At 46.0% G+C, this 71,524-nt stretch overlaps 1 protein-coding gene across 2 annotated transcripts; it reads right to left on the minus strand.

Moving 5' to 3' along the window:
* Nucleotides 1–216: 216 nt before the first annotated feature.
* ARID3B (AT-rich interaction domain 3B) lies at nt 217–59,505 on the minus strand. Of its 2 annotated transcripts, none has more exons than XM_009210630.2 (9): nt 59,349–59,505; nt 56,171–56,823; nt 24,387–24,458; nt 24,116–24,188; nt 5,733–5,916; nt 4,298–4,584; nt 3,917–4,171; nt 2,496–2,594; nt 217–854 (listed from the first exon to the last, which is right to left on the minus strand). In XM_009210630.2, the coding sequence occupies exons 2-9, from the start codon at nt 56,744–56,746 to the stop codon at nt 691–693; spliced, it is 1,710 nt and encodes a 569-aa protein (XP_009208894.2). In that variant the 5' UTR covers nt 56,747–56,823; nt 59,349–59,505; the 3' UTR covers nt 217–690. The 2 variants fall into 2 exon arrangements, with proteins under 2 accessions (XP_009208894.2, XP_003901249.2); XM_003901200.3 differs by having other exon boundaries at nt 2,496–2,597.
* Between the last annotated feature and the right edge of the window lie 12,019 nt (nt 59,506–71,524).

Below are 71,524 nucleotides of genomic sequence, written 5' to 3' on the forward strand. Positions count from 1 at the left end.
GGCTGGACAGCCCCAAGGTTCTGCCTTCTCATCAGCAGATGCCCTGTGGGCCCTGGCCCTCAACTGCCCTCACAGCCTCTTCCTTCAGATCATTAGAAGGGGGATCTGGGACCCTGAGGACTGATTCAAGACTTGCGTTTGAGGGACCCATACCCCAGGAACCTAACAGTAGGCAAGGTGGTCTGGAAGGGCCCCATCCCATGCTCAGCAGAGAAGCATGAAGGCATGCTCTTGGCTCCTAGCAGCCCCACATGGGACTTAAAAACAGGGGAAGAGACTAGTGGCCCTGGGGTCATGGCAGAAGGCAGGGGCAGGGAAATAAATTAAAGGGGAAGGGAAATGGAGGGCCTCCAGCCCTGTGTCGGCTGACAGATTGTCAATACACTGTGCCCCGAGCTGGGAGGTGGCTGGGGAACCCTGGAGGAAGCTGGACACCCACAGACCCCCACCCAGTTCTCCAGGACAATCCCTGATTGGACAACGCTGTCTGTCCTGCCCCTCTAGCCTCTCCCTGCCCCCAGAGTACAGCAGGACCTGAATGGAACCTGGACAGACGGGCACATCCAAACTCTCAATGTCTGGCCAAATGGTGCTCGTCGACGTGGGCTCCGTGAGATGAGGTAAATTCTGTGCATCAACTTCCTTCACTCTTGACAGGAGAGTGGCAAGTGGGAAGCTGGGTCCTGCCCATCAGAGGGACCAGCTGGTGGAGGGCTCTGCGCTGGGGGTGCCCCGGGATGAGGTAGGACTTGGTGAGCAGTGAGAGCTGCTGCTGCTGCTGGCGCTGCTGCCGAGGCTCTGGGGAGCAGACCCCGCGATGAGGTGGACCACAGGCTTCTGGGCAAACAGCACACCTTGGTAGGGGGGAGAGAAGCAAGTGTGGGCAGAGGAAGAGCGAAGGGGCGGGCCAGCTCCTTTCAGTAAGTATTCACTGCTGGCCTAGCCCTGTGCCTGACTCCGCTGTAGACACTGCATTAGGGGGTGATGGGAGAAGATCCAAATGCTGTCCTGCCTTGAAGTGCTGATGGGCTGGGGAGGGGGACAGATAGGTTGTCAGAGTAATTTTGCTAAAATGTCATAAATGCTCTGAGACAGGTGTACCCAGGGTACACAAAGAGGAACAGCAAGTCCAGGTGCGGTGGCTCACAACTATAATCCCAGCACTTTGGAACGCTGAGGCGGGAGAATAGCTCAAGGCCAGGAGTTTGAGACCACACTGGGCAATACAGGAAGACCCTTGTCTCTACAGAAAAAAAAAAATTTTTTTTTTTTTTTTTTGAGATGGAGGTTCGCTCTGTCACCCAGGCCAGAGTGCAGTGGCGCGATCTCGGCTCACTGCAAGCTCCACCTCCAGGGTTCACGCCATTCTCCTGCCTCAGCCTCTAGAGTAGCTGGGACTACAGGCACCTGCCACCACACCCGGCTAATTATTTGTATTTTTAGTAGAGACGGGGTTTCACCGTGTTAGCCAGGATGGTCTCGATCTCCTGACCTCGTGATCCGCCGGTCTCAGCCTCCCAAAGTGCTGGGATTACAGGCTTGAGCCACCGCGCCCGACAATGCTGTGCTTAACAAGTGTCAGGTGGGCTTGTTCCCAAGCTCATCCGTAAACCAATGAAATGGGAATGGGAAAGGGACTGCTGTTTTTATGAATACTAAGTTGTTTCTTTCTTTCTTTTTTTTTTTTTTGAGACAAGGTCTTGCTTTGTCACTCAGGCTGGAATGCAGTGGTACAATCATGGCTCACTGCAGCCTCGACCTCCTGGGCTCAAGTGATCCTCCTGCCTCAGCCTCCCAAGTAGCTGGGACCACAGATGTGCACCACTATGCCCGGCTAATTTTTTTTTGTATTTTGTAGATTTGGGATTTTGCTATGTTGCTCAGGTTGATCTTAAACTCCTAGGCTCAAGTAATCCTCTTGCCTTAGCCTCCCAAAGTGCAAAGATTACAGGCATGAGCCACCATGCCCAGTCATGAATACTAAATTAAACCCTTAGAAAGACTCTGTAAAGGTGCGAAATCTACCAACCAACAAAACACTGTTGCCAAATTAGGTTTAGGAAGAGATAACTATAAAAGACTGGGGGGCGGGGACCTTAACAATGTAAGCTGATTCTGCTATACCGGGGTTCCTTTGCCTGTGTCTCAGTCTGCAAAAGGAAGAGAAGAGCTGAACCAGTCAGAGAAAGGCTGTGCATGAGAAGACGGGGGGATTGTGGGACACTGACTGACTGCTTCCATTAACGAGCCAACCACTGGTCTAAAAGGGTTAGGTGAAAGATTTCTGCCAAAGTGGGAGGGACCTACCATCCTGTTAACAATCCACAGTCTCTACGCGTCCAGAGGACCACCTAACCTTTGCAACTCTGAGACCAGGAAAAAGGAAGCCACCGTGGGAGGTGTTCAGACAGAGGGCAAGAGGCAGGGTCAGCCACAGAGCTGCGCTGGGGCTGGCTGCGGCCACGTGGGCCTCCCCCAGAGCTCCAGGGCCTCACCTGCGTAGGTGGTACCATCGATGTCCACGGACATGTTAATGCTCCCAATGCTACTCGTGGTCAGGTTCAGTGCTGCAGCCGAGGCCTCTGCTCTGTCTTCTGCTGGGGACAGGGAGACAGTGGGCCTGGTCAAGCCTTCCATAGCACTCCTGCTGTCCTCTCTGATGCTGCCTGGCCACCCCTGGTCAAAGCCTCACGCTGTCAGAAGGCACCTATGTAACCTTCTCCTGAGTGTAGGGTATGGCAGGAGATCCCAGTCTTGCTAACCTCCTGTTGCTGGCTTTTTCCACTGACACAGTTCATCTCCCCAATTCCCTCTGCTCCCAGAGCAAAGGAATCACAGCAGGCAAGGAGGCCGACCCCAGCCCCACCACTCTGCACTGGTACTTTCCACGTGATGGGCAAACCCTGAGCTACACTACACACCAGGCCCCGGAAATCAGAGATCAACGAGACCCAGACCCAACTTTGAGGACCCACCTTGCCCCTTCTTTCCTTTGACTGAATCCCTCAAAGAGATGAGTCTATGTCCTCAGCCCCTCCCTTCCATGACCACCTGGGCAGCTGGCGTTTGTAGAAGGCTGCAAGTACTGGCACACACGGCCTCTGCCTGGCTCACCCCAGACTCAGAATTCTTCCCAGTGAGCTGTCTTTTCTAACAGCCCTTTGCTTTGTGTAGGAGCAGGGCACCTGGCCCTGGGTGAGCTGTTACCTCTCAGTTTCTTTCTGCTCCCCAGGGGCAATGGGGTAGGGAGGGGCGGCCTGGGAATATGTACAGCTCCCTTCACACCTGGCTCCTTCCCACACATCTCATTCATGTTTGCTTTGAGATAGCATCAGGACCAGAATGGGAAAGAATGTGTGTGAATGGGAAAAGGGGCGTGTGGCTTGGGGAAGAGAATGTGGGGCACTAGAACGATGTGAAGAGGAAGGGAAAGGATGTCAATTATGCTGCCAAACTTGTGTTTCCTCCTTCTCTTTATATTCCTGAGTCCCGCTGTCTAGCCCGGGGCAACCTGGCCCCTCGCTGAGCCTCAGGAACATGGGGTGTCTTCCTCCCCGACCTGCAGAGGGTGCCCTGCTCTTGCCTACATCCAGTGAGGTGCTGGGGTAAAGGCTGGTGGGGAAACGCTGCAGCTCTCTGAAGGCCTTTGGCTCCTCCTCTGTGAATAACTGCTTTTCCCTCTTATTAGAGAACAGAGCACCGCCTGAGGCAACATGTGGTCCCCTCTACTAAACAACCTCAGCTTGGTGAACTGAGATCTCAGTGCCTCTCTTCTGGGGGCCTAGAAGGCAGAACCTGGAGGGGCCTCTTCCAGGTCAGGAGTATGTGCCTCACCACCCCTGCCCCCAGTCTCAGGAGGCGTGAATGGGCGTAGGGTTTCCCAGTAAGGGAAGGCTCTGCCCTGAGCCTGGCTCACCCCTGCCGTTGATCCTAATCTTCATGGGGAGCTGTCGTGCCATGGTGAAAAAGTTGCGCTGGAAGGCCTGCTGCACCAGGCGCTGCTCCTCCTCGGACAGCCTCGACGCCTTCTTCTCAGCAGGCTCCCCTGACTCCAGCCGCTCCCTCAGCTGCTCCAGCGCGGCGGTCCGAGTACCAGCCTGCTGGTTTGCCAAGGTCACGGGCACAGCCAGGCGATTTGGCACAGGCACTGTTGTCACTGGGGCTCCATCACCTGCGAAAGAACTGGAGCTGGACCAATCCACAATTGACCCTCTTGCCCAAAAACCCCAGTCTTGAACACAGGGAAACTGGCATCCCTTCCTCCCTTTCTTCCTTCTCCCCCAGGAGCCCTACTGACCTTTCCTGAGAGTGGTTGCTGGGGATATCCGAGGGCTACTGGTATTGCTGCCACTGCTGGAGCCAAGCCCAAGGATGGGAAAGCGGATCTTGGGTGGGGAGAGGAGGGCAGGGGCCCCGGCAGCAGCAGCAGCAGCAGTAGCCGCAGCAGGTGAGTAGCCAAAGAGGGAGGAGCTGTAGCTGGGCCGCCGGCCCTCCCTGCGGTTGCCATCAATGGCTGCCTGGAGCTCGGCTGGGGAACTCAAGGCTTTCTTCTCACACTCATAGGCATATAGATACTTCATGTACCTGGAGGAAAGGAAGCAAGCAGGAAGAATAATCCAAAACAGCACCAGAGATCACCCAGTTGAGGTTGGTGGATCTCTGGAAGCAGTCTCTGCTGGCCAGGACTCTAGGGCAAAGGATCGCAACCTTGGTGTACTTGGCAGAAAAGTCTGGGACGGCTGGACACTCTGCCCCAGCCTCCTCTAACTGCCACTCAATCCTAAATAGGCTCTGCTTTGAAGGACCATTCATTAGGGGAAATAAATAACATCTTAGTTGGTGTTTCACATTTGTTTTGGTGCTTTTTTAGTGCCCTGGGAAAAATTAGGCCCATGTTTTACAAGGGCTTTCTGGCTTCTTGATCTTATTCAGAGCTGGGCTAGTCAGATAGGAGCAATTCTTCCTATTGTGCATGGGACCTAGACACTGTCATTCTTTGTGTCTTAGGTCCCAAGAAGCAGTTCTCTACCCAGGAACCTCGCCATTCTGGTTGTAGCTACACCATGCTACCTAACTGATGTCAGCTGTACATTGCATACTCTTCACAGAACAACTTCCAGAGTGCTCCAGAAGAACAGACTCCTCTCTGGCCCTCATTCTTCAGTGCTACTATTGGTTTCACCGCTTCCATCACCCATGTAATTAACTCAAATGCTGACAAAACCAGATCACCAATCCAAGGGGGCCTTCCTGCCTGCCTTTCTCTGGGTCCTCTGCCACTGCGTAAGCTGAATGTCAGGTAAGAGAAGCCACTGGGGTGGAGATGCTGTTTGGAAGACAATGTCCTGGAAGGGGCACAGGTCTTAGAGACAGAAGCTCAGGTCTGAATCTCAGCTCTCCCACTTACTGGCTGGTATGGCCTTAGCCAAATTATTTAACCCTGGAGACTTCATTTTTGTAATGTGGAAAATGGGGGCATACCTACTTTACAGGGTTGACTGTCAGGTTTAAATGAAATAGTAAAGTACCAGCACAGAGTAGACACTTGGTAAATGGCGGTTCTCATCACTACTTGGTTTAGTGAGGGATTAATCTCAGAAAGCTTCCCACTGTTTCGGGAATCCACTCATCTTGCTAACTATACAAAGGAATTTCCTTCCTTCCTCTCCTCTAGGTTACAACATCCCCTTTCTTTAGCCTCAGCTTCCTTCCCCCAGGCCCTGGCCACTCACTGGGTCCTGAGGGTGAAGGCGGCGCTGGTGATGGATGTGGGCAGGTTCAGGCCTTTGGTGATCTCCCTCCAGATCTTCTTGTTGATGATCTCCACCAGGCCCCCCTTCTCGGTCACCAGCTTATACAGCATGTACAGGTCTAGGATCTGCTTGGCCATGATGGGGATTCGGTTGATGGGGGTCCCTGTGGTTGTCCGAGAGAAAGAGACAGCGGGATCATCATCAGGCTGAGAAGGATTCCGCGTATGCCCACTTTAACTGAGCTGGAAACAATGCTCATGAATCTGTTTGGAAGTGTAGTTTAACTCAAACTCCCCAAGCCTGAAGACTCAGACTAGCTGTCAGGACAGGTCCAATGCACAGGCTATGTGGGCCTTTGGCAAAGCACTTAGACTCTCTGGTTCTGTTTTGCCGTCTGTAAATAAGAAGGCCAGACTAGATGATTTCAAAGGTGCTTGTTTTTTAGTTTGTGTGTGTGCGTGTTTTTGTTTTGTTAGCAGTATGATTCCAGACTATTCCTAGTGATCTGGCGACTTATCTCTGCAGCTTTCAGACTCCATTTAGAGGCAGCTTCCTCCAGGAAACCTTTCTCTGACTTCCTGAAGGGGAGCCCTGCCTAGTTACCCTCCTGGCAGCGCTCAGTGCTGCTTGTAAGAGTGTGCTCCTTGGCTGGGCGCCGTGGCTCACGCCTGTAATCCCAGCACTTTGGGAGGCCGAGGCGAACAGATCACGAGGTCAGGAGACTGAGACCATCCTGGCTAAGATGGTGAAACCCCATCTCTACTAAAAATACAAAAAAAAATTAGCCTGGCTTGGTGGCAGGCGCCTGTAGTCCCAGCTACTCAGGAGGCTGAGACAAGAGAATGGTGTGAACCCGGGAGGCAGAGCTTGCAGTGAGCTGAGATCGTGCCACTGCACTCCAGCCTGGGCGACAGAGCAAGACTCCATCTTGAAAAAAAAAAAGAGTGTGCTTGTTTGCACATGCCTGCTTTCTCCTCTCCTGCTTGATGGAGAAATGGTTTCTTTCTCGTGTGCCCCGCTATGTCAAAGGAGCTGCTGGACACACCAGTCTCCAGGGGAATGAAAAGCCACTCAATTCTCTCCCCACACCAATCATTCTCCCACTCCCTGGCCTCTGAAAGGGGGAGGGTCAGAGCAGCTTCCGCCCAACGGCCTCGAGGGGAAGTGAGAGGAGCCAGGGACTTGATTAGGAAACCTGGCACCGAGCAGGAAGGGCTACTAATGAGCACCAGGGGACGTGGTAAGGGCGGGGCCAGTTCTTTCACAGCCAGCTGGGATGCTCGTCAGGAGGCGTGATGGATGACTGTCATTTGGCAGCCTCAGGATTAATGATCTGGAGGTCAGAGGGGAGAATTCCACAGGGAAGGGTCACCGTCCGGGGCAGGGTATGAGACTTGTTGCCTTTTGATGGCAAACTCCTTTTACTGTACACAGACTGCTGCTCCTCTGCCTTGCCCCCTCCCATTGCCCCAGTCTCGCTGAGGTCTCACTGGGCTGCCTGGTGGACCCTAAGCCAACCTGAGCAGGGAAGAGCTGTTTGTTTCTGCTCCATGAGCCTCTTTCCCTAAAGGCACAGCAGTTTTCTCAGCTCTGAATGGCAGCCTCAGCAACTCTTTTACAGGATGGTTCAAGCCAGAGAATGAAAAGGAAGCAATGTGGGCATGGATATGTGGGGCTGCTGCGGCAGGACCAGGCCTCTTCTTTTTCTTTTTTTTTTCAAAGATAGGGTCTCACTCTGTTGCCCAGACTGGAGTGCAGTGGTGCAATCATGACTTATTGCAGCCTTAAGCTCCAGCCATCCTCCCACTCAGCCTCCTGAGTAGCTGGGAATACAGGCGCACACCACCACACTCAGGGAATTTAAAAACATTTTCTGTAGAGACAGGATCTTCCTATGTGGCCCAGGCTGGTCTCAAACTCCTAAGCTCAAGCAGTCCTCCTGCCTCAGTCTCCCAAAGCACAAGGACTGCAGCGTGACCCACAGCACCTGGCTTAGGCCTCTTTCCTAAGTGTGGAGAGGGAGTTAGTGACCTTGAAGACCTTTACCTTGACCTGCTGGTCCTTGGAGGGTCAAGGACAAAGGCGTCATGGAATTAGACCCACAGATTCACAGGTAAAATAACAGAGGATTACCGGCATACTCCTAAGACACATAGCTCATGTGCTGGTTGACTTCTCCCAGTGCTGTTCTGGACAGTAAACCTTCCCCCTACCAGAAAGACAAAAGCCTGATGTGGGCCCCCAGCAGGACAGAGCTAACGTCGACCTCCTTTCAGAGGCCTGTCTGCCCAAACACACCCATGGCCTTGAGTCCACACCTTCCAAGGCATTACCTGGAGTGTCTGAGAGGACCACTCCCAAGGTCCCCTCACACAGGGCTCCTAAGCTCACATTTCCAGAAGCTCCTAGGGCATCCTCACACATGTGACCCGTTTACTTCCAAGTCAGAATGTCTGTACTGGGCTCATCTTCATTCCCTTAAACTAGCTCCCTTTCCCCACACCTCATTTCTTCCCAGCAACACTACCACCCTTGGAAGTTAGGCAGGAAGGCAGGAACCTCGTGTCAGCACTGGCTCCTCTCCTCTCCCTATCACCCACTTTCAGGGTGCTAGAAGGCTTCATGATTCGTCCTTGGAGGTACCTCTCAAAGGCATCTTCCTTTTTGGCCTGCAGCCACCATCCTGGTCCAGGCCCTCTCTGGCCCACAATTAGATGCCTGCAGTAGCCTCTTATCCATACGATCAACTTGCACACTGCAGCCAATCTTATTAAAATACTACTTTTACCATATTACTTACTTCCTTGTTTAAAAACCTATGAAAACTCTTATTGCTTACCTAGCCCATCTCACATGTCCAATCGCATGACCCACGTTCCTCAACGCTCCCTTAAAAGATCACATATGAAGTATTCCTGGCATATCTGAGCAACTCACTTGCACTCCAACTCGCTAGGCCTTCTCCCTATTGCCCCCAAAACGCGCTCTTTTCTGCCTCCAGTCAAATCCTCTACAGTGTCCTTCCACATCCACTCCTTCCAGGAAGCATGTTCTCACTACCCCAGTTCATGTGGGTTTCTTCCCTCTCAGAATTTCTATCATGCCCCTGTAAGTTCAGCAAATTGTCCTTCTCTAATTGTTTCACGTCTGTTCATCCGACATCCCTGGCGGACTGTCAACTCTATGAAGGCAGGGGTTGTCTTTCCTTTACCATGCCTACCATGCCTTACAGCGTTTAATAAATTAACCTACCCAGACATGTTTCTCAGAGTCGAAGCAACCAGCCCCATGGTAATTCAATTGAGAATCTTTTTCCAAAGTTTCTTTTTAGAGACAGGGTGTCACTCTGTTATCGAGGCTGGGGTGCAGTCGTGTGATCATAGCTCACTGTGGCTTGAACTCCCGGGCTCAAGCGATCCTCCCATCTCAACCTCCTGAGGAACTGGGACTACAGGGGCACACCACTATGCCTGGCTAATCTTTAAATTTTTTTGTAGAGACAGGGTCTCACTATGTTGCCCAGGCTAGCCTCGAACATCTGGTCTCAAGGAATCCTCCCACCTTGCCTCCTGAGTAGCTGGGATCTACAAGCTCCACTCACTGCACCCAGCTCTCAACTGGGAATCTTTTTTTTTTTTTGAGTCGGAGTCTCACTCTGTTGCCCAGGCTAGAGTGCGGTGGCAAGATCTTGTCCCACTGCAACCTCCGCCTCCCAGGTTCAAGTGATTTTCGGCTAATTTTTGTATTTTTAGTAGAGACGGGGTTTCACCATGTTGGCCAGGCTGGTCTCGAACTCCTGACCTTGGGTGATCCACCCGCCTCGGCCTCCCAAAGTGCTGGGATTATAGGCGTGAGCCACCGTGCCCAGCCTCAACTAGGAATCTTAAACACACTTCCCACACGCCTGTGACGTGCCTGCTGGGACCCTCACAATTGAGGCCAAAGGGGAAAACAGGTGTCTAAGAGCAGGCAGTGACCAGGTGTGTGACAAGCATAAGACAGATGTGGCGAGTGTTGAACCAGCATGGCAGGGCTTGCCCAGCTGAGGAAGTCTGTTCTACAGGTCACCTTGGACAGCTAGCTTTGAAACTCCATCTGCAAACAGCTTTCAGAGTTTGCACTATTTTCTTTTGAATCTTTTTTTTTTTTTTTTTTTTTGAGATGGAGTCTCACTCTGTTGCCCAGGCTTGAGTGTAGTGGTGTGATCACAGCTCAGTGTAGCCTCAAAACCCCGGGCTCAGGTGATCCTCCCACCTCAGCCTCCTAAGTAGCTAGGACCATAGGTGCACACCATCTAGCTCAGCCCAGTTAATTTATTTTGTTTTTTATTTGTTTTTATCTTTTGAGACTGAGTCTTGCTCTTTTCCCCAGGCTGGTGTGCAGTGGGGTGATCCCAGCTCACTGCAACCTCCACCTCCTGGGTTCAAGTGATTCTCCTGTCTCAGCCTCCCGAGTAGCTGGGATTACAGGTGAGTGCCACCACACCTGGCTATTTTTAATAATTTTAGTAGAGATGGGGTTTCACTATGTTGGCCAGGCTGGTCTCGAACTCCTGACCTCAAGTCATCCGCCAGCCTCAGCCTCCCAAAGTGCTGGGATTACAGGCGTATTTTTATTTTTTGTAGAGGTGGGGTCTCACTATGTTGCCCAGGCTGGTCTCAAACTCCTGGACTCAAGCAATCCTCCCACTTCAGCCTCCCAAAGTGTTGGGATGACAGGCGTAAGCCACTGCACCCAGCTGAGATTTTCTAGTGTGGTTCGAACCGCCTCTGAAGGCAACTCCCCAGAGAGGAATTACAAATTCATTTTGAGTAGTCAATGGATTAACTGCCTGGCTATTTGAGATGGCATCTTTGAAGGACAACATTGTTATAGATGTAGAAATTTCATTAAAAATTAGCCTCTTTATAGTCAAACACAAAGTGACTGTATTATATTAGACTGAGAGCTGCTTAGGGCAAGGGGGACACTGGCAGATACAGAACCTGAGGAGACAAGAAAGGGTCACAGTGGTGTCTGAAGTCAAGGTTGTAACCTAACTAATCAGTGACCTCTTCCCAGAGGGGAAAATGGACTCTTGTGGGAACTGTCATCACACCACAGAGAAACCGCAGGTAAGAGGCGCACTGGAAGCCGTGGTGGTGGCCCCTGCACCCTACCGTGTGGCCCAGCCCCACCCGCGGCATACTTCGGAAGCTGCTGTTTTCCTCACTCCACAGTGGACTCTCCTCACATAAGCCCCCATGCCCTGCTCAGGCACCCTGGTTCTGGAGATCAAGCTGATAAGGAGATTGGGAACATTCTTCCCTGTGGTTGGCCCTCTGTTAAACTGTTAAAGTGGCTCCCAGTGCAGGCTGGCCACTTGGTGCCATCAGAAACAAAGCGGAGGCTATGCCGAAGGCTCTCTCTAGATGACGCTGGGGCTTTCTCCCATCGGATAATCCAGACACAAAAGCCTGCTGTGTCTTTGATTCCTCTAACAACTGAGAGAGGCAGAATCTGCAGGGTGGTCTCAGCAGTTTGCTTTGTGCTTAATGGACCTGGTAGCCATTTCTCTTGTCCAAAGTTAATTCTACTATGAAGAAAGAAGGCCTTTAAGCTAAGTTTACCTGCTGAACAAGAACCAATAGGCAATTGACAGACTCAGGCCTCAGTTTCTGCAAATGTGAAGCGAGGAATTTGGACTAGATGATTTTCAGTTCTAAAGTCTATCAATAAAAAATTAAAACAAAATTCTGCTGATGTACCTTCAAGCCAGCAACATACAAATTGATAAACAAACAAAAACTGGTAGTTGTGATTATTACCAAAGGGAGAATGACTTGGTTTTAGGAACCTGCCTGAATGACAGAGTAATGTTGTCAAATGGCCTTGATACAGACGGTTTGAGATTTTCTCTGTGAAGGGCCCCTGGATTAAGACCAGATTTGTGAAGTTCACATCCACAAGCAATGGCTCCTTTCCCAGCCTTTGTGGGAGGGAGCAAGGGGCTCTGGCCTGCTCTCTGGACGGTTTTCTATCTTCCTCTAAGGAAGCTCTTCACCTGAGAGAGACAGGCTTCTGTCCACGATAAATGCAAAAGCAACCCGCAGAGCACTGGGAAGGAGGCAAACACCCATTGAAGAGAGTTCTTTGTGGGTCGCTGGTGTTGGCCCTACAGGAGACCAAATCTCCACCCCCATCATGCCTCCCAGAAGAGGGTAAGCACCTGATGGGGAAGCCTGTGGACTGTCAGTCACTGCTATCAAAGCAGGAGCTAGGATTGAGGGTAATTAATCATGCTCTCTCTGACAGGAATCCAGGGCCTTATCTGCACCCCAAGAAGTGCCGCTGGTCTCCAGTTCCCTCCTCAATAAAGGAGACTGACAGTTGCAACAAAGAGGCCCCTTATCAGATTTCAGCCAGGGAGCCTGCAGCCCGAGGGAGGGACGGATGTAAAAGGCTTTTATGAGGGCCATGGACCCAGTGAAGCTGGCGGAACTCCTGGGGCTTTAACCCTTGTTGGTGGGAATGCCGCTGGGCGCTGGCACTAGCAGACCACAGCTGTGATCAGCAGCTTCCAGTGCAGATGTGGCCAAACAAAAGCTGCTCCCTGGTACTTTGTTTTCCTTCCTGCCGCTCAGACAACCAAGACAACCTGAGCTGGGGATAGGGGTGAGGGCAGAAGAAAAGATGGCCTCTTCTTGCTTTGGAGACAAAGATGAGAGATGGTAAGAGTGTTGAAGGGAAAGTCACTTCCTCCCCATTGCAGAGAATGGGCCGGTTCCAGGGAAGTCCAGAAGCAAACAGGGGCAGGGACCCCAGACAGACTCATATGGCTGCCTTCCTGCCCACTGTGCGGGGTGAGGGCCCAGGACCCAGGGTATGGCCCTGCCAGGGACCCTCACTGCTTTTTCCTGGCTTTGAGAAAGATCATTAATCATTTCCATAGCCTGACTGTCAAAGAGAGCTGACCAGAGAGCCTGGAGAAGTTAAAATCTGTGTTAAGCAGGGAATATGTGCAGGCAGGCAGGCTTCCTGAACATTCCTCTGCATCTTCATTCTTGCCCTGCTCCAGGCCTGCTCCAGGCCTGCTCCCCAGAAGCCAGTAGAGAAATGACTGCTGATTTTCCCCCATGACTTGTTCATATAGAGAATATCACAGCAGATACTGGCGACTACTAGAGGGGACAAGGGCTGAAAAACTACCTATTGGGTACTATGCACACTACCTGGGTGACGGGATCAATCATACCCCAAACCCCGGTGCCATGCAATATATCCATGTAACAAACCTGCACATGTACCCCTTGAACCTCTAACAAAAGTTGTAATAGGAAAGGAAAAGGGAAAGGGAAAGGAAAAGGAAAGGTCTCCCGCTGGGAAACCAGGCAGCAGTGTCTGGCAGTCGGCCATGCAGCTTGTAGTTGCCCTGTTCCACAAGACAGGGCAGAGGCAAGGATGTGCCAATATGCTAGTATGGACTGACAAGAATCCTTAAGCCTTCCACCTCCAGTTGCCCACTGAGTGGGTCTAACTTACATACAGTATAGTATAGTGCATTAACCTTAAACATACAGCTCGCTAGATGTGTACTTCCAAATACACCTCTGCAACCATCCCTTACATCAAAACATAGAACTTTTTTTTTTTTTTGAGACAGAGTCTCAACTCTGTTGCCCAGGTTGGAGTACAGTGGTGTGATCTGGGCTCACTGCAACCTACATCTCCTGGGTTCAAGTGATTCTCCTGCTTCAGCCTTCCAAGTGGCTGGGATTACAGGCGCTTGCCACCATGCCTGGCTAATTTTTGCATTTTTAGTAGAGATGGGATTTCACCATCTTGGCCAGGCTGGTCTCGAACTCCTCACCACAGGTGATCCGCCTGCCTCAGCCTCCCAAAGTGGTGGGATTACAGACGTGAGCTACCACGCCCGGCCAAAATACAGAACATGTCCAGCACCCCTAGAAAACTCTCTCATGACTCTTTCCAATCAGTATCCATCCCTCCACCCTACCCACTCTGGAAATAAACTGCTATTCTGACATATATTTTTTTGAACTTTATATAAATGGACTCATATAGTATATATTCTGTGTCTGGCTTCTTTTGTTCCATATCAGGTCTGAGAGTCATCCTAGTGGTGTATAGCAGTAGTTCATAACTTTTTTTTTTTTTTTTTGAGACGGAGTCTCACTCTGTAGCCCAGACTAGAGTGCAGTGACATGATCTCGCCTCACTGCAGCCTCTGTCTCCCAGGCTCAAGCAATCCTCTCACCTCAGCCTCCCAAGTAGCTGGGACTACAGCAGGTGCCACCACATCTGGCTTTTTTTTTTTTTTTTGGTAGAGATGGGGTTTCACCATGTTGCCTAGGCTGCTCTTGAACTTCTGAGCTGAAGTGATCCGCCTGCCTCACCCTCCCAAAGTGCTGTGAGTACAGGTGTGAGCCACTGCACCCGGCTAGTTCACAACTTTCTACTGCTGTGTAGTGTTCTAGTATGTGACTATGCTACATTTATCTATCCATTCTACTACTGATGGACATTGGAATTCTTTCCAGTTTTTGGCTATAATGAATGGAGCTGCTATGAATATGCTTGCCTGTATCTTTCAGTGAACACAAGCACTCATTTCTGTTGGGAATATACCCAGGAGTGCAACTGCTGGGTAACAAGGTCCAGGTATGTTTAGTTTTAGCAAACACTACCAAACAGACTTCCAAAGTAGATGTATCCCTTTACACTCCCAGCTGTAACGCATGGGAGAGCTGGTTGTTTTACAACCTTGGAGGCTAATTTTAAACTCATTACCTTTTTTGCTACTCCAGCTTCGACTAATCTCTTTAGGTGAAGTTCAACAGTAAATGTAATATTGTATTCTGCTATGCCTAATAATAAGATTATGGTGGCTGGGCGCAGTGGCTCACGCCTATAATCACAGCACTTTGGGAGGCCGAGGTGGGCAGATCACCTGAGGTCAGGAGTTTGAGACCAGCCTGGCCAGCATGGTGAAACCCCATCTCTACTAAAAATACAAAAATTAGCTGGGTGTGGTGGCAGGCGTCTGTAATCCCAGCTACTCGGGAGGCTGAGGCAGGAGAATCGCTTGAACCCAGGAGGAGGAGGTTACAGTGAGCCGAGATCGCATCATTGCGTTCCAGCCTGGGCAACAGAGCGAGACTCTGTCTCAAAACAAACAAAGAAACAAAAAAAAGATTATGGCTATGACAACTGCATTCAGAGAAACTGGCCAATGAGTCCGAAGGAGGTGGACTGCGGGGTCTTCCCTGCTTTGCCTGCCACTGGGCAGATCTGGCTGGCATCTCCAGGAGGGGAGTGGAAGGCTGGCTGGGCTGGGGCACACCTCATGGGCCTTCTGGCCTGAGCAGTGCATGGCTGTCTGAGTTTCCAGTGCTGTCCGTGCCACTAGTCTCTCAAGACACAGCAGAACTTCCCCATGGTGTAAGTAGGCCAAACACTCACTGTAATCTTTCCCTATACCAACTCTTAGATGATTTACTGAATACTGGCTCACTTTGGGACAAAAGAGGCAAAACTATCAAATAACTCAATTTTCCCGTGTGTTAGAAATACCAATAAAAGATTTTGAAGGGGAAGAGGCTGAATTTAATGACAAAAGCAGGCTATTCAAATTAATTGTGACTTTCTAAAACCAGATTCCCTTTCTATGTTTGTGGATAATGGGGTATTTATAGAGTATTATAAGGACTATTAAAAATGGAAAAAAACTATATATTTTTAACAGCAGCTGGGTCACTCAGAGAGAGAAAAAGATCTGGCCTCAGACAAAGGGCTAATCCAGACACTTAAAGATTTGCATTTTAGATTTTCATTTGGGGATAAAGTTAGAAAATGAAGCCCCAAAGCCTATTTCATCTGAAAAAGACAACATATTTTCATCTACCAGGAAGGTTGTCTAGGACACAGACCATTTACGGCAAGATACAAAGAATATACAAGAAATTGCCGCCACCAAAAGGCAAAGCAATATATGTCATGAACATTTCCTTCCCTGAGATGGATAGATAAGCACACAACAGAAGGAAAAACACTCAAGTTGCACTTTGAAGCATACTAAGCCCTTTTCCCACAGTAAATTCTTTGTATATTCTGAAGATCCAACAATCCATTTGGGAAAACCAAGGTCAGTTTGCAGCCTTGAACAGAACTGATGGGGGCAGGAGGGCAGGTCTACAAGTGAGAGTTTGACAAAACTTGTCTTCCATGTAGCCAGGCAGTTCCTTAGCCTGGTGTGCCCAGATGGGGCAGGGGCAGGAAAAGAGAGCCTTGCTTGAGGGCATTCTGGGCACCTCCTGTGTCCCCCAACCCCTATCCCATCCTGCCTTGACAGATGGCAGCCTCTGTGCCACTCCGAGTTGTCACATCTGCCCCTCCCTATTTCTCTGAGAAACAGCCCTGATCCTGAGATGAAGACCCATCTTGCACATCAGGTTCTTCCCTGTGTTCATCAGCTAGATGCTCAAAAGCACTACTGGACGGTGGCCTGTGGAGGCAGGCCAGCACCCTCTTGGGGGCAGTGAATGCTGCAGAAGACACAATCCTTGCCTGCTGCCCCAAAGGGGAGTGATGGGGTTGCTGGCTCTAGGGAACAAGTTCCTCAAAGATAAGGCAGGAGAAGCAAAGTACACTGGCTTTGGAGTTAGGAGACTGCATGCTAAGTCTGCTCTGTGGCCTTAGGTGAGTCACTTAACCTTGGTCTGCTTCTTCAGGGTTACAGGTGATAACCTTTGCTCTCTCTACTTCACAGAGCTGGAGCTGAGGGGAGCAGGAGATCAGATAATGGGTTGAAAGGGTTCTGAAATGTGTATAGTATAATAAAGATGCAAGTAACATTAAAATCACCATTATCGTCATCATCATCCTGACTCTTTAATGAAACCACACTTTTGTTTCACTTCCTAGGGAATAAGAGAACAAGCTTTTCTTCCTCACTGATGAAGGAAAAATGAAATTGTTTATAATAGCCTTTGCTTACTAGACTTAGAAATTAGTCCCTCCCCTTCGGCACTGAAAGACTAAATGGAAAATCTATGAGGGAATGGTATTTCAGAAACTACCCACAGGGAGTTAAATTAGCCAGACAATTTTATTTAGAACTGTTTTGGCTTTACGTTTGACAAAGAAACACGTTTTTTGTTTGTTTTTTTTGACAGTCTCATTCTGTTGCCCAGGCTGTGGTGCGATCTTGGCTCACCTCTGCCCCCCAGGTTCAAGCGATTCTCCTGCCTCAGCCTCCCGAGTAGCTGGAATTGCAGGCATGTGCCACCATGCCAGGCTAATTTTTGTATTTTTAGTAGAGATGGTGTTTCACCATGGTGGCCAGGCTAGTCTCAAACCCCTGGCCTCAAGTGATCCGCCTGCCTTGGCCTCCCAAAGTGCTGGGATTACAGGCGTGAGCCAATGCGTCCAGCCGAAACGTATGTATCTTTTGCACACACAAGGCAAAAGATGAGCCAAAAGGGGCATCACAGTTCTAAAACCTAACTAATCTTTTCTAGAGAAATACTCTGGTGGGAGTAGGGTGGTGGGGGACAATCAAGGGCAACGTGCTTAACTGAATTTGGCTTCAGTCAGCAAAAGAGGAAATACATTACACAGCAAGGACAGGAGAGAAGCATTTGGTCTCGGAGATTCCTGGTGTCGTTTCACATAATTACTTTGATAGAAAACTGCTAAAGGGGCTTTTCTTCTTTTGATTTTTGTTCATCAAGGGTAGCTCAATAGACACAATCATGGACACACAATACAGACAATAGAAACTTCCAAGACAACTTTAATTGAACCCTCTCATTCTATAGATAAGGAAACTGTGGCCGCCAGAGTGGGGAGGATGTGCTCAAGATTAGGAGAACCAAGGGATGTTAGCCCTGGCTTTGCAATATCAGTCCAGAGCTCTTTCCACCTCCACAGGGCACACTGCCTCATGCGACTCCATTCTTCTCAGGCTCCTTTATGGGCAGGCTGCTCTGCTGTTCAGGGAGGGGAGGGGGTCGCCAGGGTGTAAGTCACCCTGGTCTTGCCTAGAAACCAAGGTGCTGAGGGCTGAAAGGCCCATCTGTTGCAGTCAATTCGCCCAAACATGTTAACAAGCGAGAGACACAGCACAAACCAGCAGTTATGGCCTGTCCCTGTCTCCCACTGGACAGCCGTTTTATCACCTGCAGCTGCGGACATTTGGGGCGGCCTGCTGTGTGCTGCCTCCCTCAGAGCTGTCTGCTTCCTCTGTGGGCACAGCCTGCTGTGTCAAAGCTGCCGGTCCCTCTCACAGCCCAGTTGGGTGTCTCCAGGCCTTTAAAACTCAGGCTATTTTCTTTCTTCTCTTTCTTCCTTCCATTTCCCTTTCCCTCTTTTTTTTTTTTTTGAGACAAGTTCTCACTGTTGCCCAGGCTGGAGTGCAATGGTATGAGCTCAGCTCACTGTAGCCTTGACCTTCCAAGCTCAAGTGATCCTCCCACCTCAGCCTCCAAAGTAGCTGAGATTACAGGCGTGTGCCACCACACTCAGCTAATAAAAAAAAAAAAAAAAAAGTTTTTGTGTAGAGACAGGGTCTCACTATGCTGTCCAGGCTAACTCAGGCTATTTCCAATGACTCCTGTGATATCTATTGCTTATCTTTCATATTAGCTATGGAGGCCAAGTCCCTGAACTGCTGCCGAGGTCTATGAGGCTTTTCCTTGGTCCCAGCTAACAAGATCTGCCTCCTGTGTCCCCCAGACACTCCACAAGTGACAAGTCACAAATGTCTAAGGGCCCTTGGTCTCACCATTCTGTTAAGAACAAAGACAGCCGGGCTCGATGGCTCACGCCTGTAATCCTAACACTTTGAGAGGCTGAGGCGGGTGGATTACCTGAGGTCAGGAGCTCAAGACCAGCCTGGTCAACATGGTGAAATCCTGTCTCTACTAAAAATACAAAAAAATTAGCCAGGTGCAATGGTGTGCACCTGTAATCCCAGCAACTTGGGAGGCTGAGGCAGGAGAATCACTTGAACCTGGGAGGCAGAGGTTGCAGTGAGCTGAGATGGTGCCACTGCATTCCAACCTGGGCTGCAGAGGAAGACTTCGTTAAGAAAAGAAAAAAAAAAAAAAAAAAAAAAAGACAGGCCAGGTGTGGTGGCTCACGTCTGTAATTCCAGCACTTGGGAGGCTGAGGCACGAGAATCACTTGAACCCGGGCTGGGGAGGTTGTGGTAAGCCAAGATTGACCACTGAACTCCAGACTGGGACTCTGTCTCAAAAGAAGGAACAAAGACAGCAAGCTTCACATGATTAAAAGTGTAATCTGAAGCCCAGAACAGTGTGGTGGTTCATGCTTGTAATCCCAGCACTTTGGGAGGCCAAGGCAGTTGCATCACTTGAGCCCAGGAGTTCGATACCAGCCTGGGCAACACAAGGGCCTCGTCTCCACATTAAAAAACAAAAACAAAACACAGAAAAATTAGCTGAGTGTGGTGGCGCACACCTCTCGGCCCAGATTCTCAGGGGGCTGAGGTGGGAGGATCACCTGAGCCTGGGGAGGTCAAGGGTGCGGTGAGCCATGATTGTGCCACTATACTCCAGCTTGGGCAACAGAGTGAGACCCTATCTCAAAAATAAATAAGATAATTAATTAAAATAAAGGTGCAATCTGTTCCCACCCCTCTTTTAAAATTTTCTTTTTTTTTTTTCTGAGATGGAGTTTTGCTCTTGTTGCCCAGGCTGGAGTACAGTGGTGCGATCTCGGTTCACTGCAACCTCTGCTTCCCGGATTCAAGTGATTCTCCTGACTCAGCCTCCCAAGTAGCTGGAATTACATCTTCTTCTTCTTTTTTCTTTTTTTTTTAATTATAGGTATGGGGTCAGACTGGGCGCGGTGGCTCATGCCTGTAATCCCACCAGCACTTTGGGAGGCCAACGCGGGCGGATCACGAGGTCAGGAGTTTGAGACCAGCCTGACCATCATGGTGTGACCCTGTTTCTACTAAAAAAAATACCGAAATTAGCCAGGCATGGTGGTGCATGCCTGTAATCTCAGCTACTGAAGAGGCTGAGGCAGGAGAATTGCTTGAACCTGGGAGGCGGAGGTTGTAGTGAGCCGAGATTGTGCCATTGCACTCCAGCCTGGGCGACAGAGCAAGACTCCATCTCAAAAAAAAAAAAAAAAAAAAATTATAGGAATGGGGTCTTGCTATGTTGCCCAGGCTGATCTCAAACTCCTGGTCTCAAGTGATCCTCCCACCTAGGCCTCCCCAGTACTGGAATTATAGGTGTGAGCCCCCATGCCCCACTCCCAATCCTCTTGAATCACTCACTCTAGTTCAGACTACCAGATAAGAGTTTTCTAGGAAGGAGATCGCTGGGAAATAACAACCTCTACACTATCTTCCTGCCTCAGTCTCTCCTTTCTAGCCCAACTACACACTGCCACAACAAGTTTCCTGAAAGCCTACGTTTTGCCTTCAATAACTTAGCTGTATCTATAGACTGAAGTACTAACTTTTTGGGCAAACATAGCCCTTCAGAGTCTGGTGCCAGCTGACCCATCCAGGATGGCCCCTGGCTGTGGGCCACCAACAAGGGTTCTTCCAGCTACACCAGGACCAAATGTGTCACAGCATTTTTTCCTCCACCTACATGGTTGGGTCTGATACACTAGAGCCACAGCTCGTCTCAGAGGCTTTCTGTGTACTCCAGCCCAGGGTGAGGTCCCAGCATTCACTCCTGTAGCACTCAGTCACAGGAAACAGCACTACCTGATATGGCTTGCTCTCATGTACCTGACTGAAGGTAAGATGATTTTCACAAAAAGATTTTTTTTCCTTTTTTGATTTTTTTTTTGAGACAAGGTCTCACTTTGTTGTCCAGGCTGGAGGGCAGTGGTGTAATGTTGGCTCATGGTGGCCTCCAACTCCCCGGCTTGAGCAATTTGCCCACCTCAGCCTCCCAAGTAGCTTGGGACTACAGGCATGTATCACTTCGCCTGGCTAATTTTATTTTTTGTAGGGACAAGGTTTCACTATGTTGCCCAGGCTGGTCTTGAACTCCTGGACTCACCTGATCCTCCCGCCTCAGCCTCCCACAGTGGTGGGATTACAGACGTGAGCCACCACACTCAGCTAAGAGTTTTTCTTGCAGAGAAAATTTTACATCTTTATTCTCTTTCCCATCTTTCCATGCCAGAGGGTCTCAACAGGGGACAATTTTGCCCTCCAGGAGACATTTATGACATCTAGAGACATTTTTGGTTGTTGTGACTGAGGGACTGCTATTGGTATCTAGTGGATAGAGACCATGGATACTGCTAAACATCCTGTAGTAACCAGGTGCGGTGGCTCACACCTGTAATCCCAGCACTCTGAAAAGCCAAGGTGGGAGGATCACTGGAGGTCAGGAGTTCAATACCAGCCTGGGCAACATAGTGAGACCCCATTTCTACAAAACAAAGAAGTTAGCCAGGCATGATGGTGCCTACCTATAGTCCCAGCTACTCAGAAAGCTGAAGCAGGAGAAAGGCTTCAGCTCAGCACTTTGAGGCTGCAGTGAGCTATGATCACACCACTGCATGCCAGCTGAGGCAACAGAGTGAGACTCTGTCTCAAAACTAAAAACAAAATCCTACAGTGCACAGGACAGTCTCCACAACAAAGGACTATCCATCCCAAAGTCAACAGTGCTGAGGCTGAGAAACCTTTTATTAAAGTAACAAGTAGCAGACAGAACCGTTTCCCTTCTGTTGGTAATGCCAGCAAATAGTGAAATACCTGACATAAGTGCTGAAAACAGGACAAAGATTTACTCAGGACCTGAAGAACCATAAACTGACATTATCAAAGGAAGTCACTCGCTCCTGCTTTGGGTTCACTCAGAAATATACTAGATGGCAATCTGGCAGTCCCAGTTGCCGCAGAACAGCAGGATATGCAGCAAAGACTGCTCTCTACTGCTGACTCTCAATTATGGGGCAGCTGGCTGAAGGACACAGATGCACCCAAACCTCAAGCAGCTTGAATACCCTGCATGTGGCAAGCTGAGCCGGGAAAACCAACAAGACTGCTCGCACAGCAAACATGTCCTGAGCACCTTCCTGCCTGGCCCTGTGCTAGCACTGGGGACATGAAAGAATGACAAAGTGGTCCTCCTTGAGGAGCTCCTAGTCTAGTGGGGACATATAGTAGTAAACAGTTACTGATCTTCACAATTGGCTTGGCTGATCTCACTTCCATTTTCCTTTAAAAATCCTTCAGGGAAGGGAGAAAAACAATGAAGTGGAAAATAAAGCAGTGGAGCTCCACTGCTGATTAAAATCTATATTGCTATGGCAGCCCCTTTGAGACAGGATCAGCTCCTGGGTTTGCACCAGCTGGGCTTGTGGAGCTTGTAAATAATTAAAAGGTAATTGGAAGGGGAGACCAAAGTATTAAGTGGATTTCTTTCTCTCAGGGCAAACGGGGAGGTTCATTGCTGCCAGTCACATTATCTTTCAGGATTTCATATATATATATATATATATATATATATATATTTTTTTTTTTTTTTTTTCTTATTTTTGAATGGAGTCTCACTCTGTTGCCAGGATAGAGTGCAGTGGCAGAATTCTGGCTCACTGCAACCTCCATCTCCTGAGTTCAAGCAATTCTTCTGCCTCAGCCTCCCAAGTAGCTGGAACTACAGGCAGGCACCACCACATCCAGCTAATTTTTGTATTTTTAGTAGAGACGGAGTTTCACCATGTTGGCCACGATGGTCTTGATCTCTTGACCTCCTGATCCACCCACCTTGGCCTCCCAAAGTGTTGGGATTACAGGCAGGAGCCACTGCGCCCAGCCTCAGGATTATATTCTTGTTTTTTACTGACACATGTAGTTCCAGGTAACAGCTGGAGGAGCAAACTAATGAGGGCTGCTCAGATTGCTTTGATGGGCTTAGAGATTAGGGAAAACTAAGATTCAAAACTTTCGATTGCCTTTTTAAGCAAACCAGCAGTAACAAACATGCTACCAAGAAGGCAATAAGGCTACCAAAGGTAAAGGAGTGGGAGGAGGGAGAGAAAGAGACAGAAATGAGCTTAGAATATTTAGCTGCTGGGGGCTGCCATTACAGCTTAGCCCAGGATAAAGAGGAAGATTTCATTCTTAAGTCTCAATAAAGTTGTTGACACAGGCACCAAGGGATGCACGATCAGCTGTAACAGGATGCTGGGAACAGGCTACTGGGAGTAGTTCTCTCCTATGGTTTTGTCCTGAGGGTGATTAAGGTGGAGCCACACAGGTTGCTGAAGGCCTTCTCCTAGAGAGGCTGGGGTGCTGGCCATGCATTCTGAGGGCTGACTTGGCTGGTGAACCCATTGCTATGACTGAATACAAAGCCAGGAAGTTGAGTCACTCAGCTCTAAACTCAGTCACACCATAGTCTATAGTGGAGATGGCTCTTGGGTATGTGCAGGGAGTGAGGAGAGAAGGAAAGAGAATTGGGAGGGTGCGTTATAAAGCAGATGGCGGCTGGGCGCAGTGGCTCATGCCTATAATCCCAGTACTTTGGGAGGCCAAGACAGGTGGATCACTTAAGGTCAGGATTTTGAGACCAGCCTGGCCAACATGGTGAAACTCCATCTCTAGTGAAAAAAAAAATACAAAAATTAGCCAGGCATGGTGGTGGGCACCTGTAGTCCCAGCCACTTGTGAGGCTGAGGCATGAGAATTGCCTGAACACGGGAGGCAGAGGTTGTAGTGAGTTGAGATCATGCCACGGCACTCCAGCCTGGGCAACAGAGTGAGACTCTATCTCAAAAAAAAAAAAAAAAAAAAAAAAAAAAAAGCAGACGCCTATGTACCTGACCGTTAAACTGCAGGAATGTTCTAACCAAGCCAGCAAATACAAACATCAAAAGTCAATGGGTAAGAAGAAAGTGTTGGCCTTTCCTTTCCAAGGATCATTTCAGACTTTTCCAAAATATCCTCAGGGGCCTCTATTCTTTCACTTACCTTTCTCAGTCTCCATGAGACTAGATACACCAACAAGAAGCCTTACATGCTAGATTAAGTGAAGTCCAGGGTAGCTTTAAGGCTTAAAAAAGGCATATTTGAATTTGAAGTGATTCCAGAGACCAGTTAATTGGAAGAAGAGACACAAAATCAGGCAGGGCCAAATGTGGACGATCATTCCATCTACTTTGCGCCAACGCCTTCTCTGTCCTCTTCAATCTGGCTATCAGTTATTTGGCTAAATCCAGAACCAACTGGCAGTAAATGCCTCTTGTCCTCCTGGATGAGGATTAGTGGTCCAGTATGTTTAACAGTGATTAGCACACAGTAGGCACTCTATCAGTATTCCCTGAATTGGAACGATGAGTAGATGCACACTCACCCCTCTTCTGCATAAAGACGAAGAGGTCATCCAGGAACTCTTTCCTTTCAGGATCACCGTCCAGTTCATACAGCTGCAATCCCAATCCCCCAAGAAAAACACACAATGAAAAATTCCATCTTGCTGAAGTCTTATACCAGTTACACTATGGCCATCTGAATCACTACAAATGCAACTCACTGGCTACTTTGGTCCTTATTTCTTGGGAAGCAGCTATAACAAGCCACTGCAGAACTGCCCCTATCTATATCACAAAGGAAATATTACAGACCTTGGCAAAATCTCGAGAGATCTCTCTTCCCCGGCCTCCATCTGCATCATCACTCCAGGCCAAACCACCATTCTAAAAGGGAACAAAACACAAAGTTGAGAGGGGCAAAGGAAGAGAAAGAGTTAGGATGGAGGGCAAGGCAATCATTTAGGGCAAAGATGAAGACGCTTAGCAATTGTGCTATCCTCACTCATACTATAAAAGACACCTCAGAAGACTAAATCTGCCACCCTTACAGGGACATCTTTTTTTTTTTTTTTTTTTGCTTTCGATTTGGTTCCAAAATAAAGAGGGAATCGGGTGGAAGAATCTTCTTCATTTGTTGGAGAAGGGTGGGTGTCATTTATACTTGATAATCCTGGAAGAGGAAGACACAAAGGCCCACGTTGCTTAGAAGGGGCTCATTCCCAGCTGATCCTCAGAAGCCATCACTCTGAGATGCACCACTTTCCTGCAGACTGGGAAGATACCTCGCCTGGTTTCCTACACAACACTCTAAGTGATAAGGGTCAAAGCAAGCAGCACATACATCCTGAAGTTGGTCTCTTAGCCAAGCCTCACCATTCAAAACCCTAAGCCGCATGGCAAGAATTCATGGTGATACGAGGGCCACCATGGCCTGAGATTGTTCCCAAGGTACAGACTCTGTGCCACTAGGGCGAGAGTTCATTTTTATTAGAGAAACAATGAAAATCTAAGCCCATCTTGAGTGAATGGGTTGAAGCAACACCATTCAACTAAATAGGAAGGAATGGCAAATATTCTTTAAACTTGCTTCCCATCTTTATTCAGTCCAGTAACTCTTTTTTTTTTTTTTTTTTTCTGAGACGGAGTTTCGCTCTTGTTGCCCAAACTGGAATGCAATGGTGCGATCTCAGTTCACTGCAACCTCCACTTCGCGGGTTCAAGCGATTCTCCTGCCTCAACCTCCTGGGTAGCTGGGATTACAGGTGCATGCCACCACGCCTGGCTCACTTTTTTTTTTTTTTTGTATTTTTAGTAGAGATGGGGTTTCACCATGCTGGCCAGGCTGATCTCCAACTCCTGACCTCAGGTGATCTGCCCACCTCGGCCTCCCAAAGTGCTGGGAATACAGGCATGAGCTACTGTGCCCAGCCAAGTCCAGTAACTCTTATTCCTCCAATCAGGTATCTCTTCAGCGGAAAGCCTTTCCTTCAACCATGGCTATACTAAGTACTCTAGAAGCAATCTCTGTTCACTTCTAGCTTAGATTTTTAACATATTACTTGGAAAGTATCTGTCATCCCCACCATATGGTAATCTCCTTGAGAGCAAAGGTGTCTTATTTATCTTTGTCCTCAGGCACATAGCACATTGCCTGGTACACCAATTAAGCACCTCTTCAAAAAATATACAGATACCTTAGAGGGGGTTTAAAAAGTCTTTGTGCTAGTGAGGGTATGAACTCTCACAGGAGAACTCTGTTGTTTACCCCGACCCACCGGTCAGTGGAGGTCCCACACCAAATCTGTCATACTCATTTCTCCCATAGGACCACAGGCGCATGCGCACCATGCCACCCAGCTGCCCGGGGTATGTATGTGGTGAGGAAAGGACATGTGGAGCTGGGGAGCAGTGGTTTCTTGGGAGAACATTCTTTGGACTACTCAGGAATCTTCTTCTAAAACCATGTCAATGAAATAAAAGCTTGGTTGAATTCCATTCTCTTCCACCTTCCCCTTTAATAAAGCTTGTCTGAAAGGAGAAGGCATTATGCAGTTATATTTTGGGGCCATACTTTGCTTCACCTATTCAAAGTGGGCTCTGAGATGCAGACCCACTTTCTGATAGCAGCAGTCTGGCACACAGTGATGTAAGTATAATCAAGAAGTGACACTCTGTCAGTTAAAATGAAACAGACTACACCAAACTGTTTCTCTGCTTATCTAGTAAAAGACGTGTGTACGGAACTGCTCGGTAAATGCTGTCTGACCGTGCACTCATCATCTCCCAAGGCAGACATTGTTGGATCCCTTCCTACAGTACCTTCAGCTGAGGGGAGCCAATAACCAAGTGGGAGGAACATTGTTTAGAAAGAAAAAAAAGCTAAAGCTCATCCCACATTGTAATTACAGTCACCCTAAATCTGGTGTCATCTGGTGGCAACTAGCACAATGAATAATCAAGATGAATTATGCCTGTCAGGTCAGCAAAACCAGAGAGAGTTACATTCCCCCTTTCAAAGGATGCAGTAGGTTGCCCTAATGCCCAGTGATTTTGTTTGAGCCAGTAATTCCTGCTGGAAAGTCAATTATCCTGGGAGCCCCTATCGGCTGAAAGACATTTAATGGGGGATCATTGCCGCTTCTGTTATGTCAGCTGTTTACTGCGGCAGCTCAATTCCCAACTCTCTGGCCAGAGCTCTGAAGCTGATCTTGTTCACAGAAGGATTCTTTCTCTATCAGTCATCAAGAGATGAAAGCACCATTTTTTTTTTTTTTTGCTAATTATAGTAACTTCCAAGCACTCTGAATGCTCACTCAAAAACTATTCAACACTCAGTTGGGTGGAAAGGGTGGAATCCACAACCTAAAAAGTCAGACAGGGCTTTCCACAGCAGGAGAGCAGTGTGAAAACAAGCACGCTGCTGTGACCACTATGTGACTATGTGTGAAAATAAACACCCAAGTGTGAGAGCTCGGCTCCAGGCATGGAGAATGCCTTGGTAGGATGGGGGCTGGGGCCGGTAGGGTCCTCTTGACTTCTCCAGCTTTGTCCAACCTGCAAGAGAATCCGAGCAGTAGGATGGTGAGGCCTTGCACAGAGCCCACTAAGTGTGACCCACTTAGCTTGAAATGCCTTCAGCTTAGTGACCACAGAGATCAGGAAGACTTGCCAGAGCAGGAAAGAAATGAGACACCGAACTCTGAGTAATCCCACTGTTGGACCCATTCCACAGATAGGAACTGTCAGTTACTCTATTTAAAGAAAATGTGGTGAAAATAGTTGCCCAGAGAGGAGGTATTTTCTTTTGTCCAGCTCCAAGGCAAGGATGCTCCACTCAGCTGGGGCTGATGGAAAAATGTCCAGCGTGCATTCATTCTTTGTCTTAAGGCAGTTAAACTTTGATCCTGCTTCACAGGATTTTCTGGTTGAGGTGAGAGTAATTCCTTAGCCCTGCCTGCCTTTCACAGTCTAGCAGAGCCTCCTGCCTCTGCCCAGCAGGCAGATTCAATGCCTTTCTCCTCTGGGCTCTATCACCTTTGTTCAGTTACTTGTCTGTCTCCAGCCCTGAGCGCATAGAAAGCACTGACCGGCTGGGCATGGTGGCTCTTGCCTATAATTCCAGCACTTTAAGACCAACCTGGGCAATATAGGAAGACTCTTTCTCTCTCTCTCTTTTTTTTTTTTTTTTTGAGACAGTCTTTCTCTATTGCGTAGGCTGGAGTGTAGTGGCATGATCTTGGGTCACGGCGACCTCCACCTCCCAGGTTCAGGCAATTCTCCTGCATCATCCTCCTGAGTAGCTGGGACTACAGGTACATGCCAGTATGCCTGGCTAATTTTTGTATTTTTGGTAGAGGTGGGGTTTTGCCATGTTGGCCAGGCTGGTAAGGGAGACCCCATCTCTACCAAAATAATAATAATAATAATAATAAAATAAAGAGGGAGCACTGACACATCTGCTAAAAGACAGAGATGGGCTCCCCCGTGGGATCTCCAACCCCACAGCTCCTCTGTCTTCCCCTCCCCCTTTCACTGCGTGGGTTATAGGCTTAACCAGTTATTTTCTTGGTTCTTAACTCTGATCAACTGTTGTGAAACATGGTCACTTATGCAATTCAAGTTTGTGTGCAGTAGCTTTCTCGGCTTATCAATAGGGTATGGGTGTGACTACTAGAAAATTATCAGCCCAGAAATAATTTTTTCTCGGATGCTGACTGTGGCTGACTGAGACTGTAATGGTGGAAGAAAGCAGGGAACAGAGGCAGATGGAGTGTGGGGAAAACAAACCCAAAAAGAGACAGCTCAACATTTTAGGGATCAAAAGAGGTTGATGAGGAAAGCATTTCGGTTGAAGGCTTGCTGCACGCAAGTTTAACCTGCCCAGGGAACAGACTTTGTTACACCATCAGCAGCAGGCAGCAGTATTATATAGCCCAGAAATGTGTGTGGGAAGTCAACAGTAGCCAGAGTGGCCACTTATTGCCATTTACAGCCTTCTCAGCCTCTCCTACTTGAGAACTGTCTTTTAACATCTTTGATCTCTCCAGGAGCTCACAGGAAACTGATAGTTTGCTCCCAAATACACACCCAAGACTAGCTTTGGCTACTATACCTACATTCAGCTAATTTTCCCCAGGAAAAGAAGGTGGGGGGAAAGGGAAAAGGTAGCAGAAAGCTAGTGTTTGTGTGCCTTCTGCATACCAAGGATTGTACCAGGAGCCTTACAAGCATTTTCTCACTTAATTCTATAATGTAGAAGTGGTTATTTTAGAAATGGGAAAACAATGGCTCAAAGAGCTCAAATAACGCTCAGAGCTTCTTAGTGACAGTGCCAGGATGTAAATCTAGGTCTGTTTGGTTCTCTCTGTTACACCATGCTGACTTGTAGTTGGAAAGAATAACACTAAGTGTTCTGGGTAGGGAGATCAGGAAGGGAGAAAGGAAGAAAAAGAAGTGAGAATAAAATCCTCTGTCCATAGATTCCTGAAATGCCCAGGTCACAGCACTGGGCAGCTCCTATCAATGGGAGATTCTTTTATTCCTTGCTTTATCTCATGGCTCCACCTGGGCACTTTAGCCAAATGAAAAGCAGCCCTCACACAATGCTTGCCCAGGAGAGTTATCTGGCAGTTCTGAAATAAGAATTGCTAACTTTTTACCTCCCTCCAAAATAGACCATTCAAGTAGAATGAGCCCCATCTTCCCCCAGAAGACAGAGGATCAGGGGAGAGGGACAGAGAAAGAGAGAAGAGGGCTACACCTCTGAATGGACCAGAGGAAGATGGCAGCTTACACCGTGACACGTACACACACGCCTTCAAAAATAATGAATCAAGGTCTAACCTGACTGCTACTCAAAATTAGAATAATGCTTCCCCAGCATCTCAACCCTGGAACCCATTTCAACAGCATACAGGGGAAATAAACAGACTCACTATCTTTGAAAATCTAAAGCTAGTGAGTGAAAAGAAACTAGGCTTTTTCCTCCTTTCTTTCTAAAGCCCCAGAGGGCACAACTAGGGTGATAGGCAGAAGTTACCTGGAGGAAGATTTCAGGTCTACAGAAGGACTTTTTTTTAAAACAATTAGGACTGCCTGGTAATGGAGTAAGCTTCCCAGGAGGTGGGCAGTTTGCTGTCTCTGGACGACCATCTGTATGGCATGTCATGATGCAGAATCCAACATGAGGCAGGGTTGGAGGAGATGGTCTCTAGGGTCCCTTTCTGTCCTGAGAAGCAAAGACCTGATGACAAGTTTATTCAACACAGATTTCCTGAGACCCTACCCCAGGTAGGGCATTGTACAAGGTGCTGAGAATACCACTTAAAAAAAAGAGTTCCCACCACTGGGAGTCCACCATGCAGTTGGAAAAACAAACCGAACACATATAGCATATAATTGCAAGACAACAAATAGGAAAACCCAGGGTGCTCAGGAGGTAGAAGAAAAGGCTGGGTGGCTTAGAGGTGGAGGTTAAGCTGGTCTTGAAGAATGGGTTGAAGGGAGATTTACAGTTTAAATGAGCATGGAGTGGGGGATAAACAAGGCATGTTTTGACAGGGAGGATATAAGGACAGAAAGTCTGAATAGTTAAGGTTGAAAGGGGCTGTGAGATGCCTTGAATACCAGAAGGAAATTTAAACTCTGAACTGTGAACAGTGGGGAGGCAGTGGATGTTTTCTGGACAGAAAAGCACATGATTAAATCAATGTTTTAGACTGTTTAGTGGCACATTTTAGTTGGAAAAAAAAAACAGAAACATACAAATGTATAAAGACACCTAATTGGATTGGAATCATGGGGGATTTTCACTTTTCCTTTTTTTTTTTTCATTATATTCATTCATGTACAAACATTTGATCACCTAGAATTTATCAGTTACGGTAAAAGGTTCTGAAGGAAAAACAAGAAGACAGATGATCACCTCATGGAGCTTACTGTCTAATGGAGAGACAGCCAGAGACAAACAATTACAAAACACAATTATGCTCATTTTGTTTTATTTTAAAAAACTATACTTTCTAGATTAATCTGAACCATTTGTCACAACTTATCATTTGCTTTCCATCCTACAATGATTTGGAACCAGGCTGCACTGAAATCATAGAAAATTTCTCATAGAACTGATACCTTCACATTATTTATTTAGTCTTTCTTTTTTTCTTTTTTGAGACGGAGTCTCACTCTCTCATTCAGGCTGGAGTGCAGTGGTGCAATCTGGGCTCACTACAACCCCCGCCTCCCTGGTTCAAGTGATTCTGGTGCCTCAGCCTCCCGAGTAGCTGGGATTACAGGCACATGCCACCATGCCCAGCTAATTTTTGTATTTTTTTTTTAGTAGAGTCAGGGTTTCACCATGTTGGCCAGGCTGGACTCAAACTCCTGACCTCAGGTGATTTGCCCATCTCAGCCTCCCCAAGTGCTGGGATTACAGGTGTGAGCCACTGCGCCCAGCCTATTTAGTCTTTGAATTACAAGTAAGAAAGTAGTACGATTTTTCATTTAATCAAAAACATGTTTAATGCCCCTCAGTAATGACTTGTAATGCTGACAGATTTTGTAAATGGTATTGAAAAATTTAGAGGGAAAGGCTGCACTGGGGGGTAGGTGACTGCGCAGTAGCCCAAGTTGAGAATGTGGGACTGGGGGAGATGGAGAGTAGCAGAACCAGGGAGAAATAAGTGCCATAAATAGAGAATCAGCTGGATCTGGATTGAGGGGATGAAAGAGAAAGAGAAAGATTAATCTGAATTCTTATAGTGAGAAAGGTATGTTCTGATGCAAACAGAGGCTGGACAGGGGATCAAGCAGGAAGCCTTTAAACACTAATGAAAACAGACCACTGCCCAGGGAGGTGGGGTGACAAAACCAATCTCACAGCCCTGGAAGAAGCCAGGTTATGAAACTTGGCAGCAGGAGAAGCCAAAGGCTTACTGCCAATGAGAAGAAAGGGGTAGATTTAACGAAGGTCTCCTGATCCAAGAAGGCTACCTTGGACCTTTTCTTTTTACTGAGATTAAAAAAAAAAAAAAAAAACCGACCATGCCTCTAAGATCTTAGGAGCCAGCCCTGCATTCCTTAGAGCTGTACCTCCCCAGAGACAGAAGCGCCTGACTTTAAAAGCAATTAAGTATCTAGGCTATTTTAGGATTACTCCTTGACCACCTGGAATATCTTATTAAAGCACAGCTCAGATGTCCAAAGCAATTTTAGTTCCCATACCTCATTCCTCCCCAAGGCAAGGGTTAACCCTTCCTTAGAGTTTAAAGCCCAGGGGCTAAGCTAACAAGTCTTCACTTGGGTTCCTGATATTTTGGAACCTCTCAGAAACTGCCCTGTCCTTAAATCACCATTGCGCATACTGACAACTTTTATAGAGATTCTTGAGAGTTCTCTGAAGACACAGAACAGGGTGCGATGGCTCACACCTGTAATCCCAGCACTTTAGGAGGCTGAGACGGAAGGATTGCTTAAGCCCAGGAAACATATTGAGACTCCATCTCTACAAAATTTTTTTTTTTTTTTTTTTTTTTGAGACGGAGTCTCGATCTGTCACCCAGGCTGGAGTGCAGTGGCCGGATCTCAGCTCACTGCAAGCTCCGCCTCCCGGGTTTACGCCATTCTCCGGCCTCAGCCTCCCGAGTAGCTGGGACTACAGGCGCCCGCCACCTCGCCCGGCTAGTTTTTTGTATTTCTTAATAGAGACGGGGTTTCACCGTGTTAGCCAGGATGGTCTCGATCTCCTGACCTCGTGATCCACCCGTCTCGGCCTCCCAAAGTGCTGGGATTACAGGCTTGAGCCACCGCGCCCGGCCCTCTACAAAATTTTTAAAAAATTAAAAATTAGCTGGGCATGGTGGTACATGCCTATAGTCCCAGCTACTTGGGAGGATGCAGTGGGAGGATCGCTTGAGCCTGGGAGGCTGAGGTTGCAGTGAGATACAATTGTACCACTACACTCCAGCCTGGGCAACAAGGCAAGACCCTATTTCAAAAAAATTAAAAATATTAATTAATTTAAAAAAAAGACACAGAACGATAATGTGTCTATTCTCTATAAATCAAATAGATTATGAATCCCAAGGTCAAGGATTTAAGCAAATTCCTAGGACCTGAACCTCAAAGTAATCATTAGAAAATCACTAGACTTCAGGCCAGGCATGGTGGCTCATGCCTGCAATCCCAGCACTTTGGGAGGCTGAGGCAGGCGGATCACTTGAGACCAGGAGTTTGAGACCAGCCTGGCAACATGGTGAAACCCCGTCTCTACAAAAAAATTCAAAAATTAGCTGGGCATGGTGGCGTGTGCCTGTAGTCCAAACTACTTGGGAGGCTGAGATAGGAGGACTGCTTGAGCCTGAAAGATGGAGGCTGCAATGAGCCATGATTGAACCACTGCACTCCAGCCCAGGTGACAGAGTGAGACTCTGTCTCAAAAAGAAAAAGAAAAAGAAAATCATTAGACTTCAAAGGGGCTGATCCCAAGCTCATGGATGCCAACTAACTGCTCCAAAATACAAAATGTAACTAAAGCATTTGGGCTGACTGTGGCTGTTGTTGTTTTCAATAAGCAACAAATAAACTAGCTTATCGCTGGCCAGATCCATGGCTCTGCAGGCATTACGTGTACCACATTTGTGACTGCTCTACTGCTGGCCTGATTAATGATGTAATGTTAAAAATCCAATTCTCAGATCTTGGTATGAAGAAAAGAAAAAACACTCTTTGCCCTCATATCAGTTTTAACTGATTTCAGGAGGTAATGAGACATGCACAAGGCATAATGGGCAGGATTACAGGAGAATCCTAAGAGGGGAGGGGAGCCCCAGGAAGTAAAACAGATACTGTTATAAGCAACACTGTTGGACTACAAAACCCTCTTGATAAGATCAGGATTAGTGCTCTTAACTAAACCGCTCAGGCCTTAGAAGCACTAGAGTTATAATTATCAGATGCACACCTTCCGCTGTCAGGTAACTTTAGCAGGAACCAGAAAGAGCCTTCCCACCTCTTACTAGCAGTAGAGATCAATTCAAACTCAGTGGCTTGGAAAAGAGCTAAAGGACACTTCTTCGATTAAGCTGTAGAAAGGGGGCAGAGTAGGGGAGGAAGAGAGGGCAGCGGTCCCACCTTTCCACTAGGCACAGAATCACCCCATGCAATGATCAAGAAGATTTCCCAGAAACAGGTGTTCCTACAAAAGGAGGCACAAAAGCTAAAATGCATTGTTGGTGATGAGGACACCCTGATGCCAAGGCATGAACTGGCCCAGCCAAGTCCAAGTCTGAGAGCCACAGAGGTAAGTCGCTCCTTTTCTCTGCAGAATCTGACTTGGCAGCACTATGGCTTACTCCAACCCTTGAGCTACCACCTGAACTTCCACAATGGTTGTTGACATCCATTCACACCACAGAGGCTCCACTCAGAGTTGCACAAAGTCAGAGCTGGAGAGCCCAGCACAAGAACACTTCATTGGACCCACAGGTGACAGAAAGGAAACAGACCTAAGAGGTTGGGAAACTTGCCCAAAAGTTTCATAAAACTTTTTTCCCCCCCAAACAACACATTTTAAATGTATAGGAAGAACATTTTTAAAAATTGCTATCATAAGTTACTTTATAAAGTCAAAAAATCCCTCTTTTATTTTCAAATTTGGGATTCCACAAGTTTGGGTGTCCTCAGGCAGAACACAGTCACAGTTTGTGTTTAAAAGGCAGCCCCATTCACAGATTTTTCAGAGCTTCTCCTAAGGCTTCCTCCAGGTCCACACCCCCATCCCAGGATGCTACTATGGTATACACATTCCTTCTCTGATGACAACTGTCTCTATGCCACCTGCCACCTCTACCAGGCTGAGGCTCTCTCACACAGGGATAGTGACTGACTCCTCTGTGAGGCTGGTGCATCAAGCACAGGGCCTGACAGATGGTCGAGGCTCAAATGAATGTCGGTACCTGAAGAACAAGCCAACGGGAATAAACTTAGGAGACTCAGTACAAGCTAAGTGAGGAATCCGGGTGGGGGAAATCAGAACACACTTAAAAGAAGGTGGGCCGCTAGTTCTAAATGACAACCCTAGAAAGGGGTTCTAGAAGGCAATATAAATCATTTCCTAAAGATAGCAGGTAAATTTTAAGGCCCAAGAGATAAACATAAGAATTTGTGTTTTTAAAAAAGGGGCCCATGATTCATATGTAAAATTAGCAAAGTTTCAAAAAATGATAATTTTCAATGACAACAAGGGTTGGTACAATAGGATGTCCCATATTTCCATACTGGAAATATAAAATAGTATGACCTTTCTGGAAAGTCACTTGCCTTAAAATGCCTATCACAATAAAAACAGCAGCAGCAACAACTAATAATTGAGTACAGATGCTCCTCAACTTATGATGGGGACCAGGTGAGGTGGCTCGTGCCTGTAATCCCAGCACTCTGGGAAGCCATGGTGAGAGGATTGGTTGAGACTGGGAGTTCCAAGTTGCAGTGAGCAGCAATCACACCACTGCACTCCCACCTGAGCGACAATGAGATCCTGTCTCAAAAAACAAAAAAACACTTATGATGACGTTAACAACCCAATATACTCACCAGAAGTTGAAAATATTGGGCCAGGCACGGTGGCTCATGCCTGTAATCCCAGCACTTTGGGAGGCCAAGGTGGGTGGACCACCTGAGGACAGGAGTTCGAGACTAGTCTGGCCAACATGGTAAAACCCCATCTCTACTAAAAATACAAAATTAGCTGGGTGTGGTGGCAGATGCCTGTAATCCCAGCTACTCGGGAGGTGGAGGCAGGAGAATTGCTTGAACCTGGGAGGCAAAGGTTGCAGAGAGTCAAGATTGTGCTGTTGCACTCCAGCCTGGGCGACAGAGCGAGACTTTATCCCGGGAAAAAAAAAAAAATACCGTTGTCGGAAAAGTATTTAATACACCTAGCCTACTGAACATCACAGATTAACCTACCCTGCTTTTTTTTTTTTTTTTTTTTTTGAGACAGAGTCTTGCCCTGTCGCCAGGGCTGGAGTGCAACCTAGCCTACCTTAAACGTGCTCAGAATACATATATTAGCCTACAGTTAGGCAAAGTCATTTAATACAAAGCCTATTTTATAATAACGTGTTGAGTATCTTGTAATTTACTGAATACTACAATGAAAGAGGAAAAACAGAATAGTTGTATGGGTACTTGAAGTAGTTTCTACTGAGTGTGTATTGCTTTTGTACCACCATAAGGTTGAAAAATAGTAAGTTGGGCCGGGCGCGGTGGCTCAAGCCTGTAATCCCAGCACTTTGGGAGGCCGAGACAGGCGGATCACGAGGTCAGGAGATCGAGACCATCCTGGCTAACACAGTGAAACCCCGTCTCTACTAAAAATACAAAAAAAAATTAGCCGGGCGTAGTGGCGGCGCCTGTAGTCCCAGCTACTCGGGAGGCTGAGGCAGGAGAATGGCGTAAAACCCGGGAGGCGGAGCTTGCAGTGAGCCGAGATCGCGCCACTGCACTCCAGCCTGGGGGCGACAGAGCGAGACTCCGCCTCAAAAAAAAAAAAAAAAAAAAAAAGAAAAATAGTAAGTTGAACCATCTTAAGTCAGGGACTCTGCGCCAACTACCTGCCAGGCACTATTCCAGCATTTTATGTGTATTGACATTTAATCCTCAACACAGTGCTCTGAAGTGGATACTATTACTATCCCTACTCTTCAGTTCAGAAAACCAAGGCACAAGGAAGTGAGTGACTTGGTTATAAAGTGACCAAATGGTGGAGTTGAGAATCAATTGCAGGCAGGGCAGCTTTAAGTCCCTGCTTATAACTAGGTCACTTTCTTAGTCTCCTCCTGATCTTGTAATTCTGGTCTATGACTCTATCCTAAGGAAATAACTAGAAATACAGTATAATTTTATTTATAAGAGTAAAAAATTAAAAGCAGTCTAAATGTCTGACATTAAGGGAATGGACAACACATGAAGGTGCTATCCATGTGATAAAACATTATGCAGCCATTAAAAATCATTAAAAATAGCAACACTCTTTGAACACACTTGATTCCTATTCATTCTATTCATCCTTCTTATTCATTCTAGATATAGTAAAGAGCTATTATTAAAAATACAACCATAAAGTATTAGGAATAGAGAAGAATATTTTTTGTAACCTTAGGGAAAGGCCTTCTCAAGTACGACAGAAACCATAAAGAGAAAAATCAATAAATTTAGCTACATCAAAATTTTAAACCCCTACTTGATTAAAGAACCACACATCAAGTTGAAAGGCAAACTATGGGCTGGGCACGGCAGGTCACACCTATAATCCCAACCTATAATCCTAGCACTTTGGGAGGCTGAAGCACAAGGACTGCTCGAGCCCAGGAGTTTCATAAACATATGAAAAGACAGCAAAAATAAAAGGACTAATAATAACTAATGTTGACAAGGGTTTGGGAAAATATATTACCGGTAGCAAAGTGGAGTAATATCTTTGAGGGTGATTTAATAGTATATATTGAAAAGCTAATATATACATAGACACCTAATCAACATCTATAATAATCTATCCCACCACAGAAATATATACACCAGGGCATAGGGTTACACACACTACACACACATACACAAGTACATTCACACTCACATTCTGTGACTGCACACTTCAGTCAGTGAACACACAGAAACAGTCCTAGAAGCTGATTCACTCCTACTTGTGGGGTATAAGGACACAGGACAGGCAACAGGACACCATGGTATTTTTTTAACTACAAATTTTTACTCTGTATTTTTCTATATTGTTTTAATTTTCATGAACACCTATTCATACCCTTTATGTGATTTTAAATAATTATAAAAACACGAAAAATAGATCTTCATGAACACTCATGGAGGACTGCCAGAACACTGAGTACAAAAGCAAGTGGTAGAACAGACAAAATATACTTGTGAAAAGGAAACACTCTAAAAAGGTGTAGACCAAACTGTTAACAATTACACCTGAAGAGTCGGACTTTTATTTCATACGTTTCCATATTTCTAAAGTTATTTGAGTTATTATTACTTCTGTAATATAATTTGAAAACTAAAATATTTTAAAATAATACTTTAAATTGCTCATGGCCTGTTAGGTGATAAAAGTTAAGCACGAAATTGTATATACATTTTTTTTTTTTTTTTTTTTTTTTGAGACAGAGTCTTGCTCTATTGCCCAGGCTGGAGTGCAGTGGTGCAATCGTGGCTCACTGCAACCCCAATCTCCCAGATTCAAGTGATTCTCCTGCCTCAGCTTCCTGAGTAGCTGGGATTACAGGTGTGTGCCACCACTCCGGCTAATTTTTTTTGTGGTTTTGTATGTGTGTCTGTGTGTGTGTGTGTTTGTGGTTTTTTTTTTTTCTTTTGTAGAGACAGGGTTTCGCCACATTGCCCAGGCTGGTTTTGAACTCCTGGGCTCAAGCCATCCACCTGCCTTGGCCTTCCAAAGTGCTGGGGTTACAGGTGTGAGCCACTGCACCCAGCCTGTATATAAAATTTAAAACTATATCCATAGTAGGCATTTTTCTCTAAAACACAAAGAAAATACAACAAATGTTTATAGTTATATTAAATCTAAGTTACATGGCTGTAGTGATTATATTTTCTTCTTTACAAATTTTTATATTTTCCATGTTTTCTAAAATGAGCCTGTATTACCTTGACAATCAGAAAAAATAAGTAAAAATCATTTGTAGAGTAATAAAACCACTGAGAAAAGATTATTTTTCTCCTGTTCCATCTGGAAGGGAGCAAGAGGGAGTATCACTAGCCAGCTTCCCAACTGTGAGACCACAAGCTTCCCACTTGACCTTTTTCCTCATTTGTAAATAAAACAAACACATAAAGGGGATAATATTAGGACCTGCCTCACACAATGAAATGAAATAAAGTACTTGGCACATAAGAGGTCAAAAAGTCTTAGCTATTAAAAAACAAAAACAAGAAAACAAGCAAACAAAACTGTGAGTGAGGATAGTCTGATGTGAAGGAACGCCACCATCTCCCTCCCTCCTTCCCCAAAGAAAACCTCACATAGAAAAGCTGGATGACATTTAACACTCTACCCCTTGCACACATAGCTGAGCTTGAAACCCAGAAAGAAAGCAGAGTCCAAAGCAGCAGAAACAAAATGGTAGCAATCAGTGAGCAAGTGGCAAAGCTTAAGGGCTCAAGGGAGAACGTGACCTGAATAGGGTTCTTAAGAGCTGAGTGCTGAACTGAGAGCTGGAGACTGAATCAACCCCAAGAGAGGGGAGTCCAGGCTGTAGGCCCCTGCATGCCAGGAACCAGAACTGAAATAACTGCATAAAGCCAGAGGCCATGAGAGACTACATTCATTACCCGCCATAAACTGGGCCTAAAAACACTGCCCACCAGCCTGGCAAAGCTGCAAAGAACCTTGCCATCTGGCAGGAGACTCTTACTGAGGGGCTCTCACTAGGCACAGATGCAGGCTTCAAATTCACACTACCCAAACCAATGCAACTAGCTAAACTTGTGCAGCCCCAGCAGAGGGAAAAACAAAATTCCCCTTAGGAATGCTTCCACCATTCAAGGAACATGGGACTCCTACAGAAACAAATCCCCACTCAAAATGAATTTACACTGGAAAAAAAACAAAAACAAACCACTTCAAGAGGAAATAAATCATCATAAGGGAGACTAACATGACACAGGAGGAACCTGCACCCCAGGAATTAGAAATAATAATAGAATCAAAAAGCATCTTTAAAATAAGCATGTTTAAAATTAATGGCAGACTGTTGATACTTGTTGAAAGCTGATTAAAGAACACAGATGGTTCATTATCATTCTTTTTTTTTTGTATGTATGAAATTTCCATAAATGAGTTTTAGTAATTCCAAAATATAAAGTTTTAAAAAGTCAAAGATGTTCAAAGAGCTGAAGGAATAGAAACCATAGAGTAAAAACAGGCAGATTTTTAAATGCCAAAAAATTTACAAACACACACAATAATTGAGACAAACCATTTTTTAAAGAGCTATAAAATAGAAGAGAGACAGCTGAAGAGAGAATTAGAAATTAGAACATTAAATGTGAAAATAATCCTGAATGCAAGAGAATGACATAAACAGATAAGATTTTAAAAGAAAAGATGCACAGAAGATTGAATGAGAAGGTTCAAATACTTCTATTAGAATACTAGTTAAGAAAAAATAGTAACCAAGAAAAAAAAAAAAAGACACAAACCAGATTGAAGGAGCGGACAGAGACCCAAGTGGAATAAAAGTAAGCTGAAAGGCCTGGCACGATGGCTCACACCTGTAATCCCAGTACTTTGGGATGCCAAGGTGGGCAGATCACCAGGTCAGGAGATCGAGACCATCCTGGCGAACATGGTGAAACCCTGTCTCTACTAAAAATACAAAAAATTAGCCAGGCATGGTGGCGGGCGCCTGTAATCCCAGCTACTTGGGAGGCTGAGGCAGGAGAATGGCGTGAACCTGGAAGGCAGAGCTTGCAGTGAGCCAAGATCATGCCACTGCACTCCAACTTGGGTGAAAGAGACTCCGTCTCAAAAAAAAAAAAAAAAAAAAACAAAACTATGTCGAAACCTAGAATAGGGTAGTTAAAGTGCAGAATAGCAGAGTCAAAAAGAAAACATCTTAAAAGCTACAAGAGAGAAAAAGATCCTCCCTACTCTCCCTACTCCCTTGGACACAACCATATCGAAATTAGGCCAATAATAACCTTGCAATGGCCCCTAAGTATTCAAGTGAAAGGAAGAGTTGCATGTCTCTCACTTTAAATCAAAAGCCAGAAAAAGATTAACAGACTGACACTAGATTTCTCAACAGCAAAAACAGTTGCTAGGAGACAATGAAATCTCATCATTAAAGATGCAGAGAAAAATAAAGGTCAACATAGAATCTAAAGCTATGAACAACTGTACAAAAGTGAGGGCAAAATAAAGAAAAAGATTTTTTTAAAGTTTCAAACATACCACAATTTTTTTTTTTTAAAGACAGGGTCTCACTCTCCTCTAGGCTGGAGTACATGGCACCATCACAGCTCACTGCAGCCTCCATCCCTTGGGCTCAAGTGATCCTGCCACCTCAGCCTCCCACGTAGCTGGAACTACAGACATGTACCACTCCACCTGGCTAATTTTTTTTTTTGTTTTTTGTTAGAGACAGGGTTTCATGATGTTGATCAGGCTGGTCTTGAGCTCCTAGGCTCAAGCAATCCGCCTGCATTGGCCTCCTAAAGTGCTGGAATTACAGGTATGAGCCACCATGCCTGGCCCAAGACTTTATTACAAATAAGTCTCTGCTAAAAAAAAGTTAGTAAATAAAGAAAAAGGAGGCTGGGCATGGTCGCTCACGTCTATAATCCCAGCACTTTGGGAGGCCGAGGCGGGCGGATCATGAGGTCAGGAGTCCAAGACCAGCCTAGCCAATATGGTGAAACCCTGTGTCTACTAAAAAATACAAAAATTAGCCGGACGTGGTGGTACACGCCTGTAGTCCCAGCTACTCAGGAGGCTGAGGCAGGAGAATCGCTTGAACCTGGCAGGCGGAAGCTGCAGTGAGCTGAGATTGCGCCACTGTACTCCAGCCTGGGCAACAGAGTGAGACTCTGTCTCAAAAAAAACAAAAACAAAAACAAAAAAAGAAAAAAGGAAAAGGAAAGTGAGCCTAGAGGGAATGAGTGGGATACAAGTAATGATGAGAAAAGAAATGCATAAACTTGGTAAGTTTAAATAAATAATAACTGCTAGGGGAAAAAAACTAATTTGGGGAGGGGTTAAAACAAATTAGAACTAAAATACTGGCCACTGTAAACTGGAAAACAGGATTGGAGAGGTAGATGTTAAAACTAGAATTTCTAAGGTACCAATGTTTGAAAGCACAGCCACCTCTTTTCTTTTTTTTTTTTTGAGACAGAGTCTTGCTCTGTCACCCAGGCTGGAGTGCAGTGGCGCGATCTCGGCTCACTGCAAGCTCCACCTCCTGGGCTCACGCCATTCTCCTGCCTCAGCCTCCCGAGCAGCTGGGACTACAGGCACCCGCCACCATGCCCAGCTAATTTTTTTTTGTATTTTTAGTACAGATGGGGTTTCACTGTGTTCGCCAGGATGGTCTCGATCTCCTGACCTCGTGATCCACCCGCCTCGGCCTCCCAAAGTGCTGGGATTACAGGCGTGAGCCACCGCGCCCGGCCTGCCACCTCATTTCTAACAGCACGTGCTCACTTCGTCTCTGTCACATACTGGTAATTCTCATAGTATTTCACACTTAAAAAAATTATTACATCTGTTCATGGTGATCTGGGCTCAGTCATCTTTGATGTTACCATTGTTATTGCTTTGGAGAGCCTAGAATCACACCCATATAAGATATCAAACTTCACTGATAAATGTTGTATGTGTTCAAACTGCTCCACCAACCACCCTAGCTGTTCCTCCATCTTTCTCCCTCTTCTTGGGCCTCCCTACTCCCTTGGACATAACCATACTGATATTAGGCCAATTAGTAACCTTGCAATGACCTCTAAGTATTCAAATGAAAGGTAGAGTTGTATGTCTCTCACTTTAAATCAAAAGCTAAAAATGATTTAGTGAGGAAGGCATGTTGAAAGTCCAGACAGGCTGAAAGCTAGGCCACTTGTGCCAAACAGTTAGGCAAGTTGTGAATGCAAAGAATTCTTAAAGGAAATTAAAAGCAAAACAGCCTTATTACTGACATGGAGAATGTTTTAGTGGCCTAGATAGAAGATCATACCAGTAACAACATTTCCTTATGCCAAAGCCTAACCCTAACTCTCTTCAATTTTATGAAGGCTGAGAGAGGCAGTAAGCTGCAGAAGAAAGAGTTTGAAGCTAGCAGAGGTTGACTTGTGAGGATTAAGGAAAGAAATCATTTCCCTAACACAAAAGTACAAGGTGAGGCAGCAAGTGCTGACATAGAAACTGCAGCAAGTTATCCAGAAGATCTAGCTAAGATCATTGATGAAGGTCGCAACACTAAAAACAGATTTTCAATGTAAATAAAAACAGCCTTATTTAGAAGAAGATGCCATCCAGGACTTTCATTGCTAGAGAGAAGTCAATGCCAGGCTTCAAAGCTTCAAAGGACAGAGTGACTCTCTTGTTTATAGCCTCACGCAGCTGGTGACTTTAAATTGAAGCTAGTACTCGTTCATCATTCCAAAAATCCTAGGGCCCTTAGGAATTATCCTAAATCTACCTTGGCTGTGCTCTGTAAATAGAACAAAGCCTGTATGACACCACATCTGTTTACAGGATGGTTCACTGAATATTTTAAACTCACTGTTGAGAACTACTGCTTAGAAAAAAGATTCTTTTCAAAATATTACTACCCATTGACAAGGCACCTGATCACCCAAGAGCTTTGATGGTGATGTACAAGTAGATGAATATTGTTTTCATGCCTGCTAACACAATATTCATTCTGCAGCCCATGGATCAAGGAGTAATTTCAACTTTTAAGGTTGAACTTACAAATTATTTAAGAAATACATTTAGTGGCCAGGTACGGTGGCTCACACCTGTAATCCCAGCACCTTGGGAGGCCGAGGCGGGTGGATCACGAGGTCAGGAGATTGAGACCATCCTGGCTAACACAGTGAAACCACATCTCTACTAAAAATTAAAAAAAAAAATTAGCCAGGTGTGATGGCACATGCCTGTAGTCCCAGCACTTGGGAGGCTGAGGCAGGAGAATGGCGTGAACCTGGGAGGCAGAGCTTGCAGTGAGCCGAGATCGCGCCACTGCACTCCAGCCGGGGTGACAAGGTGAGACTCCGTCTCAAAAAAAAAAAAAAAAGAAGAAATACATTTTGTAAGGCTACAGCTGCCATACACAGTGATTCCTCTGATGGATCCGGGCAAAGCAAATTGGAAACCTTCTGGAAAGGATTCACTGTTCTAGGTGTCATCAAGAATATTTCATGATTCATGGGAGGAGGTCAGAATAGCAACTGGGGCCAGGCATGGTGGCTCACGCCTGTAATCTCAGCACTTTGGGAAGCTAAGGCAGGAGGATTGCTTGAACCGGGAGTTTGAGACCAGCTTAGGCAACACAGTGAGACCGTTTCTACAAAACATTTTTAAAAATTAGCTGGGCATGGTGACACATGCCTGTGGCCCCAGCTACTCGAAAGGCTGAGGTGGGAGAATCACTTGAGCCCAATAGGTCGAGGCTGCAGTGAGCTGTGATTGCGTCACTGCACTCCAGTCTGGGTGACAGAGACCCTGCTTAAAAAAAAAAAAAAAAAAAAAAAAGAGTCAATCGATGCAGCAAACTTCACTGTTGTCTTCTTCTATGAAACTGCCACAGCCACTCCAACCTTCAGTAACCAGCACCCAGATCAGTCAGAAGCCATCAACATCAACGCAGGACCTTCTACCAACAAAAAGATTACAACTCCCTGAAGGCTCAGATACTTGTTATTGTTTATCTCGTAATAAAGTATTACTTTAATTTTAATTGACAAATAATAATTATATATATTAATGAGGTACACAGTGTTGTTTTCATACATACAATGTATAGTGATCAGATCAGGGTAATTAGTATCTCCATCACCACAAACATCTATCACTTCTTTGTGCTGAGAACATTCAAGAGCAATAAAACATTTTAATTAAGGCATGTACTTTTTTTTTAGGTATAATGAATGCTACTGTATACTTAATAGACTACAGTATAAACATAATTTTTATATGGGAAACAAAAAAATGTGTGACTTATTTTATTGCAATATTTGCTTTATTGTGGTGGTCTGGAACTGAACCTGCAATATCTCTGAGATATGCCTGTAGTGTAAAAAGAATATAAATTACAATCTAAAAGTAATCAATAGAAGAATAAAAACAGAAAGTATAACTTCTACACCAGTAAACGAGACAAAGGCTAAATAAAGAAAACTCGATCAAATCAATATAAGACAGGAAAAGAGAAAACAAGAAAAGAAAAAGTATAATTAAATTGAAAATCCAAAATAAGAGGGCACGGCCAGGCGCGGTGGCTCATGCCTGTAATCCTAGCACTTTGGGAGGCTGAGGCAGGTAGATCACTTGAAGTCAGGAGTTCAAGACCAGCCTGGCCAACATGGTGAAATCCCGTCTCTACTAAAAATGCAAAAATTAGCCAGGTGTGGTGGTGCATGCTTGTAATCCCAGGCACTTGCGAGGCCGAGGCGGGAGGATTGCTTGAGCCCAGGAGGCAAAGGTTTGCAGTGAGCAGAAATCATGCCACTGCACTCCAGCCTGGGTGACAGAGAGAGGTTCCATCTCAAAAAAACAAAACAGGGCTGGGCATGGCGGCTCATGCCTGTAATCCCAGCACTTTGGAAGGCCGAGACAGGTGGATCACCTGAGGTCGAGAGGTCGAGACCAGCCTGACCAACATGGAGAGACCAGCCTGACCAACATGGAGAAACCCCGTTCTCTACTAAAAATACAAAACATTAGCCTGGTGTTGTGGCAGGCGCCTGTGACAGTGCCAGCTACTTGGGAGGCTGAGGCAGGAGAATGGCATGAATCTGGGAGGCGGAGCTTGCAGTGAGCCAAGATCATGTGCCACAGCACTCTAGCCTAAGCAACAGAGCGAGACTCTGTCTCAAAAAAATAAACAACAACAAAAAAAAATTAGCTGGGCGTGGTGGCGCATGCCTGTAATCCCAGCTACTCAGGAAGCTGAGGCAGGAGAATCTCTTGAACCCGGGAGGCGGAGGTTGCAGTGGGCCGAGATCGCGCCATTGCACTCCAGCCTGGGCAACAAGAGCGAAACTCCATCTCAAAAAATAATAAATAAATAAATAAATAAATATTAAAAAACAAAACAAAGAGAGGGCAGAAATAGATCCAAATGTATCACTAATCCTAATAATGAAATGGATTAATATACATTCTCTCCAAGTACACATGGAACATTTATAGAAACTAATCACACATAAGGCCAACAAAAAGGAGATTTTAAATTTCAGAGAATTGACACCACGCTCGTTTTCTAACTACAATGTAATTAAGCTATAAAATAATACTGGAAAAGAGATAAAACCCACATATTTGGAAACCAAAAAATACTTTTAACAACCCACGAGTTGAAGAAGCAATTAAAACTGAAATTATAAAATGTTTAGTACTAACCAACAATGAAAGCGTTACACATCAGAAATTGTGGGGTACAGCAAAAGTGAGATCCAGGGAAAACTCTATAGCCTCGAATGCATTTATTAAGTAACAAGAATTTTGAAAAACGTGTTCAACCTACAACTAAAATGGCTTAAAAACAGATCACACACAAATGAGTACACATAAAACTGAGGAAGAAATCTAAGTAGGATCAGTAGATGATATCAACATCAACATCCAGGCGTGACAGCATACTACACCTGTATATGCTGTTACCATAGGGAAACTGGACAAAGTGTACATGACATTGCTTTCTTTCAACTCCATATGAATGTATAATTAGCTAAATAAAAATTTCAGTTAAACGAACCTGGCCAAAATCCAAAACACTAATAATACCAAATGCTGGTGAGGATGTGGAGCAACGGAAGCTCATTCACTGCTGATGGGAATGCAAAATGGTACAGCCACTTTGAGACACAGTTGGGCAGTTTCTTAGAAAGCTAAAAATACTCTTACCACACAATCTGGCAATCACGCTCCTTGGTATTTACCCAGATGAACTGAAACTTTTATCTACCCAAAAACCTGTATACAGATATGTATGATAGCTTTATTCATAATTGCCAAAACTTTGAAGCAACCAAGATGCTCTTCAGTAGGTGAATGGATAAACTGCGGTATGTCCAGAAAATGAAATATTATTCAGCACAAAAAGAAATAAGCTATCAAGTCATAAAAAGCTAAGGAGGAAGCTTAAATGCACATTACTAAGTGAAGAAAGACAATCTAAAAAGGCTACATTAATGAGCCCACCATATAACATTCTGAAAGAGGCAAAACCATAGACAGGAAAAGAATCAGGGGCTGCCAGGGGTTAAGGAGGAGGGAAAGATGAATAGGTGAAGTGCAGAGAATTTCTAGGACAGTGAAACTACTCTGTGTGATACTATAATGGCGGATACATGTCATTACACATTTGTCAAAATCCATAGAATAGGCCAGGCACGGTGGCTCACGCCTGTTAATCTCAGCACTTTGAAAGGCCGAGATGGGTGGATCACCTGAGGTCGGGAGTTCGAGACCAGCCTGACCAATATGGAGAAACCCTGTCTCTACTAAAAATACAAAATTAGCCGGGTATGGTGGCACATGCCTATAATCCCAGCTACTTGGAAGGCTGAGGCAGGAGAATCACTTGAACCCGGGAGGCATAGGTTGCAGTGAGCCGAGATTGCACCATTGCACTCTAGCCTGGGCAACAAGAGCGAAACTCCATCTCAAAAAAATAAAAATAAAAACAAAAAATAAAAAATAAAAATTCCATAGAGTATACAGTATCAAGAGTGAACACTAAACTATGGATTCTGGGTGATAATGATGTGTCAATGTAGGTTCATCAGTTATAACAAACACACTACTCTGGCGCAGGATTTTGACAGGAGGTTGTGTGGTTGTGGGAGGAGGAGGGATATGGGAAATCTCTGCACATTCTGCTCGATTTTGCTGTGAACCTAAAACTGATCTCAAAAAATAAAATCTATTTTAAACAAACACAATGGAAGGCCGGGCACAGTGACTCATGCCTGTAAACCCAGCACTTTGGGAGACCAAGGAGGGTGAATTGCTGGAGCCTAGGAGTTCAAGACCAGCCTGGGCAACATGGTGAAACCCCCCCTCTACAAAAAATAACAAAAGTTAGCTGAGTGTGGTGGTGTGTGCCTGTAGTCCCAAGGAGGGTCTGTAATCCCTAGGAGGCCAAGGTGGGAGAATCAACCTGAGCCCAGGAGGTTGAGGCTGAGGTGAGCCGTGATCTTGCCACTGCACTCCAGCCTGGGCAACAGAGTGAGATCCTGTCTCAAAACAAAACAAAACAAATGGAGCCTTTTGCATTTAAAAAGGAACAGAATAAACCATAGAAAGTGGAAGAAACAAATATCTGAGTGTCTACTATTTGCCATCACTGTTGGGTGGCAGGGTACAATGATAAGCAAAACAAACATGATCCCTATCCTCTTGGAGCTTACCATCTAGAGTAGAAATGAGATACCAAAGAAATAAACAAAAGAACCGAACTGCACAAATATAAAAGTATAATGTTCAATGACAGGGACATAACAGGAGAACCTGATCTACACGAAGAGTGAAGACAGTGCCTTTGAGGAAGTGATGGTTAAAAGAGCGACCCAAAGGCTGAGTAAGTTTGCCTAGACAAGAGTATTCTAGACAGAAGTACCAGCATATGCAAAGGCCAGGGTAGCTGGAGCACAGTGATAGATCAGGAGATTGTCAAAGATAAGGCTGGATCAGTAGGCAAGGGTCAGATCATGCAGATTTTGGATTTTATAATTAGAGCAACTGACATCATACTTGGAGGGCATTAATGCAGTGACATAATCTGATTTGATTTTTAGAAGATGGCTCTAGCTGCTGTGTAGAGCATGGATTAGAATGGGGGAGGGGGTGGGCACAGAAACCTGTTGAGAGCTATAGTGGTAGGTAGGTAATCTGGGCCAGGTAGGTGATGATGCAGAAAGCAGGAGTGGCAATACTCTAGATACTTAGATGAGACTGCTGCTAAGACTTGGTGATGGACATGAGGAGTAACAGAACAGCAGGTATGAAAGACAGTCAACTCTAAGGTTTTGATATGAATAAGTGGACAGAAATGCCGTTTACTGAGAAGGAAAATAAAGGAGGAAATAATTATAGGGGAGTAGGTTGGAAATCAAGAGTTCAGTCTCACAGGTATTAAACTTGAGATGCCAGTAAAACGTCTCAACAGAAATGCCAAGTAGGGAGTTGGGGATACCTTAGACTAGAAATGTGGGCTCAAACAATATACACTGGCTTATAGATAGTATTTAAAGCCATGAGAGTGAAACTGCTAAGGGAGAACATACAGAGAAGTAAGCTTAGTACCCTGCGGGAACTTGGCATTTCAGAGGCTGGACAGAAGAGAAATAGTTGAAGAGATAAAGGAAAATAAACAGGTCAGTGCAGTGGCTCACACGTGTAATCCCCATACTCTGGGAGGCCAAAGTGGGAGGACTGCTTGAGTCCAAGAGTTCAAGACCAGCCTGGGCAACATGGTGAGACCCCATCTCACAAAAATAAAATTAGTCAGGAATAGTGATGTATGCCTGTAGTCCCAGTTACTCAGCAGGCTGAGGCAGGAGGATCGCTTGAGCTCAAGAGGTTAAGGCTGCAGTGAGCTGTGTTTGTGCCACTGCACTTTAACTTGTATAACAGAGTGAGACCCTGTCTAAAAAAGGAAGAAAGGAAGAAAGGAAGAAAGGAAGAAAGAAAGGCTGGCCGAGCGCGGTGGCTCACGCCTGCAATCCCAGCACTTTGGGAGGCCGAGGTGGGCGGATCACAAGGTCAGGAGATGGAGACCATCCTAGCTAACACACTAAAACCCCGTCTCCACTAAAAATACAAAAAATTAGCCGGGCTGGTGGCACGCGCCTGTAGTCCCAGCTACTGGAGAGGCTGAGGCAGGAAAATTGCTTGAACCCGGGAGGCAGAGATTGCAATGAGCCAAGATCACACCGCTGCACTCTAGCCTGGGTGACAGAGCGAGATTCCGTCTCCAAAAAAAAAAAAAAGAAAGAAAAAAGAAAAGGAAAAGAAAGAAAATAAGCATAAGCAGAAGGAAGGATTATAGAAAGCAAAAGAAGAGAATGTTCAAGGAGGGAGTGCTCTGTATTCAATAACGCTGAGAAATCAATGAGGTCAGGGAAGGCTGGGCTTAGCAACATGGAACTTCCGGGACATGGAAGAAACAGATATCAGACTGGAGTGTGCTGAGGAGTAAGTAGGAGGTGACAAATGGAAATAAAGAGTAAAACCAATTCCTTTGAGAAGCTTTGTTGCAAAGAAGTGGGGGATAGTTAGGAACAGAAAAAAAGCTGGCAATAATGTGCAATCAAGAGGATTTTTAAAAGTCTCTCATTTCCTTGTTAACAACTGACTTAGGTAAAATTTAAGATTAAAGAAGGTTTTTGTTATTTGTTTGCTTGTTTTTAAGTCTGGGAGAGAGAAGATGCGTAAACGTGGAAAAGGCCTGGAAGAGAATGAGCCCAAAGAGTCAGGAAATGGAGGGTTCACTGATGGAGCAAGTCCCTGGAAACCTGGGAGGGGATGGGATCTGGGACACGTAGAGAAATTAGCCTCTGGTGAGAGGGATAAGGACCCAAGTCAAGTCAGTGATTGTGTATTTATAAGGACTTAGTATCCATAAAGCTTACTTCTACTTAAAGAACAATACACACATATCCCTATACTAATATGGAAAGATACAGCTTCAGAAGTGCCATGGTTTAAGCTCACATAATCCTGAAAGGTTTCAGACAACTTCAGAACACCAGAGTGTGGTCATGGCTCTAGAAAACCTAAAAAGCAGTTGTTTAAGAGTAGTGGGTAGGATTTATGGAGCATCTTACCTACAAAGGTCATAAAGACTGAAAAATTATGATTGACCCTTCAACATGCATTTGAACTGCCTGGGTCCACTTACATGTAAACTATTTTCAACCAAACTTGGATCAAAGACAAAATTTACGGGATGTGAAACCCATGTATATGGAAGATTGACTTTTAGTATATCTGGGTTCCACAGAGCTGACTGTAGGACTTGAGTATGCTTGAATTTTGGTATATGTGGGACCAATCCCCTCCATATGAGGGACGATAGTAGCTTCAAAAAGGACTTAGGTGTTGAAGAAAATTCGCCCTAACCTTTATATGGTTGTACACATCTTGCAAAGCTCTTTCACACTCATATTTTTCTTCTACCTTTGTAATATCCTTAAAATCACTTCCTGAGGATAGTGGGAGAGGATTATCATCCTCTGGAATAGATGTATGCATGGGTTCAGACAGGCAGATTAGAACACTTGTCCAAAGTACTAAAGCAAGCAGGTGGTGGAAGTAGGGTCTTAATCCACATCCTCTGGCTCCAAAACCAATGCTGATTTAATAATTAAATCTGTTACTAGGTAACAAGTCTGCCAAGTATTTACACCTTAACTTTTTGGGGTTAATGTCTAGAAGGGCAACCAAGCTCTCTTATACATCACCAATGATATCAGGGAGTGCTGGGCTGAAAGAATCACTGATAGAGTCAAATAAGTGATCTCAAGTTCTAGGCCCCAAACCTTTCCCAAGTGACAGTCTGTTCACCTAGATGACTAGAGGAAAGACATGAGCTTGGCACAGATATTGAAAGCAGAAGTCAAGAAAATTCAAGGTTGCCAAACTCTCAGTTACTGAGACCAAAACACAAAGGAACAGAGTCTCTGGCACTGTCTGATGATAGCGAAGCTTATGTTCTCTTTCTGGTAACAATCTAGAGCACGGTTTCTCAACCTTGGCACTACTGTCATTTTGGACCAGATAACTCTTTGTTGTTGGGGGGCTGTCCAGTGCATTATAGGATGTTTAGCAGCATCCCTAGTCTACCCACTAGATGCCCATAGCACACTACCCCCTGCTCCAGTCATGGCAATCAAAAATGTCTCCTGACATTGCTAAATGTCCCCTGGGAAGGGGCGGGGGTCACCTCTAATTGAGAACCACTCAACTAGATGGATTCCACTGTGACTGTAGAAGGCAAGGGCATGCCAGGTAGCTCTACAAAGAACATGAGGAAAGCCTACGAACATTTTCTTTTTTGGGCAATAGTTTGCACAGCTTTTTAAAAAAGCCTCAAATGTTCCATAGTCATGCTGTATCTCTTCTTTTTTCTTTTTCTATTTTTTTTTTTTTTTACACCATCTCACTCTGTCACCCAGGCTGGAGTGCAAGTGGCGCGATCTCGGCTCACTGCAACCTTCCTGTAGTTGGGACTACAGGCGTGCACCACCACACCCAGCTAATGATAGTCATGCAGTATCTACCAAGAAAAGTAGGCCTATCCCAAGAGACCACACCTTACTTAGAGGGATGGCTTCTGGACACCAGTCAGTCAGTCAGTCATGACATTAGAAGAAATGGACAGCAGTCTCCACTAAATGCCCAGTAGGAAGTCGTCTCTCACAGTAAGATGAGACTGATTTTGCTCATGGTTAAGAATAGGGAAAAAAAAAAAAAAAAACAAAAAAACAAAAAACTGAAACTCCCTCTTCTCAAATCACATTCCCTTTGTCTCCCAGTGCCCATCTAACATGGCAATTCTTCCCATTTGCCATGGAGCTTCCTTTGCTCCTGTACTGCAGAGGTGCTTCTCCAACAAATTCAGAGAGAACCCACGCAGCTGTCATGAGCTGAGGGTGCCCCAAGCAGCCAGGAGGTGTTCGAAATTGGTAATACCCTGTCCTTGTTAATATGTGTGATTAGCAAGCTTTAGGACGTTAGGAATTCTTTAATTGCAAATATTCTGAAATTAAACCCTCCATTCTAGAAGGCAATCACAAAACAAAATCTTGTAAAACATGCTAGAAGGGGAAGGGTAGAGGAGGGGGCCAACATTTATTGTGCAATGGCTCCCAGTGCTTTGCACTGAATTGGCTGTGAACTTATGTTAAGCCTGTGGTTGGATCACAGCCACATGCAGTAACCAAAGTGACTGCCAAAGTAAGCAGAAAATCGTACACACGCACCCTGGCCCCACATGTCTGTCAAGCCATCTTTCTTCTTTCTATTCTATCGAAGGGGGTTTACATCAGTAACCCAGCTCTACCAATGGGCTCAAGACAGACCCAGCCTGTACTGCTTGAACCACCCTCTACCAGAGGGAGAGAACACCACCCCCAAAAGGCCAGCAACATTTGCCAGTTGGCTATATGATCTCCTTTGAGAAAACGAACACTCAGTTCTTTGTCTGTTTTCTTGTTTTACAATTATTTACTCTGCCCATAGGAATCTGATGGGTTTTAGAACACTCGACTCAATGGTGTTATCCATCTTCCCATCACTGTGGTGTCAGAGAATAATACCACACCCTAACAATCCAGACCTTGAGAAGCAAATATTTTCTGAGAGTTTCTTCAAAGAGAATGCACGAAATAATTTTGACTTTACATGTTCTAAGTAAGGGATTTCAGATGCAAAGAATAATCTCTGGAACCCTTAAGCTTTCCCAGTTTCACTTTTCAGTTGGCAGATGCCTGTCCTCCTTTACCCCAAAATCTTGCAAAATACTTTTGGGTATCTCTGTTGGTTTGCCAAGCTATGCTATGCTGTAGACAAAATTAACTTTTTAAACTTTGGCATGTGAATGTTTGAAACAAAACCGTTTTAAAATATCTCTGCCATAGCACAGACTGGGTGGCTGGGCTCCAGTAGACTCAGGACAGAATCAAATTATTGTAACCCAAGTTCCAGTCCCCCTTGAGGTTCCCACACTGCCACTGCTAGACCTGAACTCCCTGAGAGAGAAACATGCCTTATTTCATACAGCACAGGTCTGGCACAAAGAAGCCTTTGTAAAAGTTTGTTGTTCAAAAGAACAAGATGGACGCTGTATCACATTAACAGTAAGATCTGTGTCAGGGTGGGTGCGGTGGCTCACGCCTGTAATCCCAGCACTTTAGGAGGCCAGGATGGGCGGATCACTTGAGGTCAGCAGTTCGAGACCAGCCTGGCCAACATAACGAAACCCTGTCTCTACTAAAAATACAAAAAAAAAAAAGTTAGCCAGGCAATGGTAGCATGTGCTTGTAATCCCAGCTGCCAGGGAGGCTGAGGCACGAAAATCGCTTGAATTTGGGAGGCGGAGGTTGCAGTGAGCAGAGATCATGCCACTGCACTCTAGCCTGGGCGACAGAGCACGCTGTGTCTCGGGAAAAAAAAAGATCTGTGTCAACTGTAAAGGTCTTTGTAATTGTTGCTGGAGCAAGGGATATTCTATTTTCGCACTCCATTAAGTTACATAAAGAAAAGATTGTGAACAACAAAACAAGCCAGTCTAATCATTTGTAATAGTTTCTACAAGCTCTCCCCAAGAATATTATTTTTGGTTCTTCTAAAATATAACTAAAAAGAAAAGTTTAAAAATCCCCCAGCACATGATTTACTCCTTTAAAAGTAGGATTTATAGACAAGGAGAGCACAGACCAAATCAATGTTAAAAATTAAAGAGGAAAAAGAGGTGCACATCTGAGGGTTTAAGTTATTGCTACCCAAAGCCCCCCTATTTCAGTTCTTGATCTCCAAATCCTGGGGGAAGGTAAATTTCGGGTGATGGATTATGCCTCAGCTACTCTGGTATTTATAAAACATTTTGGCAGGTGCTCTGCCAGGCAGTCTATAATTAGTGAATATGCCTCAGAAACATAAAGTGAATTCAAAGAGTTTCAAATGCCAACAGCCAGCCCCCTGAATACTGAGCTAAGTGTCACAGGGCTGCCACCATCTAGATAACTTGGTGCTGGGTGCCTTGCCACGGTGTACACATGTGCACATGCACACACCAGTTCTGAAGAGTCTTTTTTTAAACCTCTAATGGCTTGACCTCAACACCTGCTACACTTCCTGAAGACAGGCTCTGGAGCTCCACTTGTTCCTCGCATGCGGCTGCACTTTCTAGGAACGACCGCACACACACAGACGCTGGCCAGCTGCCAAGGCGGGGGCAGCCCAGCCGCCTCGGGCCTCGGGCCTGAACTTTCCCAGCGCTGTCAGGGCAGGATCCCGCTATGAGCTGACTCAGCGGCCGGTATGGAACTCTGCCAACCACACAGCAGTGCGGGGGCAGCCGGCAACTCACAGATGTTTTGCTAAACCAAAGCAATCAGTGGGAGGCAGGTCTGGGCTGGCGGCCAGGGTGCTGCTGTCGTGGAAGTTGGGATTCTCTGATTCTAGTCCTAGCTCTGCCACTATCTCCCTGGGTGATGTCAGCGAAAACCTCTGTGTATCTCAGTACCTCTCCCACTTCAGAGGCATGTCTGTGTGATGCAGGAGACGGTGGCACTGTTTACATAAAATAGCTCCCCGGGCACTATTACCTACCATGTGCCTGGCACTGGACAGGCTTTCACGTGTGCTAGTTCGGTTAATCCTTACAACATCCGTGGGAGGCACTGGCATCCTTTTTATTTCACAGATGAGAAGACACAGGCTCAAAGCAACTCAGAGCCCTACTAAAAGATCACAAGGGCAACATTTGGAAGTGATGGGATTTGAACCCCACTTCTGGCTGCAAACACTATTGTTGTAAAACTCAGATCTACTGAGTACAGACCTCCTGATCCAAGATGTTTGATTTTTCAGGTTCCAAAGAACCTTTCTTACATGACTTCTCAGTTGCCCTGTGAAAACTCACAGCTTTTCACAAATGATTTCTAAACAGTACCACTGGATCACAAGAAGTGTGTGTGCTTCTGCAGGGTAACCATGAACTCCCTTCCCAAGCACCAACAAGTCACTTAACCTGGAACAACTTATCAGCACTCCCATCCTTTTGGCAAGGAAAAACTATATTGTGGGTCACAAAGAGAAGAGGAATCACAAGTCAAAGGCTTGGTTGAGAACAGATTCCCTAGGCTCCACCCTCCAAGATAATTCATTAGGACTCTGCAATCTGTATTTTTTAAAAAGCTCCCTCAGCCATTTGGAAGTCACTTCAGCTTTCCTTGACTAAAAAGGAAATTTTGAGGTCTACCCTTCCCTGTTGTCAAGGGGATGATGTAAGAGTGAAATGAAATCATGTCTACAAAGGCTCTCTTTTGGAAAATATACGCAACGCAAGTGCTTCTTGTCAGCTGTGTTTAGCTCCAAAACAACCAACTGTCCTTAAGAGGGTTAGCCTGGAGCTAAGAAACTGTTTTAGGCAAGAATGTTCTTTTACATTACTATTAGAAAACATTATTATTAGAAAAGCTGTAATTAGTCACACATCTCATTTTAGATATTCCTCACAACACTGTTGCAACTTCATCTTTCCTTTAAAAAACGAGATTGTATTGACATTCTTTCACATCAAACTTGGAAAAACCTATATTAAGAGTAACATACAGGCCAGGGGCAGTGGCTCATGCCTGTAATCCCAACACTTTGGGAGGCCGCGGTGGGCAGATCATGAGGTCAGGAGATCGAGACCATCTTGGCTAACACGGTGAAACCCCATCTTTGCTAAAAATGCAAAAAATTAGCCAGGCGTAGTGGCATGCGTCTATAGTCCCAGCTACTCAGGAAACTGAGGCAGGAGAATCACTTGAACCCGGAAGGTAGAGGTTGCAGTGAGCTGAGATCATGCCACTGCACTCCAGCCTGGGCGACAGAGACTCCATCACAAAAAAAAAAAAAAAAAAAAAGAGTAACATGCATTTCATTGCTTTAATGAAGAAAATATTAAATAAGAAAAAAATCCAAAGTCTATTCATGTCTAGGCTGTCGGTCACTGAAGTGGGATGAGAAGGCACAGACTGGCACAGCCCCTGACCCTGTCAGTCCATTACCCCTCTCCAGCCTTTAAGAAGAACAAATGACCTCCAATACCAGAAAGACTGACCTGCTTGAGCTGCTCATCCAGATTCCAATTTGGCTGCCCTGCTGTGGAAACAGAAGGTGGGGCCTTGGAAGCATCTTTGGTATGGTCTTCTTTAGCTTGTTGTCCATGTGGTGGCAGCCCTGGTGCTGGAAGTAGATTAGACATGGGTGCCACTCTGGGATCTTGGCGAGCTACTTTCTGCACATGAAAATATTTTGAAGCAGCCTGGGTTTCTTTCTCAGCAACCTCCGCAACTTCATCATCCCCATCCTCATCTTCCAAACCTCCATCCTCTTCCTCAGGCTCTGAGTTCACGTTGCCCCGTTCAAAGACTTGGGCCACTGCTGTGGTGGGTGGAACTCTGGCTAAGGGACCTAAGGGAGTGCTGCCAGAAGGCCTCCCAGGTGTGGCGGAATGGAGAGTCGGCTGTGTGACCAGCTTTTGGGCATACAAGAACTGGGCTTCTCTCATCTGCTGGCCCTGCTTCTCTCTGGCATCCATCTGCAGAGGAGCCAGGTGTGGCTGCTTCTGTTGCTGCTGCTGCTGCTGCTGCTGCTGCTGCTGCTGCTGCTGCTGCTGCTGCTGAAGTGGTTCCATTATTGCCTCAAGCTTCACCCACAGAGTGGCATGACTCTGAACCTGGGCACAGCCCACCAGGCACACTGGGTCTAAACCTTAGTGATTAACAGAAACCACAAAGAAGGAGAGGGAAAAAACAACTATGTAAAACAGGTATAAAAAGGTTTCCTTTTCTCCAGTAGAGGGCCATGAGTTCTGAACACTAAACATATGCTCCTAAACCTGAGTTTTAAGATGAGTGAGTGGTGGGGGTTTTGTGGGTGGGTAGGAAAAGGTGTGAAGAAGAGAAACAGGATCTAAGAGGGGAAATAGGGAATGAATCTCAGTAGTAGTAGCAGACTGTTGAGGGCTTTAAAAGAAGTACATCCAGCCAATATCTAGTCTGTTAAAAGTGTTCTGATCTCTCTTCCTCTACATTATCAAACATTAATCTGTTACTGAATTAATGTCACTGAACATTAATTACTGAAAAGGTAACTGGGTTTGCTCTGTAGCAAAAGCTGTAATTATGCAAACAATAATAATAAAGGAAAAGAAGGGCCTACCTGCAAAAGAGAGAGTATGTTCCCAAGCCCACAGGAGAAAGATATCACCTCTGAGCTAGACACAGAACTATCAGGCAGACAGTTTTACTCTCATAGAAAAAGCAAGACCAAGCAAGCTGCTCTTGGGTTTAAACTTTTCAAATTTCCCTGATCAAATTGCCAGCCTGCTTGTTGAGTGGACTGGGCCATACTAACTGGATATTATAGCCTCAAAAAGAATCCAATTTCAACAACATGAAAGAAACACGCAAGGAGGCAAGAGTCTCAAATTGCGATCGTCACTCAAAAGCAAACGGGGGAATTCCTCTGGAGATTTTAAAGTTAATTAATTTGCAACAGATATCAACATTGTCTGAACAAGTTAATGCTGCTTCTTTTTTATAAACAGCCAAGTAAAACTCTTTACATCCCCTTTCTTTCTGATTCATTTCTACTATGACATTCTCTGACAAATACAAAAAGAAAAGGCTTTCAGGCCAAAAGCATTCTGGGGGCAGGTTTATCTGCATTCTTACCAATCAGTCTCCAAACACACATCACTTTCACACCCTGTTCTCCTTTAATTCCCCCACCTCTCCCCTGCAGGCCCTCACCCCCAACAAACTTCACTTGAGTTATGTTTCTTCAGCAAGTCTCCATAACTGAATGGATTACTATGCAAGGGCAAATTTTAGGTGAACAGGACTTGCAACATGGCGTACAATTTTGTCATCACATGAAAGAAGCTGCAGTGCACATGTTGGGACTTGATATCTGCATTGTTCCAGTGTTTTAGGATTGGGTCGAAAGACAAAAAACAAAGTGTCTTTAGCATCTTCAAAAATTCACGGAGAAGTAATCACATCTTTAGCAATAAAAACTGCTTGGATTTAAGATTTTTTTCCAGGTTAGAGTAAAAAAGGGTACAATTTTTAAAGCTAGGCCAATTAGTAGAGATTAAACATTCTCATTTTCTGTTTATCTTATAGCCCTGTTTGTGCCTTTTGTGTTCTGTGAAAGATTCGCATTCCAATTTGCCTCTTACTGCCTTTACTTCCTCTCTTGGCACTTTAGAAAGTGTGAGTTACGCTTGCAGCCATACTTTCATTCTGCTTTAGCTCTTCTTACAGTGTAAAACAGCATGACAAGATTTACATCCACATTAAATTCAGTTGGCAAAAGTGTTCATTTAAAATGAAAACAATTTGGGTCAAAGAAAATTACAGAATAAAGCAAATAATTCGGTGTTCATTTTAAATGTCCTCACAGTCATTACAGTCAATCAATCACGATTGGAATAATTTCTCAACCAAGTCCTGCCAGTCACTGAACAACTGCTTCTTGTCTTGTGGCACCATCTTCTCTGAATGCTGTCCCCAGCAGAGGGGGAGGTGTCCCTCCCACAGCCTCTTATAGTAAGACTGAGATGACTCAGTTCTACAACTCAATACACACACCCTCCCCCAAAGAGCCCATCTTCCCGCAGTCCCTAAGCAGCCAGCGATCCAAACAATGCCACCTGCCTACATTTGGAGAACTTATGTCTCAAATCTAAACCTCTTCATCCCTTCACACGGGCCCCTCCCCCATTTCCCCTAAAGTTCCCGGACCACCAAGCCGGGTGCAACGGACTGCCTGCAGCTTTGAACCCGGCCTGCCGACCATTCCCCTACCTTTCCTGCCGGATTCGTTTGGCCCCGGGCCCCTGTAAGCCCCACAGCCCACCTCCCCGGTCACCCCTGCACGCCTCCCCCCATTCTTTATTCACCTTCCCCCATTTAGCCCTATCACTTTTACCTCTACCAACCCTCCCAGTCAATCCGCTGGCTCTTCTCCGATGGCCCCCGCCCCATCTATCTGCGCCCACTCAGCTTCAGGGCCCCTCACCCTTCTTATCGCTTTATCTCAAATGCCCTAATGGGCACAGGGCGCTCGGGGCTCCCGCGGCGCTCTCACTTTCTTCGCGGTCCCCGCGCCCCCGGCCCGCGCCTTCCCCTCTCTCTCCACACCTGCCTCGGCTCCTGGCCTCGGCCCCTCCACCTGCCGCAGCCTCCCCTCCCACCGTGCCTGAGGGAGCCGGGACCCGCACCGCTTACCTGTGCGGGGCGCTCCGGGTTTTCGGGCGGCGGAGGAGGAGGCGGCCGCTCAGGCCCCGGCACGGCAGCTGCGTCTCGGACTCCTCCGCAGCCGGGGGCCACAGCCGGGGCGGGGCCCGCACCGGAAGCGGCGCCGCGGGGACGGACCGCCGGCCAGGGGCGGACCGCGGGTCGGGCGCAGGGGCGGGGGCGGGGCGGGGCCACAGGGGGCGGGGCGGGCCCGAAGCCGGAAGCCGCTGAAAAGGGACCGGGTTGGGGGGCGGGGGTGGGACGAGGCGGAAGTGGGTCCCACTGACTGCGCCGCCCGACTGAGTCGTGGGAGGAAGCAAATGCAAGCGGGCGTAAGCTTCGGCCAATGGCAAAGTGCGGACACAGAGGGGTTCCGGTGTGAGCACTTAACGCGGGGAGTTGAAAAGAGCCGGGCTGGAGATAGTGTTCTCCGAGCGTTTTCTGTTGCGGAGGTTGGTGTGGCTCGGGCGGTTGGCTGGAAGGAAAGTAACTAAAGAGCAGAGGAGTGTAGGGTTCGGTCCACTACTCAATCTCCTGCCTTCAAGCCCGTCTTCCTCAGGGGTTTCCATGTTTAGATCAGCTTGTCTCTAAACTTTTCCGCTCCTTCCTGGGACAGAGACCTGGCTGTCCTGAGAATGTTGCGTCCCTTGAAAGCTTCTCACGTGAATTAGTATTCTCAGGTCTCAGTTTCCAGAGGTCGGGATTATGTGCCAGGTGCTGTCACCTCTTGTAAAAACACTTGCTTCTCCAACCCTTCCTCTTAGACTCTGTCACCTATTTCACCCCGTTTGGAGATAATCTGCCGATCTGTGTATCCAGCTCCTTGTCTATCTCGCGTCTGACCATCTTCTTTGATAATTTCAGAGCCTATGTGGCCAACCCGTTCAATATCGGGCCTCGTCTTTAGCGACCCTTATATCTGCCTCCCAATACCGGTCAAAACCTGGACCTTGTCCCTCGAAACGCTATTCAGTAATTTGAACAATCCTTTTTTCAACCACAGCCTGCTATTCTCTCAGCTTGACTACTTTTGAACTATAGGCCTGATACAGTAGCTCACGCCTGTAATTTCAGCACTTTGGAAGGCTGAGGCAGGCGGATCTCTTGGGCTCAGTAGTTGGAGAGCAGCCTGGGCAACAAGGCGAAACCCCATCTCTACAAAAAATATAAAAATTAATGAGGCGTTTTGGCGCATGCCTGTGGTCCCATCTACTCGGGAGGCCGAGATGGGAGATCACCTGAGCCCAGGAGAGGCGGAGGTTGCAGTGAGCCATGATTGTGCTACTGCACTCCAGCCTGGGTGACAGAGATACTGTTCCCCCCCACCCCCCAAAAAATAGAATTACAGCATAACTGTATAAATGTTATTTCACTTTTTTTGTTTGTTTGTTTGTTTGTTTTTTTTGAGACGGAGTCTCACTCTGCCGCCCAGGCTGGAGTGCAGTGGCCGGATCTCAGCTCACTGCAAGCTCCACCTCCCGGGTTCACGCCATTCTCCTGCCTCAGCCTCCCGAGTAGCTGGGACTACAGGCGCCCGCCACTGCGCCCGGCTAGTTTTTTGTATTTATTAGTAGAGACGGGGTTTCACCGTGTTAGCCAGGATGGTCTCGATCTCCTGACCTTGTGATCCGCCCGTCTCGGCCTCCCAAAGTGCTGGGATTACAGGCTTGAGCCACCGGGCCCGGCCTTTTTTTTTTTTTTTTAAGAAAGAGTCTTGCTCTGTCGCCCAGGCTGGAGTGCAGTGGCGGAACCTCAGCTCACTGCAACCTCCGCCTCCCGGGTTCAAGCAGTTGTCCTGCCTCAGCCTCTCGAGTAGCTAGGATTACAGGTGTGCGCCACCAAGCCAGCTAATTTTTGCATTTTTAGTAGAGCCAGGTTTTGCCATGTTGGCCAGGCTGGTCTCGAACTCCTGAACTCAGGTGATCAGCCTGCTTCGGCCTCCCATAGTGCTGGGATTACAGGTGTAAGCCACTGCACCCGGCCTCTTCTTTCACTTTATCAGAGCAGAGCATCTAATCGGTCGAAAGCCTCTACGTTATGTCTTATCCATTAATCCCCTCTTCACTTCCCTCCTTATCCATTTTAGATTCAGTGGTACGTTATTACAGCCCTGCCCCTACTTAATCCCACCACAACACTCCCTTTTCCCTAACGAAATTCCTCACCCTGGATGGACCTATGTGTTTCTCCTTGCTTGTACCTTGTCATAGAAATTTGTCCTGTTGCTGGGCGTGGTGGCTCACACCTGTAATCCCAACACTTTGGGAGGCCAAGGTGGGCGGATCACGAGGTCAGAAGTTAGAGACCAGCCTGGCCAATATGGTGAAACCCCGTCTGTACTAAAAATACTAAAATTAGCTGGGTGTGGTGGCGCATGCCTGTAATCCCAGCTACTTGGGAAGCTGAGGCAGAAGAATTTCTTGAACCTGGAAGGCAGAGGTTGCAGTGAGCCGATATCGCGCCACTGCACTCCGGTCGCGGCAACAGAGCTAGATTCCATCTCAGAAAAAAAAAAAAAAAAAAAAATTGTCCTGTTGAGGCCGGGTATGATGGCTCACGCCTGTAATCCCAGCACTTTGGGAGTCCACGGCCGGTCGATCACCTGAGGTCAGGAGTTTGAGACCAGCCTGACCAACATGGTGAAACCCTGTCTACTAAAAATACAAAAATTAGCCGGGCATGGTGACGAAGACCTGTAATCCCTGCTACTCCAGAGGCTGAGGCAGGAGAGCTTGAACCTGGGAGGCGGAGGTTGCAGTGAGCTGAGATTGTGCCATTGCACTCCAGCCTGGGCAACAAGAGCAAAACTCTACCTCAAAAAAAAAAAAAAAAGAAAATTGTCCTGCTGAACAGATTGGCATCACTACATTAATAATTACCAACTTTAAATGGACTGTGGGCCTGGTGCGGTGGCTCACACCTGTAATCTCAGCACTTTGGGAGGCTGAGGTGGGTGGATCATGAGGTCAGGAGTTCGAGACCAGCCTGGCCAACATGGTGGAACATGGTGAGACCATGCTGGCCAACATGGCCTCTATTAAAAATACAAAAGTTAGCTGAGCGCAGTGGCAGGCTCTTGTAGTCCCAGCTACTCGGGAGGCTGAGGCAGGAGAATTGCTTGAACCTGGGAGGTGGAGGTTGCAGTGAGCTGAGATTGCATTACTGCACTCCAGCCTGGGTGATAGAGCAAGACTCCATCTCAAAAAAAAAAGGACTGTGAACTGTGACTAGAAATTTCATTATATGGCCGGGTGCGGTGGCTCAAGCCTGTAATCCCAGCACTTTGGGAGGCCGAGACGGGTGGATCACGAGGTCAGGAGATCGAGACCATCCTGGCTAACACGGTGAAACCCCGTCTCTACTAAAAAATACAAAAAACTAGCCGGGCGAAGTGGCGGGCGCCTGTGGTCCCAGCTACTCGGGAGGCTGAGGCAGGAGAATGGCGTGAACCCGGGAGGCGGAGCTTGCAGTGAGCTGAGATCCGGCCATCGCACTCCAGCCTGGGCGATAGAGCCAGACTCAGTCTCAAAAAAAAAAAAAAAAAAAAAAAAGAAATTTCATTATATTTTTCTAGTCAACTTGCTCTCCACGATCTCTACAAATCTCTGATCTATACCCATACCACTTCCCCTGATTTCCTTATCATATAAGTAACAGAAAATGTAGAATGTCCTGAAATCGAGAAACCTACTTACTTGCGTTCCCATCCTGTCCTTCCCTCCTATTTATTCAATCAAAAATATTCACTGAATTCCCATTATATGCCAGACTAGGCACTCATGTAGGTGCTTACTGAGCAATGGACAAAACAAAAAAATTCCCTGCTTGCAAGTATCTTTACTAGTTTGGGGAGAGAAAACAAATATATAACATCAGGGATATATGCTATGAAAAACAGCAGGGTAGGGGTTAGACAGTGGTGTCAGGTAGCTGCTGTTTTAGATGTTAGGGAAGAATTTATAAGGATCCCTCAAGCAGAAACTGGGATTGACTTAATGGGCATGAGCCATGTAGATATCTAGGGGAAGAGTGTTCCAGGCAGAGGAGATAGCAAATTCAAATGCCCTGGGGCAGGAGCCTGCTTGAGGTGCTACAGGAATAGCAAGAAGATCACTGTGTTGATTCAGAGTGAGTGACGGGGAGAGTGCTAAGAGACCAGATAAAAAAGGTAGCTGGGGCCTTATCAATTATGGCAACAATTTTGCCCATCACCACTGAAAGCCCTGGAGAGTTTAGAACCGAAGAGTGACTTGATCAGATTTATATCTCTAAAGGGATCATTCTAGCTGTTGTGTTGAGAATTGACTACAAGGGTAGAGGGGTAAGAGTAGAAGCACTAATCTTGGCAGAAGATGATGGTGGCCTGAACTAGGTAACAGCAATGGACGTAGTGATAAGTGGTTAGATTCCAGGTGTATTTTGAAAGTGGAGCTGGCTGAGCGAGCCAGTGAGCACAGTGGCTCACGCCTGTAATCCCAACACTATGGGAGGCTGAGATGGGTGGATTGCTTGAGGCTAAGAGTTCGAGAACAGTCTGGGTTACATGGTGAAACTCCATCTCTTTCAGTAAATACAAAAATTAGCCAGGTGTGATGGTGTGTGCCTGTAGTCCCAGCTAGTCAGGGGGCTGAGATGGGAGGATGGCTTGAGCCCAGGAGATGGAGGCTGTAGTGAGCCATGATTGTGCCACTGCACTCCAGCCTAGGCAACAGAGAGAGACCCTGTCTCAAAAAAAATAACTAAATAAAAAGATAAGGAAGTGGAACCACCAAGATTTGCTGATGGATTGGTTATATAAACTAGAGAAGAGAGTGAAGGATGATGCCAAGGTTTTTGGCCCAAGTAATTTGTTAGAATAGTGGTATAATTTACTGACCTAAGGAATACCAGCAGAAGCCAACAGCAATGGAATGTTAGCAATAAAAAGGAATAAAGTATTGATATATACAACAAGTAGGCATTATAACTGCATAATAATGAAAGGATTATGCCAAGTAAACTAAGTCAGTCTCAAATGACACTCATGCAAATACTGAAATTATAGTTTGGAGAGTAAGTCAGTCTGCCAGGAGCTAAGGGGGTGGAGGGAATGACTGAAGAGACAGCAAAAAGGAGGATTTTAGGGTGATGGAACTCTTTTGAATCTGATTGTGGTAGTAGTTACCTGAATCTGTACATGTGTTAAAATCCATAGGACTATATATAACAAAAATAAAGTCAATTTTATTGTATGAAGTTTTTTTCTTAAAAGCTAACCTCCAGGTCGGGCGCGGTGGCTCACGCCTGTAATCTCACCACTTTGGGAGGTCGAGGCGGGCGGATCACTTGAGGTCAGGAGTTCGAGACCAGCCTGGCTAACATGGTGAAACATCGTCTCTACTAGAAATACAAAGATTAGCCGGGTGTGGTGGCAGTTGCCTGTAATCCCAGCTACTCGGAAGGCTGAGGCAGGAGTATCGCTTGAACCGGGGAGGCAGAGGTTTTAGTGAGCCGAGATGGTGCCACTGCACTCCAGCCTGAGCAGCAAGAGCGAAAACTCCGTCTCAAAAAAAACCAAAAAAACAAAAAGCCAAACTCCATATCTGTTCAAGTTTCCCTTCCCAATTCTTAGGGATCTCCCTTTAACCTCTTGCAATATTGGATCCTTTCATTGGTATTCAAGCAAACTCTAGTTTCACTCATCTTTTGCTTTCAAAAGAAGAAAAAAAAGCCTTTCCCTCAATCCCACATTCTGTTGACTAAAGCCTTATCTCACTAATTCCCCTTCCTGGCAAAACTTCTAGAGTTACTGTCTTCACTACAGCCCAAGTGATCAGATCTTTCTCCTTAAAATGCTCTATGGCTTCGCATTGCTCTTGGGATCAAGTCCTAAATTCCTTTATCTGGCCTACAGGGCCCTAAGAAGATCTAGCTTCTTGCCTACCTCTTTGGTTTTATCTCTGTCTCAAGGTATAGAAAAGGGCCTAGGAAAGTGGCCCTACTAGTTGACCTCAGTAGCTGAAACAGAAAGCATACTCCTCCCATCACAGAAATTTGATATAAGTAACAGAAAATGTCGAATGCCCTGAAACCTAGATGATTAAACCCTAAGATATATGTCCATTCATGTTACAAGGAATATCATTTAATCTCTACTTTGGCTTCTAAGGGGTAGTGGGTTGAACAGAATAGCCACAGTGTTTTTCAGCTTCTCCATTGCAGAGGTGGAGTCTGTTTCTTCATTTACTAAATCTAGGCTTGGCCATGTGACTTGCTTTGTCCTGTAGAACACTGGCAAATGTAAAGCAAGAAGTGTCTTGAGAAGTGATTACAATAGGGGCTTGCTTTCTCTTGCTGCTGGGATCTCTTCCACTACCATGTAGATAACTCCTGTTAACCTAATGGATGATGATAGACACATAGCACCCCACCTGACATCTGACCAACTGCCAAACATGTATGAGTGTGGCCCGTCAGACCAGCTAGCATGCCAGCAACCACCAGACATATGAACAAGAACATTCTAGACCATCCAGGCCCAACTGAGCTGGCCCAGACCAGAAGACTCCCCCAGCAAACCCACAGACTGATGAAAAAGAATAAATGCTTATTGTTTAAGAGTAAAACCAGTAAGTTTTGAGGTGGTTTGTTCTGCAGTAAAAACTGATACACAAAGCATGTCTTTGCATCTTTCAGGATGGATTTGTTTGGTGTAATTCTTGGAGTGCCTGAAGCTACCATACATCAGCTTCACAGAACTGGTCTATGTTACCTTAAGTTATTTCATCAGATTTCTCATAGTTTTGCTGATTTATAGCAAAACATGTTTAAGGCATAATAACACACATCAACTCTCTTGTTATTTCACTTGGTCAGTGATGGTAATTTCATTTGCAAGGTTTTCATTCATTTTATTACTCTTTTTGTTTTTTTTTTTTTTAAATTGAGATGGGAGTCTCACTGTACTACCCAGACTGGTCTTGAACTCCTGGGCTCAGGCGATCCTTCTGTGTCAGCCTCGGGGTCTCACTGTGTTACCCAGGCTGGTCTGGAACTCTTGAACTCAAGCAATGCTCCTACGTCAGCCTCCCAAAGTGCTGGGATTACAGGCACGAACAACTGTGCCACAATTTGTTACTCTTTTTTTTTTTTTTTTTTTTTTTTTTGAGACAAGGTCTCTCTCTTTCACCCAGGCTGGAGTGCAATGACATGATCTTGGCCCACTGCAGCCTCTGCCTCCCAGGCTCAAGAGGCTTAAGCGATCCTCCTACCTCAGCCTCCTGAGCAGCTGGGACTACAGGTGTGCACCATCACGCCCAGCTAATTTTTGTATTTTTTGTGGAGATGTGGTTTCATCATGTTGCCCAGACTGGTCTTGAATTCCTGGACTCAAGTGATCCTCCTGCTTTGTCCTCCCAAAGTGTTGGGATTACAAGCGTGAGCCATCGTGCCTGGCCCTTGTTACTCTTTTTTTTAAAAAACAAAGGTTAAGGCCAGGCTCAGTACCTCTCGCCTATAATTTTATCACTTTGAGAAGCTTAGATGGGAAGATCACTTGAGGCCAGGCATTCAAGTTCAGCCTGCGCAACACAGCAAGACTCTGTGTCTACAAAAAAAGTGTTTTTTGGTTTGTTTTTTTTTTTGAGATGAAGTATCGTTTTTGTCCCCCAGGCTGGTGTGCAATAGCGCAATCTCAGCTCACTGCAACCTCTGCCTCCCGGGTTCAAGTGATTCTCCTGCCTCGGCCTCCTGAGTAGCAGGGATTACAGGCGCCTACCGCCACGCCTGGCTAATTTTTGTATTTTTATTAGAGACGGGGTTTCACCATGTTGGCCAGGCTGGTCTCGAACTCCTGGCCTCAGGTGATTCGCCCGCTTCAGCTTCCCAAAGTGCTGGGATTACAGGCGTGAGCCATCGCATGTGGCCTCCCACAAATTTTTTTTTTTTTTTTTTTTTTTTGAGATGGAGTCTCGCTCTGTCACCTAGGCTGGAGTGCAGTGGCCCAATCTTGGCTCACTGCAACCTCCGCTTCCTGGGTTCAAGCAATTCTCCTGTCTCCACCTCCTGAGTAGCTGGAATTACAGGCACTCGCCACCACGCCCGGCTAATTTTTGTATTTTTAGTAGAGATGGGGTTTCACAATGTTGGCCAGGCTGGTCTTGAACTCCTGACCTCAAGTGATCCACCCACCTCAGCCTCCCAAAGTGCTGGGATTACAGACATGAGCCACCGCGCCTGACCTCAAAAAAGTCTTTTAAAAATTTGCCAGGCATGGTGATGCATGCCTGTAGTCCTAGCTACTCTGATGGGAAGCTGAGGCAGGATCACTTGAGCAGTGAGCTATGATCATGCCACTGCACTCCAGCCTGGGCAATAGAATGAGACCTTGTCTCAAAAAAAAAAAAGGTTAAGTTGTATAAACATTGGATATCATTTTTTACGTGTTTTGTTATAAATTTACTCTTTTTTTGTTTTTTTTGAGACAGAGTTTCACTTTTGTTGCCCAGGCCGGCCGGATCTCGGCCCACCACAACCTCTGCCTCCCAGGTTCAAGCAATTCTCCTGCCTCAGCCTCCTGAGTAGCTGGGATTACAGGCGTGCGCCACCACACCTGGCTAATTTTTTTTTTTTTTTTTTTTTTTTGAGACAGAATTTTGCTCTGTCGCCTAGGTTGGAGTGCGATGGTGCGATCTTGGCCTACTACAGCCTCCGTCTCCTGGATTCAAGCAATTCTCCTACCTCAGCCTCCTGAGTAGCTGGGATTACAGGCGCCCACCACCACACCCAGCTAATTTTTGCATTTTTAGTAGAGACAGGGTTTCACGACGTTGGCCAGGCTGGTCTCAAATTCCTGACCTCAGTGATCCGCCTGCATTGGCCTCCCAAAGTACTGGGATTACAGACTGAGCCCCTGGGCCTGACCTTTTTTGTTTTTTTTTTTGTTTTTGAGATGGAGTCTTGCTCTGTCGCCCAAGCTGGAGTGCAGTGGTGTGATCTCGGCTCACTGCAACCTCCACCTCCTAGGTTCAAGTGATTCTTCTGCCTCAGTCTTCCAAGTAGGTGGGACTACAGGTGCGCACCACCACACCTGGCTAATTTTTTTTTTTTTAGTAGATACGGCGTTTCAGCGTGTTGGCCAGGCTGGTCTTGAACTTGTGATCTGCCCGCCTTGGCCTCCCAAAGTGCTGAGATTACAGGTGTGAACCACCGTGCCTGGCCAAATTTTTTTTGTATTTTTAGTAGAGACGGAGTTTCGCCATGTTGGCCAGGGTGGTCTTGAACTCCTGACCTCAGGTGATCCACCTGCCTTGGCATCTCAAAGTGCCGGAATTACAAGTGCGAGCCACTGAGCCTGGCCTAAATTTAGTCTTAAATGTACAGTGCATAAAAGCTAAGAAACAACAGGTAATTGGCCATATTATGGGATAATAATGTAACTAATGAGATCATAACTAATGAAGGGAAAATGCCTTCAGTTTGTGTTTATGACAGCCAGTGTAATTGTTGATGTAATTGTGTCTCTCTTAATGAGATTTGATGTTTTAGCATGAGTGGGTGTTAATTTTGGGACTCTGTGCACATATAAAATGTTTTTCCATTGAAATTAAGTAGTGATTACATTTTCAACCTGAATTGCCCAAGAGATTTTTTTAGGATTAACTACCCCAGGAAGGCAGGAAAGGACTGTCCTGCAGTCACGGTACCTTTTACTGTCATGGAAAATTAAAATGAAACCAGATGATTAAGGTTTCCACTTGTCCTGAGATGAAGGTGTAGCCTGAGGAGCCTCTATTAGCATGTGTAAAGCCTCTGCTGAGTAAATGGTATTAACTTGTGTAAAGAAAGAATGTGACTAGGGGGCCCAGAAAGGAGGTATATCAAGTCAACACATTCCTGAGGGTATCTCTCTAGCTGTGGGGGTGGATGTGCCAGTAAGTATCTGCAGCCTGAGTGGGTTTTCAGTGTGTTTTCCTGTGGGGAGGGGATACGACCATCAGGCTGACTACTGGGTGTCCTCTTTCACAGAACTGTTTGTATTTTAAGTCAGACAATTGGTATTTGGTGTCTGGTGACCTGGGTTATGTGATGTGTCAGCCTCCACTAACCACTAAACCCTGGAGAAATGCCAGTACCTAGTTATTGAGGCTCAAAGGTAAACTTTGAAAACTTTTTCAGAGCAACGAGCCCTGCTGGCAGTGGGAAGACCAACATTCCCCTGAAGATAGTTGCTCTCTTGCCACATTCTCTTTCCACATGGCTTCACCGCAAAGGTCTTCTCCAAGCCTGGGACTCCGATTTGCCAACATGCTGATGAACTGACTTGACTAGAAGAGGTTAGACCTCTAAGGCCAATGCCAGAGTGACTCATCTTTGAAAATATTAGATTGTCTCACTCTCCCTGATACTTAAGTCAAAGCCATCTTTGCAAAGCGCCATCCAATTTCTGTAGTGGCCCCAGCACTCAATAGTCCCAGAGACTGCCAGAGCAAAAGGGAGCAGGAGGCAATTCAAGCCATCTGTCCTGGAATAGGACATCTGGTCACAGGCCTGTGCCTCTGGTCGGGGCTCTTTGGGAGCCATCTGGCCCTCCATCCCACAGAGCTGTGCTAAGCCAGACCCTGTCAAGTATTGGTGAAACTAAGAGGAGAGGGTACATAAGCCAAAGTTAGCCTGGCAGTGGTCTTGACTGTCTGGGAGAGTTGCAGGGCCAACCAATTCTCATAAATGTGTCCGCAGACACCTACACAGGTGTCTCAAATAAATAAATAAAATAAAATAAAGGAAGCTAATTATACTTTTTTTTTTTTTTTTGAGAAAGAGTCTTGCTCTGTTGCCCAGGCTGGAGTGCAGTGGCGCAATTGCTCTGGGCTCACTGCAAGCTCCACCTCTGGGGTTCACGCCGTTCTCCTGCCTCAGCCTCCCGAGTAGCTGGGACTATAGGCGCCTGCCACCACGCCCGGCTAATTTTTTGTATTTTTAGTAGAGATGGGGTTTCACTGTGTTAGCCAGGATGGTCTCGATCTCCTGACCTCGTGATCTGCCCGCCTCGGACTCCCAAAGTGCTGGGATTACAGGTGTGAGCCACCGCGCCCGGCCTCTTTGGTACTTTTTAAAAGCTACGTAGTAAGGAAAATTCTACAGTACTTGTTAACTGAATATCATGTACTGAGCACTGCTTTATCATTTAACCTTCACGGTAGTCACCACTCAACAGGTGAGAACAAATGCTTACAGTTCAGCAACTTGTGTGAGGTTAAGTTACATGTTATAGGTAGTAGAGCTGGGATTTGAACCCAGAGCTGTCTCATTGTAATCATGCTGTTAGGTCATCATGTTATAGTCCTCCTACCTGTGTAAGTATTGGACTTGTACTCACTTGAGTTTATTTTTCAATATATATTTCACAATAGTAGACCACAGAGAATCAATAGAGTATATTAGCTTTGTAACCTGGCTAAAAGAATCTAAGGGAAGTCCTAAATTAAAGAATAGAACTAGATAATGCTGGACATGTAGCTGACCTGTCCTTTGCATTTGCAGAGTGCCAATTGAAAGAACTTGAATCGATCAGGCACAGTGGCTCACACTTGTAATCCCAGCACTTTGGGAGGCTGAGGTGGGCAGATCACAAAGTCAGGAGTTTGAGACCTGCCTGGCCAATATGGTGAAACCCCATCTCTACTAAAAATACAAAAATTAGCCGGGCATGGTGGTGGGAGCCTGATAGTCCCAGTTACTTGGGAGGCTGAGGCAGGAAAATCGCTTGAATCTGGGAGACAGAGGTTGCAGTGAGCCAAGATGGTGCCATTGTACTGCAGCCTGGGTGACAGAGCGAGACTCCGTCAAAAAAAAAAAAAAAAGAGAAGAAAGGAAGAAAGGAAGGGAGGGAGGAAGGGAGGGAGGAAGGAAGGAAGGACGAACTTGAACCAAGGACAATAGCAAAAGACTGTTAAACTAAATGTCCGTCAGTAGGGAACAGGCTAAATAACATGTGGTACTTAAGCTATTCAAAAAGCAAACATAGTAGTATACTCCTATAATCCCAGCGCTTTGGTAGGCCCAGGTGGAAGGATCGCTTGAAGTCAAGAATGCAAGACCAGCCTGGGCAACAAAGCAAGACCCTGTCTCTACAAAAAATAAAAAATTAGCTGGGCATGGTGGCCCACACCTGTAGTCATAGCTACTGG

Source organism: Papio anubis, chromosome 7, assembly GCF_008728515.1.
Source record: "Papio anubis isolate 15944 chromosome 7, Panubis1.0, whole genome shotgun sequence".
NCBI classification, from domain to species: domain Eukaryota; kingdom Metazoa; phylum Chordata; class Mammalia; order Primates; family Cercopithecidae; genus Papio; species Papio anubis.

What these genes read in the sequence shown, in the direction of transcription:
- ARID3B (XM_003901200.3), bottom strand. Translation starts at nt 56,746, where the DNA reads ATGGAACCACTTCAGCAGCAGCAGCAGCAGCAGCAGCAGCAGCAGCAG. An exon ending in TCTCTCGAGATTTTGCCAAG is followed by an intron (nt 24,189 to 24,386) that starts GTCTGTAATATT and finishes TTGGGATTGCAG; the next exon opens with CTGTATGAACTGGACGGTGA. An exon ending in GCCTTCACCCTCAGGACCCA is followed by an intron (nt 4,585 to 5,732) that starts GTGAGTGGCCAG and finishes CCTTTCCTCCAG; the next exon opens with GTACATGAAGTATCTATATG.